Source organism: Mya arenaria, chromosome 14, assembly GCF_026914265.1.
Source record: "Mya arenaria isolate MELC-2E11 chromosome 14, ASM2691426v1".
NCBI classification, from domain to species: domain Eukaryota; kingdom Metazoa; phylum Mollusca; class Bivalvia; order Myida; family Myidae; genus Mya; species Mya arenaria.
In genome coordinates, this window is record NC_069135.1 from 19,144,910 (window position 1) to 19,216,998 (window position 72,089).

Below are 72,089 nucleotides of genomic sequence, written 5' to 3' on the forward strand. Positions count from 1 at the left end.
TATTGCTGATGCTCGTCGATAATGATTCAGCTCTCCGAAAATATAAAGGGGAGGGGGAGCTTATTTACCCTCGCCATCGGCTATACCCCTTCGGCGAGCACGCTACGTTTTACAGTAATTCTACAGTTTAAAAAAAAAAAATCTGCCTCACGTGAAATTCAACGCCATCAGTAAAAATCTACGGTTAACAATTCAATATTAAAATAATATCTTAAGATTATATCACATACATTTCAAAATCGTACACCTCAAATACATAAATATAAATTCTACTAGAAAGTATTTTAGGCCCAGCCTACATTTATATAAATTATAATATAATCTATGAGAATAAATGTTTCATATATATTTTTAGAATAGAACGTGTCCTTGGCATTATATTAACTAGCTAGTTTGATTTTTTTAAAATGACGGATTTCTTACCAGCTGGTTTCCTAAACCTCCCCTATCAATGATATGTGCGGTTTGCACTGAGGATTATGCCTCAGTGCGTTTGCCTGGATTTTATTATTATATTTTTGATTAATTATTATTATTTTTTTTTTTTTACAGCGACATTCAAAAGACAAAATAAAAGAATGTTATTAATTTAATTAATTAATTTTTATTGACAATAAAGTTAGTGTCGCTGTGTAACCAGGCAAACCAGAATGGAAAGTGTAACAGTCCCAGCAAAAGACTCCATCCTATGTTGTTACAATATGAGTTGGGATTGCCAAGGATTTTCTTAACAAAATAAAATAAAATAGAAATTGTTTGTTCCCCCAGGGTGAATTTAAAATATACACTGAAACCGTTTCCGGTTGGTAATTAAATGTTGGCATAAACAAAGACTATACGAATTACTAAATAGAAAACGATCCTTATCAGGGCCACTATTTAAATTTTAAATAGTGTTTTAAAATGATATATACAATATTTACATAAAAAATAGAAACTCACCCGGGAGGAACGATAAATAGATAATATGCAACGGCTGGTGAATTATTAAAACAACATAGAAACAAACTCCCCGAAGCCCTTCTCCCCATAAATGTGTGAATGCTTGTGCCTTTTTACAGGGATGGCTCCGTTCAGTATTATTAATTTTTCCCTCACTCCGGGATAGAGAGAAGAACGAGTTCGCAAGTTGCCATTGGTTGTGTTACTTTAACACTCTCCCCTAATGGAGGTTATCTTGTGGAGAAAGTGTCACGTGACAAATTCAGTCAATGGAATAGGGACAAACAGACAAACTATCGAAAGGTAAGTTTGCTGTTCAATTCACTTTGATTGTTCAATGAAACACGCACCAATAGTAGTATTATTAAGAAGCGAAATGTGCACAATTAGAGAGTATGATATATACTACTGACCGATAGGTATTTCTCACGAACGAGAGTACACACACACTTGGTCAATGGAAGTCACGTGAGCGTTGGACTGTTTCCCACGTTCCTCGTGATAGTTCTGCGGGATCTGATAACTCTCCCCCAACTCTGACCATAATCTTTCTGCCCTCTAGAAAAGCTCTGAGATAGTGAAAACACTTACCAGTTATGCCATATCTCCGCAGCTTTTGGATTACTCCAAAATGCCACGTTAAATAACCGCAGCCTGTAAATCCAAAAAAATAGCTACGACATAGCGACTTCTATTTTTGGCATATATGACATCGTGTTGAAGACGACCAAGCTGATCCAATGTGCTCCGTCCTTTCCGAAACCCGGATTGGAAGAAAATATGAATATGTTTGGACACCCTTATGGACTATTTTAAGAACAAACCTTGACACACCTCCACTGATTTGCTACTGTATTCAGATCAAGGCTTTTTGGTGTGGATTTCGAAATTTACAAAATAAATAGTAATTAATAAAATACATTTTGCAAAGCACAATGAGCTTGTTTATTTCTTCATGTAACTGCTCATCTTGTTAAAAGTAACGAAGTTATCGTTTAATCACATAATATAACTGTGTGTGTGAATGAGGTTACTTGGTACACTTTAGGTTACTTGATTCACATGATGTAACTGTGTGTGTAAATGAGGTAACTTGGTGTACATGAGGTTTATTGGTACACTTGAGGTTACTGAGTGTGTCTATCAGGTTAATTGGTACACATGAGGTAACCTGGTACACATGTGGTAACTTGGTGCACATAAGGTCACTTGGTGTTAAAGAAGTTACATTGTGTACATGAGGTAAGTTTGTACACATGAGGTTACTTGACTTGTATGAGGTTAATTGGTACACATAAGGCTACTTGGTGCACATGAAGTTACTTAGCGTACATGAGATTACTTTGTACACATGAGGTTACTTGGTACACATGAGGTTACTTGGTACACATGAGGTTACTTGATGAACATGATGTTACCTGGTGTACATGATGATAATTGGTGTACGTAAGGTAACTTGGTTTACATGAGGTTAATTGGTAAACGTGAGGCCACTTGGTGTAAATGATGTTACGTTAAGGTTACTGTGTGATTGAATAAGATTTATTGTACACATGAGGTAACTTGGTACACACGAGGTAATTTGTTGTACATGAGGTTATTTGGTACACATGAGGTTACTTGGTGTGCATAATGTTACTTGATGAACATGAGGTAACTTGGTGCACATGAGGGTTCTTTGTACACTTGAGGTTACTGTGTGTGTGAAATAGGTTACTTGGTACACATGGGGTAACTCGGTGTACATGAGGTTAATTGGTACACATGCGGTTACTTGATGTAAATGATGATACTTGGTAAACTTGAGGTAACTTCGTGTTCATGAGGTAACTTGGTACACATGAGGTAAGTGGTACACATTGGGTAACTTGACTTACATGAAGTTACTTGGTTCAAATAAGCTTATTTGGTGAAAGTGTGGTACACATGAGATAACTTGGTGTTCATAAGGTTACTTGGTAAAATGGCATTTTGATATGCATGTGGTTACTTGGTACATATGAGGTTACATTAGTGTGCATGAGGTTTCTTGGTACACATGAAGTTACTTGGTACAGATAAGGTTACTTGGTGAACGTGAGGTTACTTGGTGTACAAGGGGTAACTTATTGTACATGATGTTACTTGGTGAACTCGAGGTAACTTGGTGTTCATGAGGTAACTTGGTACACGCGAGGTTACTTGGTATACATGTGATTACTTGATACACATGAGGTTACGTATTATACTGTGGTTACCTGTGTACATGAGGTTACTTGAATCACATGAGGTTACTTGGTACACATGAGGTTACTTAGTACCCTGAGGTTCCTTGGTTTACATGAGGTTACTTAGTGAACATGAGATTACTTGGTACACTTGGGGTTATTGGATACACTGAGGTTACTTGATGTACATGATGCTACTTGATGTGAATGAGGTAACTTGGTGCACTAATGTTGTTAATGATTATTACACAAGTGGAACTTTTTTCGAAATCTAGTTGGAGAACAAAATTGACCACCCCACTTTTCTGCTTGATCGAGTAAGGACCGTCATATGTCTTCTCAAGTTTCCTTGCTTCCGCTAGAAACCACATCATGTCACCGACCTTGTAGTGGCCAATTGCAACCTTAGTATCGTACAACTCTTTGTTTCTGAGTGCTGCTACATGCAGATACTTTCGTGTTATTAGATGTGCTTTCTGCATCTTTTGTTTCTGGGGCACCACAAAGTAAGCGTACGTGGTCACCTCGATTCCATTCATAATTGTTGGACTACCAAATACCAATCTGAGGGTAGACGTTGTTCTCGTCCCATGGTCACCAAGCTTGGTGTTAATCAGTACTTTCATTTGGTGTTGATCTATAAGCTCCAGCTTAGCAACCAAGATGTTCATCCAAATCTGCTTGCTCTCCACACAGAAACGCCTTGTCCCTACTGGCTAGAGTTCGGTTGAATCGCTCAACTTTTGTTGCATCTAGTATCCTTGGCATTATTCTTAGTTAACGAACGTCAAGTAAACTGCACAGTTCTCTGAAAACTTTGCGTTCGTAGTTCCTTCCTTGGTCACTTAGGATGGAGGACAACCCTAACGAGATATGAATTCATTAAGGTTTTTTGTTGCACATGTTTCAACTGTTTGATCAGGAACAGGGATTACTTCAACATACTTGCTGAAACAGTCAGTAAATACCAGTATATACCCGTTTTCTTGACGACTACGGGGTAGTGGTCCCAAGTAATCTGTTGACACTAATCTAATGGTGCATCTGTTTTATATTAACCATTGGAGCTCTAGGCGTCCGTGTGGGAGGCTCACTGTTGCGCACACATCACCGTTTTCCAAATGCAGGTACAAATCTCCTTTCAGCTTGTACCAGTAGTATAGCTGACTTATCTTCAATTGTTTTCTTGAGACCAAAATCACCAGATTGTATGGAATCATGACACTCATACAAATCTGATGTATTCAGACTCTGAGGATTTAAACTGAACATGTTTCTCGAGACCATTCTTTCATTCAAAGCACTTGAATAAGAGACCATCTTGTATGGTATGTGCATCCCAGTGTATGCAATAGTGTTTTGCAGCTGGACTGCAGGTCTGCATATTAATAGCATCAGGCTTTCTATTCGACTGCTTTGCCTGTACGCATGGGATTATATCTGGATCTTTCTCCTGTAGTCCCTTGAGCTATTTTGGCATCTAGTGAAAAACTTCAACGACTGCTTAGATGCCATTTGATCTTCTTGTGGAGTTGAAGGTCCAGCTTCAGGCTGATAATTATTAACAGTCCGTACGATATTTGCGACCCAGCTATAGGGTTGTATCGATTGTATCTGGGTATAAGGAAATTGAACTTGGTCATATGCTCTCTGTCAGGTCATATTTTCGGCTCTTTTCAGGCACTTTTTGCAAGGCCTGCATTTGATTACTCTTCAGTGATTACACTTGGGCAGTCACGTTCCTTTGGGTTTTCACGTCTCGACAATGCGTCACAGTGACCATGCTTTGCCCCTGGCTTTTAATCGACAGAAAAATCATATAGAGAAAGAAAGTTCTATCGACCGGGCGATTTTACCCCTAGGTTTTTTTTTCAGGCGAAACAGCCAAACTAGCGTTTGATGATCAGTGCGCACTAAACTGCCGACCTTTAACAAACAGTCAATATTTCAGCGACATAACTCCCAAATATCGTGGACGATATTGTATACCCGCGCAATCGAGTGAAGTCCATTCGGCGTGCACGGTTCAATTTACATGTGCAATCTTTTATTTGTATCTAAAATATCTGCATATCGCGGTAAGCCGCATCGCCGCGATATGCGGCTTGCATGTTTTCGGATGTCGTACGCGGTAGCAGCAGATGAACGCGGTGATGAAACGCACCACCGCGTTGACAATCGCAGAGTATATCGCTGCGATTTTCCGCGATAGCGTAGTCTCGCCCGTGCCCATTGTTGGTAGTGTTTTTAAATATGTAAAACACTTATAATTATGTAATTGTCAAGCAATAGTAGGTTTATAATAAGTATATACTGTTGATATGAATGTCTTTCTTCCGTGATATCTGTATACATGTATGGGGTTCATAATTGAGTGAATATTGTTTTTTATTCGATATACATGTATGTGAAAACGAGAAACCCCGAATGTGCTCACAATGAAACTCAAAGTGCATGATATCAAATTAGTCCAATATAAAAAGGTACTCGTCAAGTTGGAAATAAATGCACCAATGCATTTCTTTAAGGAGGTTTATGTACATTAGCATATAAATTGTTTCTGTCGTCTTAAATACACACACACACACAGGGATCGCTTTTTCCGACGATGTCCTTGTCATCGTCTTGAAACTTTGCGTTTCCAAATAAAACGTGTTCTCAAAGTCCTCAAAAAAATTCTACTCATATCCTCTTTTACATTAAAGTTTGTATATAATCTCTAGTTTAATTATACCGACAGGCGAAGTATTCAATGTTTGATCAAGTTTTGCATATACTGTTTCTATACAGACAAAGATGACTGTTTTATCACCAAAACAAAAACATGAATTGGTTTGTCTTTTGCCCACACCGGATTCAGTGCCTTTCTACACCATTTCATAAATATTCACCTCCGAGTATTCTGTGTCGTCTTGTGAGTAGGCTGGCCCTAGTTGCTGGTGTAGGACGGCGTAATCTTGGTTGTTCGCGTTAGCCACAGATCTTTGTGGTTTATAAAGCGCTGTATATTCCCTCAGTTCGCATTCAGGATGGCTTTGTAACGAATGTGCCGAGTCAATGGCTCGAAGTTTGGTTGTTGTGTTTGAATAATTTTGTTCGTCAACCTTTCCTTTGTCTTTCTTCTGTGTACTTTTTTGCCTAGAAGAAAAAAGTACAACTACGAGTAATATTATATTCTCAAAACAACTATCACTCCAGATAGTTTATCAACAAAATGTTCATCTATTTGTTCAACTAGAATTATACATTTTATATATATATTTAATGTTCAATAAGACCAGCCACTTTACCTTATGCATATCGCTACGAAGATGGCGACGGCAACAATAACACACACAGTAACAGTGACCGGGACATACAAAGCAATCTTGTTTTCATCTGAAAAGAGGCCGATTCCTTCGAATTAGATCAGAAAACAGAAGTAAATATGTTGTTTCAGTATCATGTATACCAGGACTTAAGACAAGATTATTTTCCGTAGCAAATGAATTAGATACTACATTTAATTCAATGAATGATGTGAATAAATTAGTGTTTATATTCTCCAACAAGGGTATAGTAAAATTGACTGCCAAAACCTGTTTTAATATATTAAGGTATTAGCCGCGTAATACACACTTTTTTAAAAGCTTTAACCGACAACATAGTTATAATCACGGTACACTATGGGACTTTTATCCAAATTTTGAAGATTTTTTTACCGTGAATTAAAAAAGTTATTTATGTTTCATTATGTTTCACCCACCCCCAAACTCCAAGGGCTACAAAGAGCGACAAGTAAATATTTTGTCTATATTTGATTTTTTTTCGCATTATCAGAGATTATGAAATAAACACAACAGTTTCTGGTAAAATAAACTTCAGTTAACAGAAAACTAAAGTTCAAACGAACACATTATTGATAAACATGGAAAAAAATCATTTTGATTGATCTTATGATTCTTCGGAAAAGAGCAGTTTTTCGATGTTTGAAAATAAATAGCAGTTTTATAGAATTCATAAAAAATAGTTAACTATAAGGCAAGCTGCTGAAATCATTTTAGATATTATCTATGATGTCTATTGAACAATTTAAAAGACAATTTATGATAGTTTACCGTCCAGTTTTGAAGAAAATATACATAATGTCATGTTACCATACATTTTTATAGCTTATAAAATGCTTAAAAATCATCCTTTTTCTTGTAAAAATTTATAAAGCTTAATTGGACTTATTCATAAAATGTACTCTTTCAAATAAATGAATTTTACTTATGATACTAACTCAGAATAAAGAGTTTAAAACAAATGAGTGTACTTTTAAACTAAAATATGTGAAGAAACAAGAAAAATATCAGAGTGAATGTTCTCAACTAATGTTTTTTTTTTAATATTATAACATGTAAACAATCTCTGTGGGTAATTTGATGTATATCTGTTTTATTTTGTCATTGGTATTCTAACAATTAGTTTTTTCACAATAATTCTTCACTCTTCAACATTTGAAGTTTGGTCTGTTCCCATGCTTTGTACTTGTAGCGTGTGCACAGATGATAACTACTCAATGCTGAGTCAATGCTGATTTGGTTTGCATGCACCTTCAGGTACTTTACCCATCAAGAATGTTTAGTGCTGTAAAGGAAAAAGTTGTACTTTAAAGCCTTTCTAACTAATTAGTATAGATAATTATACTGCCATACATATACAAAATAAAATATAAACAGTTTAATATTTCTCGACATTATTTTGAAAAAAACAACAACAAGCTGATACATACATGTATATATATATATAAGACAATTATTAAATTTATCAATAAAATTCATCATCATCATCATCATCATCATCATCATCATCATCATCATCATCATCATCACCACCACCACCACCACCACCACCACCGCCACCACCACCAACACTTGACCACCATCATCACCACCACCACCACCACCACTTGATTATTGAATACAGTAGGTTTATAAAAACAAAAACCAAGTCAAATATGTTTTATATGAAATACTCACATCATCTCGATCAGATGCGACTGCCTTGTGGATGGACATGGCTGTCAAATCCGCTCTCAAGGATCCGACATAGTATTTAATGCAGGCTGGAATTCTTCATAACCCAGTGTTGTTGACTAAGTAATATTCAGTCATTTTCCTGCCTGGAAGAAATTAGACTTCTGATTATCAACCAGCAGAAACTACAACCGTAAAACACAAATGCACAAGTATTATACATTCTGCACTAATATCTGTTTTAGCCAAGAGTAAGGATTGGTAGGCACAAATGTGTAGTTGTTGTGCATATGGTTGATAATGATTCACAACAGTATGGGGTTTTAACGAGACCTACACCAAGCCAATGAATGTTAATAGTGTCCTAGCAGATGCGGCTTCAAGCCCCTAACCACATACAACTTTTTTTCACAGGTTAATTTTGAAAATATGCATTTTGTAAACAAATAACGGGTATGTACATGTATTGTGGTATGTTAGAAATAGGTCACGTACCAAAACACATCATTTTTAAACAAAATTTTATGTCTGATATTTTTCTAAGATAAAACAATCAATTTAAAGATTACATACTCATATCATATCTTATACATAAGTTATGTACATAAGTACATATAAAAATATGTAACATGTACATAAGTACATGTAAAATATGAATATGCTGTCTAAACATTTAGCTAATAAAAATGATTTAAGAATTCCAAAGATAAATTAAAAAACAAACGTTTTTGAACACATCAACGTACAAAACTGCTCAAGGATACTTACATTCAGAGCCCTTTGATACGAATATCCCAGTTCCAAGCCGATTGTTGACAGTTTGTTTTTTCGAGAGAAAATCTTCTCTTACGCGTATATTTCACTTATAATCCATGTTTTACTGTAATGACTCAAATTGTTAGATGTATCGTAATCAACTGTCAGCATGTACTTTTAGTGTTTATTTATTTTAAACGTATATTCATGAGAAAAACATCTCAATGTTTCCAAATTCTACGATGTAGAAATTCCATTATTGACCTATGAATAGCCGGGAAATACCTTCTGTTTCTAAAAATAGCAACATCCGGTACAGGCCGAATACGCCCGATGTTCGTCGCGATCTGTTACGGCGAGTGGCGATATATGTCGATGTTTCCCGAGTTGTATTACATGGCTAATACCTTAAGTCTTAGATCTTATAACTTAGATGGTACATTGTATATACTACATAAAATATTTTAATTAAATTCCGCATAAATGATAATTAGATTCTGCATAAATGATAATAGTCTCTTATAACTCCCTAACGTTGAGTTTATGGAACTCGAATTATTGATTATGTTTTCCTATGCATTGTGTATACCCGTGAATAACACATTTTTATTTTTTGCCAACAACTGCAAGATTAGTATTCTATACAAACTAAGTGTACAAGTAACTAGTGGTTATCGCACTGTCGCTTGTTGTATTTGTCTCCCATCGGACGTTCACTGTGGTTGACCGTTTGCTATCTGTCGTTAAGTTGATGAAGACTGGACCCAGTCCGGAGAATCGGATATTTCCAGTCTTACATAACGTCTGTCTTGAATCAGCGATCGAAGCGTTTGGAGTAAAGATCTTGAATGTAAATAAGGGTGAAATGCCGGATAAAAAATCAAGATATCAAACAAGTTAACATCCAGAACATGATGCTTTTCGTGAGAAAAAATAATTACAAAAGAACGATAACCACAGCGCTCGATTTCTTATGCAACAGAGAATATGTATTCTAGTAAACGTAGCAGTATTCCAATCGTTGACGGCTGCTCGATTGTTGTTTGTAAGTATTACATACTTAAGATATAGAAACATATAGGCTAAAACTACTTACACTCAGTTTGTTTAACAAGCAGCTTTCGAGAAAATTGCCCATGTCAGCATCCACGTTCACAGACACGTGAGACCCAACACTGATGATCCAGTTACATTCATTCTTACCTGGCTTTGTAAAACTAAAGGAACCATAGTAGTCTACAAACGTTTTTCCACATAGTTCTGAAACGAAATAATGTACCACAGGATAAATAATATATTTGGTTGTTTAAGAGTCAAATGGTAGCTTACATCCTATACGGATGTTATCTAATTTACTTGACAATGTTTCAACGTTAAATTCACGTTATCAAACCAAACCAACACCTTTTTGACCAATGTATTTTCGATGGCTACATCGGCGACTATTTTCATAAACAGACGAGCCTACATGCATAAAGCTTTTGATCACACTGGTTCCATAGCCATCAAAACATCTTAAAATACAGAAAAATATCAAACATACAGAAATACAACGGTAAATTGATCTTACCATTTGCTTCCGAACACAGAACGCATATTATCATGCAACATGTGAAAGTTGCTGAAAACGTCATATCGCTTAGCCAACTCGTATATCTATAAATATGTCTTTTCAAATCAACACCAAACGTGTGGTACAGAAGAAAGCAACATCCTTCTTTTCTCAAGTGCATGTTGCATCTCGGATATAATGCAGCACATGTGTCCTTATTGATAATAATTATACTGTGTTGTTTAATTCTTGTTTTATTTTCAAAGAATAAAATGTTTTAAATCATTCAACGAGCGTCATACTGGAAGATTGTGTGTCTCAAGGGGCGTACCAGTAGGCAAACTCTAGTATGGCCGGGCCAACATTTCAATATTGGCTCCCCCAAAATGGTGATACAACGCCAATTATTTACAAATGATGTACTTGTATCATTTTTATCACTGAATTTTATTTTATTAGAATACATATATCATTTGTAATATTTAAATGTTTATTGCCTATTAATTTTACAATGTTATTTTGTTCGTAACATATCTATCACGCTACAAGTACATGCTTACGATATCTATCTTTAATGCTTATCGCTCTAAGCGACTTTTGTTGTCAAAACGTGCGCGTCTTTTTTATAAATGCGGAGGTCCAGCATGGATATATGTTATGTAATATTAACTAATTTATAGCCTTATGACAGTCACATGGTAGATACTGACCAAAATATATTGATAAAACATTCTGGTTTTGACAAGCGTCGAGGATACACCTCTGTTAGGATTTCCTATCAAAATAACAAAGATATATTAACATTTTAAACTTGAGAATAACTTGTTAACACTGTTATTTATTATTACAATCAAATAAAACACTTAACACTTGTATGCTGTTTAACTTGGAGCATTGAACAATTTATAGATAACAATATTGCGTCATTGTCGACTAATACAGTGAGCGACACCGTGTATTCCGGACATTACTTTTTAAACCCGTAACACATAGTTTTTTTATCGGGTCATCAGTGACAAGTACTTAAATCTCCAAATCAGCAATATATTGAAGGTTAAAGGGACTGTACACCAGATTGCCACCAAAAAAGTTTTTTTGTAACGAATCTCAGGACAATTATTTAATAGAATGTGTTAATCTTTGATATCATAATTGTAAAAAAGTACCAAAATGTAAAAAAAATGTGTGGGAGACCGGGTTCGAACCCGTGTCGCCAAAATTGCAGTTCAGCATCGTATCCACTGAGCTACGACGGCTTTGTATAATTGGGTGACACAACTTAGCTATACACCTAACTCGGTAATATTACGTGATAACACCGACTAGCCAATCACGCATAAGGAATGAATTCTACTAGGTGGACATACCCAGTTATCTTTTTTAATGGAAAAATACGAAATAACTGCTATACTTAAATAAATTGTAAACTATGTAGTACTTCAGTTAGAAAGTTGCAATGCACTGTACACATTAATACCAAGCTTATGACAGTTTTCGACAATTTTTTTTTTTTGCAAATTGATCACCTGCTGCACAGTTGCTTTAAGAGGTAGATTATACATGTATCGTTTTACTATCTAAAGCTTGTCGAAATTTCACTCAATGCTTCGTTCAGAGAGCATTCAAATGGTTCTTTCATATAACTGTATTCGTTCGAAAATGACACCCACTTTCACCACACAAAACATTTTATCCAACCCAATCGACTCCTCGCTAAAGAGTACGGGCGTATAATTCAAGGTAATTCAATTCAATTCGGGTACGCTCCTGTTACTCCGGTGGATTTCTGAAGAATACACAATCCAAATACAGTACAGTAATACTCCTGTTATTATATACCTTATTGGTTATAATCATTTAGAAGTCACGTTAAAACATATCATATTTCATTAAAATAACGCGCAACGTAATTTCAACATCGCGCTACCATACGTGTATAGCGTTACCGTCAGCAGAGTGGAATAAAGGTGCATGGGATACGTAAAATACGCCGAAAAACATAGTTTTGTCGATATTTATTATGGGTGTAAAATAAAACTTGATATTACTTGGAAAGCGAAGAAGTTGTTTTCTGAGCACGTTGTAGCACAGGTTTGCATCGTCTTCACAGTGATGCCGTTGTTACTTGTGAAGAAAGTGTAATTGACCTGTACGCACCCTGAAAAAGTAAAACAATAGAGGAAATGATCAACGAATGCCGCTTATAAATCCCATGAACCAATGCTTGCAACTATGCATTCATTCATAAGGTAATGAAATACTAGAAAAAGTGAACTATGTTCTGCTAGTATAAAGCTTGTATAAATTGATTGTGACCGTAATATATTGCCATACAGAGTTGAAACAAGTGAAAATCATTTCAAAGTCTTTGGCGCTTGTGATGCATTTGAAACAAATGGGGGGGGGGGGTATACTGAATGAAGCTTTGTAACGCATATTACTCAAGGTAAGCGATATGCGAGACACTAAGTGCATTTTAATGGTTTCGATACGATTTTGATACAGCAAGAGTTTATCATTTACAAAATCTTCTTAAATTTTAACAAGGCCATTAGTTTTTTCTGATACTGCAATGGACTCGTGGATAGTGTACGCGTATGCGAGCGTTTGCGCGTACGTGAAACTTAACTGTTATATAAAAATGAAAGTATGACTTACTCTTACCAGTTAAAAACCAAACAGATAAAAATAATATGAAATATATGCCTTTTAAAATGCGTTTTTTTTTAATTAAAACCTACGTGGCCACTAAAATTCCTCAGGTATTAAGGTACCAACATTTTGATAATATTTTGTTGCCAGTACACAAATCATTTACGTTTTTTTCTTTATGCCATTTAAGTAAAATTACTCAAAATAATGGTGCATTTTTTGCATTGACCTATATTGTGCGTCTTTAAAATATTTTTGATTGATAAAGGTGAAATTACACATTATTTCATAATTATTTTGGAATAATGATTGATATTCTATTGTACTTCTTCATTTGTTGTGACTTCTATCAATTGTCACAGAAATAATTACAGAAAGTATTGAATAAACTTGAAAGTTGTGTAATGTTGAAAAGACTACGGCCCGGTTGTTCAAAACTCTCGTTAAATTACTTACGCTTACGCTAACGTGTTAGCGTTAAATCATCAATGTCAACGTTAACTAACGACATTAGTGTTATCCTGTTGTTCAAATCCCTCCTGATGTAAGCGTTAGCTAACGTTGATGTAACGCTTATGTGTTAGCGTTAGCATCAGCGTTAAGCTTACTTCCTGTTTGTTTTCCCATAATCCTTAACAATTTCCTGTCGTCTGCTTTAATCCAAGATGGAGGCTGTACAATCTGTCAATTCAGTTCCTGAAGTAAACAAAAGAAAAAGGAATGAAAACTTCAGTATTGGAGAGTTAGAAATGCTGACGCAAAGCTACAGAAAAAGAGAACTTAAGTATTTGAAAAGTAGCAATGTTGATAAGAAAAACATATGGGAGATGATTGCTGAGGATGTTTCAAGTGTTGGGATTTCATTAAGAACTGGAAAAGAGTGTAAAAATAAGTGGGCAAATGGTAGCAAAGCAAGAGCATGTTAGCTACAAGAAACACCAGAAGGGCACAGGAGGTGGGTCTCCATCAAGGAGCCCATCAATTATTTCCAAGATGGTTGTCGAAAGTGCCACGGTAAATTCGACGAAATATGCCGGAATTGTTGGGGGAGTAGCAACAAAACTTGGTAAGTGTCAGACTGTATATATTTATAGCCAATTAGCACTTAAACAAGGCAATATAGATGACAAAAACATAGTTATATCTTTAGAAAAATGTAAATGCTCGTCTGTCATGTAAGAAAAGCCCTCTTTCTAAATATATACTTTTAAGATCTAAAAATAGATGTTCGGGAGTCTCCAAATTTTGAAGACGAACTAATAAGAACTGGCATTTATTAAGAATAAACGTCATATTAAGAGCAAAGAATATCTAACACAAAACGGAAATATGAAAAGTTACATTACCTTTGGTTGACACATTCCTGAAAGTAACTTATTGTTTGTATTAGAAAACTTTGTCCTCCACGCGATGATGATTTCGCTGAAACTTCCTGTCTTCTATTTCCCGTTCGGTTTCGTACACCTCTGGTCCCGTTAACCGTTTCGTTTCCGTACATTTACAATTCTTGATTTTGATCGATAACGGATTAGTACTCTGCAAACACAATACTAATGTCTTATGACCTTACATAGTTAAAAGGCTTACATGAAAAAAAATCTGAAAATTTACTTTAACTTACTTATTTTAACATGTGTGCACTTTTCTAGACTCACTGCTTGAGGAGACCACTGTTGGCGATACTACAGTAATTCATCCTCCCAACGTACTTGTTGAAGTTACAAAACAAGATGTGAGTGTTTTATAGATAATTCAATCAGTTGTATAACGTTCATACATTTATAAGCAATATATATAATTTGAACATCACATGTTAATAAGAATAAATGCTAGATACTTATATGTACCAAGTAAACTTGGGAGGAAAAGTGTGCCCGGTGACGGGACAATAACAAGGGGCTCTAACCAACTGAGCTAGCCGGTAGGCTACCCACACACACTACAGTACATAGGGGCTTTAAAAATAATTAATGCAATAGGATGAAATGAAAGCCAGGTGAAGAGACCATTGTTCGTATATGTTGAAATTGTTGGGTATGCCTTTTAAACAAATGCCTGTGTAGAATAACCCCAACAAATGCCTTTTTATATTAATTTGTTTGCATCTTCAGAATGCAGGTACGACATACGAATGTGGTAATCAAGGCCCCTCCGTGAAGAAGTCGTGAGTTCCAATACCTATATGATACAATAATGTTTATTACTCATATTTGAATAACATAGATAATAACATTAAATGGCATTATAACAAAAATCATTAACAAAATTTAAGAAATGTATGAACAGAATAAGTGTAATTTAAAGTGCATAATGATTCATGTAAAATAAATTCGTGATTGCACAAGGTTAATATAGGACTGTGAACAGTCATATAATTTATTATCACAGATATTTAGCCTTTTTTACATAAACATTTGAAAACTAGCTTTTACTAAGACATGTATATAAAATATATATAATTTGCATATATATATATATTATACTTAATCATAGGGAAGTTGTATAACATATTTCCAGTAAGGTCTTGTTAATGTGTTCTGTTATAGCTGATATAAATTCAACATGTTTCTTCTCATGTTAAGCCATCTCATTGCGGGAAATGATAAATTTGCAGACGCAGTGTCAGTTACATAGCTGAAGAGGAACGGATGAGTTTCGTAAGAAGCATTAGTTTAAAAATTATAAATGTTTTTCTTATCAGGTATGTCCCTTTAGTTCTCAGTGCATTTTTGAAAAAATAATATTAAATTATTAATGTTACAGATAAACAACCTTGTCAGTGGAAGTGGACAAGAAAATGTCAGCATACCTGGTGGACATAAAAGGTAACAAATTTGATAAGGTTTCAAGAGGATGTGGTGAATTCAACAATGTGTAGTAGTTGATTATGTTACAATTTTAACTTGACACAATAGTTAAGCATTGCTATGAAGTGATATGAAATTGCCTGACATACTACAAATTGGGAAATTCAACCATGTTTATGGTCCAATGGTTTTTTCTAGCCAGTCATATAATATAGATTAACATTCTGGCCAAAAGATAACATTTGGACAACTTATCCAGTTCAATATTTAAATACATTTCCCTTTTAAGAAAATCTTACGAAACTGCTAAGGAAACAACAAAGGTGACAACAGAAGACATCAACAAGATGCAGTACATCTTTTTCCAAAAACAGGTAATGAGCTAGTCTTTGTACATATAAATATATATTCATATTTATCAGTAAATGTTGCCAAAGATTTGGGTAGGGGTTGCAAGATTTAATGGTGTTAATAAAATTGTTAAATTGAAAGACATTCTTCTTTTTCTTTAAATTACTGCAGTTTGTTGCATCATAGAGAATTCTCTTAGAAGCCATCCAAATATTGCAATTTTTACTTTGACAGAAAATGCCTAAAATTAGATTTCCATATTCACTGCAATATTGCAATTTAATACAGAATGAGCTGGCCGATGTCCAAATCCGAAGCTTCGCAGCAATGGAGACATTCTTCAAGTGTGCCACTGAAAAAATGCAAGAGAAGGAACAATCCTTCAGCCAAACACTAGCGGGATTCATGGGTAAGCCTAGATATTTGATCAAGAGAATAAGTGTGACTTGTTATATTGTGTTATCCATATTTCACTAATGGCAATGCATATAATAAACACGAAAAACACTTTTTATTATATGCCTTCATGTGGTTAATAAAGATTTATCAGTGAAATAAAAAGCTTATTTCACTGTTTCAATTGCTGTTTCTCAAATGTTTTAGTTTTAGCATGCTCTCAATTACAAATCAAATTTCAGCGCATTTCAGAAATGATGTTACATTTGCATGAAAATTGGCACGCTTTTCTGAAAAACAACAATTTATCAGTGGTCGAAATCTACACAAGCCTGCAAGCCCTGCACTGGTAAAATGTGTTTCGGGCTTGCTCAAATTCTGAATTTTATATACTAGGGCTTGTTAAAAAAATTTGGGCTTGTTCATCCAAAAGTCTAATTTTGATGACTGATTTATTGTCATTTTAAGGCATATAATAAAACACGAAAAATGTTTCAGTGTAATTAAAATATATTTCACCTCGTGAACACCAAAAGTAAATACTTAACTCATAGCCACTTGTGAAATTTATCTTTTGATGCTAACTTGTTGAAATAGATCTTACATTGAAAAAAAACAATTATCCTATATTAATTGAAGTATGCTCTAGCAATATGATCTCTTATGGCCTGCCCCTGCTCCTGTCCTCTGTAATCTTCGCCTGGCTGTGGCGCAACAGGAACAACGTCATCCACATCAGGCTCCTTCAGGTCGATGGCAAGGTTGTGGAGCACAGCACAGGCTACAGTGACCTTAGATGCTTTAGCTGGCTTCAGACGTAGCTAGATGGGAAATACACCTAAGATTTATTAATTGAACAATTACGGAATTTTGTACAAAGTAAACATCTGATTTAAAAACTCCCCAACCGGTAATCAAACCAAGGACCTTTTTGTTTATGTATCGAAAAACAATTAAACTTACCATCCACTGGAAGGCTAAATCCACTTATACTGTTTAACTTTCATAAGACATAGTAACTAATGGTGGTATTTCATTATTCATTTCATCATTTTGCTAAAGATTAAATGAATAATGACATAACAAGGATGTGTTTTTTTGTAAACAAACCGTAATGTAAGGTATATTGCAGGATGTTTAAGTTAGTTCAACACATTTCCCTACATATATATATCAAAATTCTTTCAACTTATATTCCATTTTGTTGTTTCGTTTTCCGTGAATGTCAAGGCCATGTTTTACCACAAAGAAAATGTAGAAGGAAGGAAATAGAAAATGATTCGAGGTTACATAACACTATGATATTCATGTTAATTGAATTACTAGCCCTTTGCTTAAGACGTTTTAAAAAGCACAACTATCAGTTGATATTGTTTTGAACACCGTAATATTATTTAAAAAAAAACAACTTTTATTAATAATATAGTTTACTAATCTAATCTGCTTTATTCGTATTTTATATTTACCTCTCCATGTAGAATTCCGAATCGTCGCTTCCAGCGACCAAAAGCCATTTCCACAGCAACCCTTGTCCTTGAGTGTGCCCGGTTGAAATTAATTTTCTGCTGAGTATCGGCCACTCTGTATGGTGTCATCATGACACGAGAACAGGCATACCTAAATATACAATTTTAAATCTTTTCTTTTCAGACCAGTGATATAATACGTCTCAAGTTCCCCTTGCCACCTCAACCCCTGATTTCAAGAATTTGGTGAAACACTTTCATCCCCACGGCTACTTTATTTTTTTTAATATTATGATATAATATGCAGACTATTTAAAGTTGTTATTATAGTTTTGTTATGTTTGGTGATTATTTTAAAAAAAGTTGGTAAACGTGTATGTTTTTTTTTAAATGTATGCATATTTAAGTACATGTGAATACAATATATGTTTGTGTTGAATGTTATTATTACTTACCCACTGTCAGCAATTAAAATGCCATCAGTCCAACTTCTGTTCATTGCGTCCATGTGGTCCGCAAGATCACTTGCACGATAAATAAAACTGTCGTGCGATGAGCCTGGCCATCTGGCGTCAAGGAATGTAAACCTTCCTGGAAAACAACGAAAACGATAGCCTGCTTAGACATGTTAGATTGTGTTATATATATTGAGATAATGGCAATCTACACCACACAGTGATTTATTACGATTCAATTATACATCGAAATTACAATTCAGAGTTATATAATCAAAATTACAATTCAGACTTATATAATAATTTATCTTCGTAAAAAACATACTTTCAAAATCAAAAATACAACTTTCAAGACACATTTTTATTGGTACTTTTCTGTACCAGGTACTGTACAACCTGTAAGTGAACATCATTCATTTTTGTGTTAGTACGTGACCGTCTCCGTGGCCTAGTGGTTAGGCGTCCGCCTACGTAGCGGGAGGTCGTGGGTTCGATCCCTGGCCGCATCATACCGAAAGACGTTAAAAGTTGGTACAAGTAGCTTCCTTGCATGACGCTCGGCATTTAAAGGGTAGTGCTTGGAAAAGTGGTGTACTCAGTACTGGTTTAACCCAGGAAAGTTGTACCCCGTGTGCCGGTGCTTTACACCGAGCACGTAAAAGAACCAAGGGGTCTCTTCGAAAAAGAGCTAGGCCATCGCACCCGGACTTCCTTGTATCCCACCACTGTCTCTAGGAGCGTCCTGTCTCTTCAGCAAAAAACAAAGGACCCCGTTGGAAATAAGTGCTTGCACTTTCAAGGGTATAAAACGCTAAAAGGGTAAATGCTATAAAACTGTTACATACAACTATACGAACAATTTTCCAGTAGGTCGGGCATAAATGAACGAGTAAAATATACAGTACACTGCAATGACACCTGCCCATGCTTAAACCATCGCTTGTCTGGTTCCCTGTGCACAACAGGATAAATGAAATGGTAAGGGCACGTAACCCAGTCTAAACCCATCGCATCAGAGTAAACTTCCCGTTTTACAGTATGCCGTTTTATCTAAATGTTTATTGACCTTCAACTTCAAACAAAAAATGTTTTGTACCTTTGCTGTCACATACGTTGATCGACGCGAAATTCTTTCTATTAATGAAGTCGTGGCCATCTTTCGGCATAATGATACGTATGTGTGAGCCATCAACAGCTCCTATGACGTTGGGAAATCCAGCAGATGTGAAGAACTCCCGCATGATTTCCTGCTGTTGAACACGATTTGGCCAGGTGATGAATTGATGAGATATGTCCACCATACTGTCCGTGACATTTGATATTATCCTTGATACTGTTGACTTGTCGCGGCCAGTAGAATCACAAACAACCTTTAAACAATTCATTCAAGTAAGCCAAAAATAGTTTAGATAACATATTAATATTTTGTTCACTACTTATTTTTGTTTAGTACAAGTTTTAAGTCATTGTTAACAGGCTTGGAAATAAATATGGTTACCAAATAATTTCAGAATATTAACCTGCATAAATGAACCGGAGGCGTAAAATCTTAGAGCCAAACACACTTGCTCCCGGACTGACACCGCTTCCGACCTTTTAGTCTTCCGTTGAAGGTCTCGGGCAAGCAGCTGTACAATTATTTCAATCCCATTGTTATCAAAACGGTAGCGACGTCTCATCTCTGTGTTATCACAGTTCATGTTAATGGAAAAATGTCTATAAATCCTCTCTTTTCTTCTGTTGTTGAGAAAAGCACCAACTATGGCGGCCATTTTTAACATCAACTGACTATTTAACGTCGACTCTAACGTTGGTCCAGACCAACGTTAGAAAAGTCGTTAAGTTAACGCTTACCTTATCGCCGTCAGTGTAAGTGTTAAGTTTGAACAACTCATTTTTTCAACGTTAAAGTTAAAGTTAATTTTAACGTTGACAGCGTAATATTTAACGATGATAGTTAACGTTAAACCCTTAACGAGAGTTTTGAACAACCGGGCCTACAAGTTATTGTGTTCGGTATACAAAACAGATCAATATTGCGTGTCTACCAGTGTGACAGTACATATTGTTTACATTCGGGTAAATACTGTTACATTAAAGACTACAAGGTATTGTGTTCGGTATACAAAACAGATCAATATTGCGTGTCTACCAGTGTGACAGTACATATTGTTTACATTCGGGTAAATACTATTACATTAAAGACTACAAGGTATTGTGTTCGGTATACAAAACAGATCAATATTAAGTGTCTACCAGTGTGACAGTACATATTGTTTACATTCGGGTAAATACTGTTACATTAAAGACTACAAGGTATTGTGTTCGGTATACAAAACAGATCAACATAGCGTGTCAACCAGTGTGACAGTACATATTGTCAACATTCGGGTGAATACTGTTACATTAAAGACTACAAGGTATTGTGTTCGGTATACAAAACAAATACATACTGCGTGTCTACCAGCGTGACAGTACATATTGTCAACATTCGGGTAAATACTGTTACATTAAAGACTACAAGGTATTGTGTTCGGTATACAAAACAGATCAATATTGCGTGTCTACCAGTGTGACAGTACATATTGTTTACATTCGGGTAAATACTGTTACATTAAAGACTACAAGGTATTGTGTTCGGTATACAAAACAGATCAATATTGCGTGTCTACCAGTGTGACAGTACATATTGTTTACATTCGGGTGAATACTGTTACATTAAAGACTACAAGGTATTGTGTTCGGTATACAAAACAAATACATACTGCGTGTCTACCAGCGTGACAGTACATATTGTTTACATTCGGGTAAATACTGTTACATTAAAGACTACAAGGTATTGTGTTCGGTATACAAAACAGATCAATATTGCGTGTCTACCAGCGTGACACGTCCACATGTGGAGAAGTTGCCGGATCTTGTGTAAGGGTAAGTTAGTACTGGTAAGAATGCATTCCAGGAAAACTAGTTAGCTGAACCGGCCGCCGTTTACAACTGAAATATCGTTGAGAAACGGCGTTAAACCCGATGAAACAAACAAACGCGGTGATTTTGACTAAGATTATACTCAAGGTGAATTTCAAAAATAACAGCTTCATACGTCTTTTGTTTTCCAAAAACGGCCGTAATAAGTTCACCCTCATAGTATTCAAGTTGTGCCTTCACTGGATGGGTTATTTGTTTCGGTTCAATCACTGATAGATATCGATCCCCATGAATTAGAAAATACATCGCGTCGTCTGCCATCTTTCCTTTTCCCGCTTTCTGTCGCCGCTTACATCACCTAGTTAAGGTTAGACCCCACTAAAATAAATTGTGATGGCGCAGTTACTTTCCTTTGCAGTACAGCCACAAAAATCACGCGACGTCATTAAAATGTTAAAAACAAACAAACAAATAATTTCAAACACATTTTGCAATTTTGAATATAATTTATGGAGTTCCCCTACAATGACATATTTAATAGGTCATGATAATCATACCCTTAAATGATGAACCGTTCAGGTGGCATTTTATTTTTTTTCTATAACAAATAAGCTGACTTCATATTGATTTTCCCGTTGGATATCCAAGTTTAACTTAAGCTCTTAATATAAATTAAAATCCTCACGAATTACAATCATTAAATCGCGGATTTTAATAACGTGGACTTGCGATGCCTGTCAACTGCCGAATGGATTAACGATTATCATTGCCGTGCTTCGACACACCTAAGAAATATAAGGTATGCCTGTGTTACTTCTGAGACTGATGAAATAAAGATACTTGCTAAACATATTTTGTTTTGATATAAAGTTAACATTTGTGTAACAAGTACGTGTATCCAGATTGCCCGATCTCGTAAATGAAAAATTAGTTGTGCGAGACCCGTAAGAAACATTGATGTAAGCGACACGAAGGACACGAAGTTTTAAAGCGGGAATGCTGAAAAAGAACAAAGAAAATAGATTAAGTCCTGCTACTTCTAGCGCTTTTTTTTGGTATTGAAACGAATGATTTCATTGTGATAATAACTTCTGAAATAAATTAATATGTGTCTGTACAACGAATAACCTGCGACATACTCAAAGCAGAACCCAAATAATAAATGTACCATATTCGGATATTTTGTATTTCGGATACATAATGATTACACATTCCTAAATCTACTTGTGCCTGGTTTGTTTATTTGCTACCTATTTCATTTAATAAGCCCTCCGAAGACTAGCTGTATTATGTAAAAAAATGTTGAAGTCTTCATACAATTTCAGAAAATTATTTTAAAGCACTTGAAATAAATGGCATAAGGTTAACATATGTTGGTGTTCATTTTGGATAATGAAATGTTGCTAAGCATTATAAAATCAATCTACATACTGCCAAGTCTGAGGGCCTACAATTACAAAAAAAAATCCCACCTCACTTTCTGTTAAAAACTTAGTCTAAACTAGCAAAACATTATTGTTATTTGTACATAATGAGTATAGTAGTAACGAGAATTGCTAATCAAAATCCATGGTATCATTGTAGTGTTGTGCATATGTCATACGGCTGTTAGATATACTGTTAAGTTATAACTCATAACCGATAAAGACAATTATATTAAATTATATGAATATAGTTGTTAAATCTGTGAATATATAAATCAATCTGTTCCGCCATACATGTATATATAAGTCATTGTATTACATTGATTTGATCACAGGTCATGTTGGCCTATTTCAAATATGTATTGTGTGATATATTTCTTTGAATAAACTTTCTTCTTTCTAGCCTATGTTTTGGGGTTTAATTAAATGTAAAACTGTATATTTTTTATTTTGGCCTTATGATCTGTTTCTTACTTGCAGGTAATGCAAGCCATGTCAACTAGCAAAGAGAACAGCTTCATAGAAAAGCACATTTGTGGTTAGCGCAGATTTGAATGTCTGGTATGCCGTCGAATATTGACAACCAAATTTTCTGTCCAGAAGCATTTTAATACACGGCATGGTTTCTTATGTGAACTATTAAATTTGTCATTTTAGTGTTCCCCGAAGTGGACGAAAATACTAAGTCACTGCATTGTAAGTCCTGCATTCTTGTCCAGAGTATTTTTCAGCAACCACATGCTGGAATGAAAGGACGCTTCACTATCAAGAGCAGATGTGCAGTGCATATTCAGCAATTTTTCCCCCTATATAAGTGGTACAGAATAACGGACCCATTCCCAATTTATATGTACGGCTCTTCATTATTTTCTGACAGGGTCCATTGGACCCTTTCACAATCTGACAGATCTGCCCACAATCCTGGCCATGTAACATATTTTTATCTTTTTAGCTAGATATTTTCCCAATTCAGTATAAATTCACAATCAATCGCCGTCGTCTACACTAAACGTTAAATGATCGAGTGTTTTTGGTGCATACAGTGTCTTGTAATTTCAACTTTCGTATGCAACATTAAATTAACTTGTTATAATGCTTTTAAACACTAACACAGTGATATACTAACCAGAATATCTCTCAAAAGTAAAAGCTATTTCCTAAATTGACTACTCTTTTTTCAGCTCCTGTTCAGCCTAAAAAGAAATTGTATGACTATGACAACAGCATCCCGATTTACAGATGGAAAGCATCCAAAAACAGAAGATGCTTGTCTTAAAATGATTACGAAAGTGGAGGTAAATGTCTAAATAGTGGCACTCCTTCCTTTCTTGTTCTAAACTGCAAGAAGGATATTTCTTGAAATAATAAACATGGCATCCCGAGGCTTTTGAATTAAAATCTTTCTCATTTTCAAACATTTTCAGAATCCCCCCCCCCCCATTAAGTTTGGCTTAAAAAAAGCAGCTAAATTGTGGTCACCATTTTATTTTCAACTTCTCCAATTCTTATTCATTTACTCTTATAATATGGGGGGAGACATATTGTTTTTGGTTGAGTTGTCCGTCCGTCTGTCTGTCGGTCACAAATCGTGTCTGCTCCATTGCTCTTGAACCAATTGAATGATTTTAGAATAAATCGCCACACATGTTCACCATATTGAGATGATGTGCAGAGCGCATGTAACAACCTCCTTGGTTCAAGGTCACCGTTACTAAAATTAGAAAAATGGTTTCCGCTCAATAACTTAGGAGTGACCTTAATTGCAATGAAATTTGGTGTGTAGGCAGCTTGCATAAAGGAAGCTTGGGATTACATTGTGTGTCACTAGTTTCGACACTTACTAAAATAGATTTAACATTTCAAGGTCAGTTTTGTTGATGTTTTTGTTTGTTATATTTTAATCTTCTGTTTCAGTATAACAATCATTGACAAAATGCCATAGGGGACACATGTTTTTTGTGACAAAAACAACCATCTAGTATTATTTTTTTTGGAAGCCAATGCTTAGTGTGTTTTTTTCTCTAAATGTGTACATGTAATTACTGCATTCATCTATGTCTTATTTACTTAAGTTATGTCGCTTTAATGTTTTGAAAGTGATTTAAGTTGTTTTAACTTCAAAATGTTTCAGAATGTTCATCGAGTTCTCAAGACCAACTTCCTATGCTTGACTGTTTAGATACAGATGTCAGCTCTTCACAAGCGGATATTCTTGTCTCTGAGAGTTCTTCTGATTCTGAAACTGTTTCATCTGATGATAGTGATACAGACAGCCTACCTTCAAATTATTCTGAAAGTACAGTGTCTTCTGAAAATGAGACTGTAGATTATGAATCCTCACAAAGTGATGCAAAGACAGATTCATTGTTGTTATTATCATGTTTTAAGAAGCACAATATAACATCTAGTGCTTGCAAGGATATACTGAGAACAATAAGACACATACTGCCAGAACATGAAAATAAGTTGTTTTTCAATTATGGACAACTACTTTCTCACATACCTGACTCTATAAGGAGATTTGTTACTGCAATACATGTGAAAAAATATTTCCTGAAATAGGGCTTCATTGTGTATCTGAAAACTGTGCTGGAGTAGGGAAATCATTTATGATTGCAAATGTTAAGGAACTGTTCAGTAATCTTCTCAAAGCCCCAGGTAAGTTTCCAGAAATACACCTGTAGTAACATTTCCTTTAAACCAGGTTTCATCATTAATGGCCCAGTGGTAAGACCACTATTGCTTTGTAAGGGGAAAATCCCTGGTCTGAGCACTGTCTGAATGCCATTGTTTCACCCAATGTCTGATGTACAAAAATGATTCAATGTTATACAAGCAATTGAGGCTCAATTCAAGTTTGCAAGTTGTCATTTAATTACTTCATTAGGTGTGCATGGAATTAGGTTGGTAAATAGGGGCTGCTCACTGGCCATTTTTTTGGGCGAAAGTGAGGAAGTTATTTGTTTGACCTCCTTTAAATGACTGGGAAAGTTATTGAAAAATAGCATAATAGTTTACCATATTCAATTATGACTGTTTCATAAGCATTTAAATGTTTCTTTTTATTTTAGGCATTGTAGAAGACATCAAGTCAAAGCAAACTGAGGAAGGGAATGTTGATTCCAATATATTAACTGACATTCATGATGGTGACGTGTACAAAGAAAGATTAAATCATAGAAACCCTTCTTCTGCTGCTATACATCTAACTGCCATTTTTAACACGGATGGTGTGAACTTGTATTCTTCTTCTAGGGTGGAATTATGGCCAGTATTTCTTGCAATTAATGAACTATGACCTACTTTGAGATTTTCAAGAGAAAATATACTTCTTATTGGCTTATGGCAAGGCAGAGGCAAACCCCCATTCAACATATTCATTAAATACATCAGTGAAGAAATAAATTTATTGCCACAGAGCGGTTTTGACATTGAAATTGAGGAGGAAATGTAAAGGTTTATTTGATAGTATTGTGCATCACCTTGGACCTACCGGCAAAGACAGGAGTACTTAACATGACATTATTTAATGGGGCGCATGCTTGTGTCACCTGTGAGGAACCAGGAATTGTTGTGGAACAAGGTGCTGGACATGCCCAAAGCTACCCATACAGGTCTTCAGATTCTCGCTTTCATACTCGTTCAAATGAAAATGTATTACAGTTAATAAATGCTGCCTCTGACAAAAATAGACAGAAGGGCTTTAAAGGGTTACCAGACCTTACATATCTACACGAATTTGATATTGTGAATGGCAGTGTTCCAGACTACATGCATTGCATTTTGCTAGGAATTGTTAAAAGTATTATGACTAAATGGTTTTCACCTACACGAAGTGGAAAATACTTCTTTATAGGAAAGTACTTGAAACAAATATCTGAGCGACTGGTGAAGATAAAACCGCCATATTATATTGAACGTTTGCCTCGAGACCTAGAAAAACACTACTCACATTTCAAGGCGACAGAACTTTAATCGTTTTTGTTATACTATGCCTTACCATGTCTTCATGGTATTCTAGACGAAAAATACCTTCAACATTTTGCGTTATTATCAGAAGCAATTTTATATTGCTCGGAGATAGAATAACTGAGATGAGTCTACACAGAGCTGAACAGTTGCTGGAGAAGTTTTACCAATTTTCTAAACTGTATGGGTCAGGATCATGTGGCTTAAATGTCCATAATGCTTGTTCTCACCTGCCATATTATGTTAAGAAACTTGGTCCGATATGGTGCTGGAGCTGTTTTGCATTCGAAGATGCAAACTCTACAATCTTAAAATTTGTTCATGGAACTGGTGATGTAACAAAGCAAGCATTGAGAAATCAAGAAATCTCGATTTATATTCGATCATTGAAAGATGTAAGAGCAGATAATTCTAGCATGTTGAAAGTGACACATGTAGCACAAAATTGTGATGTGTTTGGCTCACTGAAGGTCTTAAGGAATGAAATACCTGTTAATCTAATACAAGCTCTTGGTGCTTCAAGTAATGGGAGTCTGAGGAAGGCGCTTAGAATTTGTGTTAATGGGTATAGATTTTACAGTGAAGAATGTTCCAGAATGAAAAGAAGAAACTATCATACTGTGGTTTATTCTGAAGATCAATTCGGCCTGATACAGTGTTTTCTTTTGGTTCTCAAAACCAATTTGGTACATGCTTAAGAAATTGAATGTTGTTCATGATTCATGGTTGTGCACTTATGAATCAGGAAAACAGTTGAAAGTAGTTGAAGTAACTAATATTGTGGATGTTGTGTCTGTAGAAAATTTAAAAACTACTTTGCTGTTTATTGAAGTGGATAATGCAGGCCAAGCAATTGTTGTTAACACACCAAATAGGCATGGACATTTCATATCAAAGTGATTAACTGCTCTCATGCAGACATATGTATAAGAAAACAATGAAGTTTATGAAATTTGCCAACAAACCTGTTGTAAGTCTTAGTGTAGTTGATTTTTTTGTGCTAAACAAATGTTACATTATATTTGTTAAAGGTATACTATGCTCAATTTTTTGTTCATTTTTTTTATTAACCAAACATGAAAATATATTTCCTGTGGTTGAAACACCACTAATCAGGCATTTATAAAGAATGAACTCATAGTGTATTAATCCATATTTGTTCAAGAAAGATGTTTGTGCATAATTAAACAAACAGGCTATTTTACCCGTTTTGATCATGATTAATTTGACAAAAAAAAGATTGTTTCAACTGGTTTTACATTGGAATGGCTCTTATTCGAGATGTTTTAGCCAATGTATCAGCAAAACTGAATAAAGCCAATTCAAAAAAATATGTTCAGATGAGCCAGATACATCTTTAAGCTTTCTTGTTGACAATGCTAAACTGCCAAATACCAGCTTGATTTTTCCATCTTGAAATAATATACATTATTTCTGAATATACATTATTTCTGAATAAGAGATCAGTTAATCATATACCTTACAGATTCTGATGTAATTGGAATTTACTGTTTTTCCTGAAAGAGACACGCCATATATTGGGTGTCGAATAAAATAACTTCAAAATTATAAATAATACAATATTAACAAGTATTATTATGTAACCTAACAGTTGAAGCTATATATTCCTGTCATTATCGGTAAAATCAGTTTTAAAATATATTGCAGTACCGTAAACCATTCAATACTGTATGTAAAGTTGTTGTACAAATAATGGGTTGATAGTGATTTTTAAAGGCCTCTGTGTTGATTATGTGTGCTAAAATAAAGAATTTTTAACCAGGTTTTTGAAAAAAACCCAGGTTATTAGAATAGCGTTCGTCGTTGGGCGGGCGGTCGGGCGGGCGGGCGTCAAACTGGATGGTTTCCGGCGAATAACTTGAGTTCTGTTAATCCTATTGACATGAAACTTGGTGTATAGTTAGAACATGTGGAGAGCTCGCTTGGGATTGCTTTTGGGGTCGGTCTGTCAAAGGTCAAGGTCAGCGTTACTAAAAATAGAATTTTGGTTTCCGGCAATTAACTTGAGTTCGGTTCATCGTATTGACATGAAACTTGGTGTATAGTAAGAACAGTTGGAGAGCTCACTTGGGATTGCTTTTGGGGTCGGTCCGTCAAAGGTCAAGGTCGCCATAACTAAAAATAGAAATTTGGTTTCTGCTGATTTACTTGAGTTCAGTTTATCTTATGGACATAAAACTTGGTGTATAGTAAGAACATGTGGAGAGCTCGCTTGGGATTGCTTTTGGGGTCGGTCCGTCAAAGGTCAAGGTAACCTTTATTAAAAATAGACCTTTTGTCTTTGGCGAATAACTTGAGTTCGGTTCATTGTATTGACATGAAACTTGGTGTATAGTAAGAACAAATAGAAAGCTCGCTTGGGATTGCTTTTTGGGTCGGTCCGTCAAAGTTCAAGGTCACCGTTACTAAAAATAGACATTTTGTCTTTGTTGAATAACTTGAGTTCGGTTCATCGTATTGACATGAAACTTGCTGTATAGTAAGAACAGTTAGAGAGCTCGCTTGGGATTGCTTTTGGGGTCTGTTCGTCAAAGGTCAAGGTCACCTTTACTAAAATAGAAAATTGGTTTCCGGAGAATAAATTGAGTTCGGTTCATCGTATTGACATGAAACTTGTTGTATAGTAAGAACATGTGGAGAGCACGCTTAGGATTGCTTTTGGGGTCGGTCCGTCAAAGGTCAAGGTCACCATTACTTAAAATTAGAAATTTGATTTACGGTGAATATCTTGAGTTCGGTTCGGTATTGACATGAAACTTGGCGTGTAGTTGTCGCATATAATGTATCTACATAGTTGTTGCATATAATGTATCTACATGTGAGTGTTTGTATGCATGTATCACCTATGGCACCTTTGCATCATTGATTATCATCATGTATTCATTATACAAATAGAGCCTTGGTTACTAATAAGTTTAAAACCTGGTTTGTTGGCATTGCCCATTTCTTGTTTTTTTATGTGATTATGTTGTTCTTCGAAATTGTATTTATTTATCATGTTACATTCACTGAACACATTATTTATTGATAATATAATCTGCTAGATGTAGGGAGTGCCCCTTTGTAAACTTATGTCAAATGAAATGAAATAATTATGTTTTAAGTCAAATAGAATATGTTTCCTGATTATAAATTCTCTTGTTCAAGCAGAAAAGTCATAATTTTTATTTATTTGTTCATAAATTGTTCATGGCTCATGAAATATCCTTGTTTAACACCTTAACTCAACAATATGGACAATTCAAGAATTTGACAGATTCTTTATTAGTTCATGATCAGTCAATGATTGACAGCATAGACATTTCAAGAACTCAGATGGGTTCTTTATCAGTTCAAGAACAGTTCATGAACAACCTCACAAGGACAGTTCATGTCCAAAAGTTCATGAACTTCAATCAAGAACTGTTTAAGCCCAGTTTATGAACAATTCATGAATGGCTTGAAATGTGCATGATTTCATAAACTGCATTTCGCCGGGGATACTATCAAATGACAATAATGAAGTAAAATTGTTACAAGTTACATAACACTGTCACGTATTTTGACTGAACTATTGCCCCTTGTTTACTTAGAAAGTTTATGCACAACACATTTTTGTTACAATAAACATAATACAACCAAAAATACTATATAGAAATATTGATGAATATCTTTATTAAGATCTCATATAGCTGTCCTGGACAAAACTCAGCTTTGTATGAAGACAGCCATCGGTCCGAATGGAGGATAAAATTGAAAATAAATAATCGTTAAAACGCGATTTTTAGAGGAACTATTTGACGTCAATAGTGATTTAAAATTACTGCGCTTTATGAAGTCAGTAAACAACGTCGCACCGACCCTCGACAAGCCTCGTTACCGGCCTACGCGCGTGCTCTCGGGTCGGATTATTCTATCCGTAACGGAAACACATGGTAAATACTTATAGTCTGTACATTGTTGTTTTAAATAAAACTTACATCTGCACTCCTTATATTGGTTCACGTAGATGGTTTTGAGCAATGAATGCTACTCTACTAACGGTTTACCTATGTACTAAAGATGACGATGAAACATTTAGTTGTGACATTGTTCCGCTGGCTACTTCTTCTGGAATATATACTGTAAAAAAGTCACTATATTTTTGGAATGGTGAATTTAGTCGTCATATTAAGGTTAGTGTACATGTATTGCAGCATCTTGTTGACAAATTATCGGAAAATCTGATAAAAGAATTTCATGGGTGTTATCGCCCTGTTTCTGGTGATATTCAGGTTTTAGTATATTTATGGTATGTTTCAACTAAAAACAACCAAAGAGAAATAACTTTTCTATTTGGATTGAGCGAATGATGTGTCAATACAATATTTTCCATGGAGTAGCATAAAGCATTTGTGGTATTTGATAGTTAAATAAATATGGGTAATGCTAAAAGAGAAGTAGAAGTTTCAAACTCATTTTACAATTCCTGTACATCTCGTAACATAGTGGGTGTAATAGATGGCACTCATATACCTATTGTGAATTGTCCTGGTTATCAAAATGACTATTGTCCTGGTGGTCAAAATGACTATATAAACAGATAAAAGGGTTTCTATCCGCACAGTTGGAGTTGGTTGTTGACGCCAATTTAATGATAATGGATGCTTATGTTGGATGGCCAGGAAGCACACACGATTCTAGAGTTCTGAGAAACTTCACATTCTTGAACAATGCAGAAAATGGACGGGTAATATCTCCAAGAATATTCATTATTGGAGATGGAGCATATCCAATCAAAAACTGGCTAATTACCCCATATCGTGACAATGGCCACCTTGGAGTTAATCAGAGAAGATTTAATCATCCTTTATCTTCTTCCAGGCAGAGTGTTGAGAGGGCTAATGATATTTTGAAAGGAAGATTTAGACGTTTGCAGAAATTGTATTGTCATAGCGTTTGGCAGTTTGGTTGTTACACAATTTATATTATATGTGACGATGACATTGAACGATTCATTGACACGAACCAAGCTCAGGACATCTACAATTAATAAACATATTTGCAATCAACGCAAATGGTATACAGCTACGTGATGCAACAGCACTTTGTAAGATTTGTCGATGTAACATCTAGAGTTTTGTTTTAGAAATGAATTACTTTGAAGCGACTGAACTCCAGATTTAGAAAGATTTTTCCCCCAAAACTTCCAATAGTCATGAAACAATTCATAAAATAGTATGACTGGCATGTTCAAACATTTGAAGAACTTAACAGAGTTAAAGTTTATTTTTGAAAGTTGAAAGTCTAAAGTTCAGCTGCTTTAAACTAAGATTTGCTGCAGACGCACTCATGAATTTGTTTTCTTTTATTGTGTATTATGTGACTAGCGGAATTACTGTTATATTTTTAGATTTTAAAGTAAAAGCTTTCATGCTAAGCATATATGAAACCATTCAGGCACATGGTCTTTTATTTACCAATTTCAATGAATGATCATTTTTAATAAAGTAAAATTTGAAAAAAAATCAATATAATTTGATTTTCTATTGGTATTAACCCGTTGTCATTAGTACTAAAGGTTGCCAGTTCATGTCTGGCTCAAATTCTACATGTCTCTGAGCATGATTGGTGGTCAACAGATGGATTCTGACTGAAAGATTGTTGAAAGCGGCTTAAACCCATTCAATCAACCAACCAACCTAGAACACGACATAGGTCACAGTTTATTAGACCTTCATGAAACTTGGCAGTGGTAGTCTGTGAGTTTTATCAATATAGCTTAAACTGTTTCAGTTTTGTTGTTAAGTGTCTTTATATTATGGATGCCAAACATCATTTTATTTGCATGAATTAATTGGATTCCAAATTGGGACTTAAGACCTAAACAAGATGCATTCGCGCAACGTATCGAGCCCATTATTTGTCAAAGAATTTATACAGTCATTTGAGCTCTAAGTCATAGGCTTTAAATGTGTCACACCTTACCATCAGAGTGATCATTTCTATCAGTTGTATGAAAATACGACAACAAATTGTGAAGCTACTGCCAAATTTTGACCTTTCACCTCTATGTATGACGTTGACCTTTAACATAGAGTCATGGCCATTTTACCAAGAAATATTAAGGTATAAACAATGACTTGTGAAACTATGGCTTGAACAATGTATGAAATATCAATTTGTGACCTTCGCATTTCACATAGAGTCATGGGTCTTGAATGTGTCAGGTTCATGTTCACTTATCGGAGTAAATATTTCTATCAAGTCCATATAATATGAAAAAACAACAACAATAACTTGCTATGGCTTACCCAAGATTTAAAATACAAATATTTGACCTCTAAGTGTGACCATGACCTTTCACATGAGTCTTGTACATGACCAGCTGCTCACCAAGGTGAACATTTCTACAAAGTTATATGAAAATATGACAGTAACTGAATTAACAAGCAAGACAAGTTTTGATGGATGGGCGGGCGCACATATGCATGGATTCACATACACTCAACTGAAGTTGCGAACTGTGACTGTGTCAAGCTCACCGCAAGCGGGCTCGACAAAAATTAGGCAGGTTAAAACTAGCTTGTGAACATAATGGTAAAAAATGAAACAATCCAATTTAAAACTTTGAATTTAACTTTAGTTCACTGCTTGTAAAGACAAACAACATCGGATCAAAACAAGAACAACTTTCAAAATAAAACAAAAGTTCTGATTTAATAATTAGGTCATTAACATAATTGTACGGAAAAACACAGGAAAATATGTCCATGGAAAATAGATGCCCCGGTCGGCAGAAAGATGGACGGACAGACCGATGGACCAATAGAAGGTCATAACCTAAATGAGACATGTTTTCTTTATAGTATATATTCATGGTCATCTATGTTTCATAATAATAGAACACCAACTTAACTTTACACTTGCTTGACTAAAAACATTAACCTGAGCAGAATTATGGAATAAATGGATGAACAGACAGATGGACAAATAAACTGTAAGAACCCCCATGTAACATACATTTTGAAACATTCATGTGTTGGTGATAGGATCATAGCTCTGTAATCTGTCAGCTGATTACCTCTCAATTTGTATAAAAGGAAATTCTAAAGCATAGAATATTGAAATAAAGTGAATACTATACAGTCGAACCGCTTTGGCTCGAGCTCGCTTGGCTCGAATTTCCCGTTGGCTGAAACTAAATGTAAAGGACCGATTTCCTTATACCCTGGGAGTTCGAGCCGACGGGGTTCCACTGTATATAGATGAAATGTTGTAATGAAACTCTACGTAGTCATATAAATGATAAGAAAAATGGAGCAGCTTTATAATAAGCTTTGTGAACATGAACATAATGAAAGAAACTTATTTATTGCAAACATTCATATACACATCTTACATAGTTTGGACATTTATGATTTTTACATGCCCTTTAACCACTCCCTCAGTCGAAAATGATATCATTCGGGGCCCCTTTCTCATTATATGGTAGCTGTATTTAAACCTCAAAGCAGTAGCTATTATATAGTTTTTTTTCCAGGTCCATTTCTCATTTGTTGAAACACCAATGTTCCAGAAAACCATGTACACAAAGAATGGCTATTCCAATGCGTAATAATTCATCCAAGATTCTATCATGAGGGGTCCACTGTTTCTGACGGTGATTTTGATTAATATACAGTCAGTTTCCAATAAGAAGGGTTAAGAAAATCCATTTTTAAGTATCAGGTTCGGCTCAATGTCTGGAACCACCCGACAACTATGAACATTGTATTTACTGTGAGAAATTGACTCAACCACTTGCAAGACATATTAAACTTCACCACTCGTCTGAACAAGAAGTAGCAAAAGTTTTAAGCTATCCAATCAAATCTAAACACAGAAAGGCAGTATGGCTCAGTCTTGGAGCTAAGGGCAACTTTACGCACAATAGAAGTCTTAAAAACAGGCACAGGAACTATCATTCCTAAATATCGTCAGAGTTGTCACGAAGAAAGTAAGGAATATCTTCCATGTGAGTTTTACTTTGCACATTTGGTCTAGTCTGACTCACGGAAGCATAAAAAACCTGTCCTGGTGGTTGATAAATTTGTCAAGTACGATCGGGGGGGGGGGGGGGGGATGGGGGGGGGGGGGCAAAGGCGTTTTGAGAAAATTGGTAAACAAAAGCACTGTCACCAGTATATTTCACAGAAACAGAGGGAACTGGCAGGTGGGGTTTTTGCTTTAAAGAAACTTGACAAATCTTTTAATAGTCTGTCAGATTGTTTAAATGCAACAAAGTGGAACTATTTACTTGGAAGTGTTACGTCTGTAATTCAGTTTGATGAAACGAGTAAAACTTATGCCAACTCAAGTAAAGCACAGACACTTTGGCATAGTTTAAGAAGGTGTGAGGGAACAATGAAAACAAATGCAGTGAACATGGAGGATTGTGAGAAGAAAGATCAAGTTCCTGCATTTTTGGCTCTATTTAAGGATGAGTGGATTAGAAGCCAAGCTCTTGAATCACTGTCGGAGCTCAAATATAACAAAGCACATTACTTGCCCATGGTTGAAGATGTGGAAATATTGACAGATTATATTAACGACCAGAAAGCAAGAAATGAGGATTCATATTAAAATCTTACAGAACCCATTCTTGCTAAAATAATATTGTTTAATAGAAACGGGTTGGAGAGGCATTAAGAATTACTAAAGAAAGATATTAAGAAGCCGTACAGCAGCAATCACCTGTTGATAGTGACAATAAAAACAGCCTAATTAAATTTGAACAGTTATTGTGTGACAATAACTTCAGGATTGAAACAATGGGAAAGAAAGGCATAAGAGTTGCGATTTTGTTAACACCAGAGATTTAAAGAAAACATAGATCATATTCTTACTTAAAGTGACAAAAGGACATTGTGTATCTTTTGAAAACCAAATTCATGCTTACCTCTGAGAGGAACTGACGCATAAAAAAGTTTTGTGCTGCAGGGATTCAAAATCCAAGGAGTATTACACATTCTTCTCTGAGAAAACAGTTTGCAACTATGTCCAAACTGATGAATTTGAAGAACAACGATCAGGACATACTGGCAAGATATGGGGCATTATCTCGCGGTTCATCGTGATATCTATCGCCTCCCTTATATAGGCTTATAATAAATCAGAAATTGACTGGTAAATGCACATTGCATGCAAATGACTGATGTGCTGAACCATGAATACTGTACTGTGGAGTAAATGCAATGCAGTCCTTGTTTGAGGACTTGTTTACAATATACAAGTACTTATGACTAGCAGAACTTGTTGCATGTCCACCTGAAACTACATAGTGTTTGTGATTTAGGTGAAGATTTTGGCTGAACTTTACCTTGGATGATTATGTGTTGTAGTGTCGACATCAGGGGGATCAGCAACTGACGCAGTTGAGACAGGTAAGGTGCCATCTGGTTCATGGACCAAGCTGGGGCATGAAGTGTCTCCATCAGCTGTCTATTACGGTAAAGGTAAGGCACCATCTGGCTCTTGGACCAAGCTGGGGCATGAAGTGTCTCCATCAGCTGTCTTTTACGGTAAAGGTAAGGAACCATCTGGCTCATGGACCAGGCTGGGACACGAAGTAGTCTCTATCAGTTGTCTCTAATGGTAAAGGTAAGGCACCATCTGGCGCATGGACCAAGCTGGGACACGAAGTAGTCTCTATCAGTTGTCTCTAATGGTAAAGGTAAGGCACCATCTGGCGCATGGACCAAGCTGGGGCATGAAATGTCTCCATCAGCTGTCTCTAACGGTAAAGGTAAGGCACCATCTGGCTCATCGACTAAGCTGGAGCATGAAGTGTCTCCATTAGCTGTCTCTAACGGTGAATGTAAGTCACTAACTGGCCCATGGACCAAGCTGGGGCATGAATTGTCACCATCAGCTGTCTATAACGGTAAAGGTAAGGCACAATCTGGCTCATAGACCAAGCTGTAATGAACAAATAAATAAACCATTTCAATCCTAATCCATACCTTGAATATACTTTACAGCATGCCCGGACGAATCTATTGGACTAAAGAGAAATTTATGTTGGAGAATGGCATTTACCTGGGATCTTCGTGTGTCGTTATTTCCATATCTTTGGGTGCAGCAACCAGCTCATTTGAAACAAGTGAGGTGATATCTTGCACACTGACCAATCTGGGCGTTGTAGTGTCAACATCAGGGGGTCCAGTAACATGCTCAAACCTGATTAGTATAGTGACACTCCTGACCTGATCAGAACTTAAGATCTTTGTGTGTTTTTATTCATACTTATTGGATGTTCATACATTTCAATAAATTGTATGAATTAACAAAGAAAACTGGTTGGTTTGTTTTGGGTTTTCTCAACAGTATAAATATTTGTATAGCCGAAGTCCACAAGATCTCCGACTCCGCATGCAAAGATGGACAACTGGGTAGAACTTTCAACCTACCGCAAGCACGCCATAAGGTTTTCTCACATGAAAGTCCTCTCCTTTGCAGAGAATCGAACACATGAGGTGAAATGCAAAAACAAACTAGAACCCCAGCTAACAAATTACTTACGCATCCATCAGGCTTGTATCCAGGTCCGAGAATTGAACATCCATTGAATATCGAGACTGTTAAACCTTGAAATATATAGATATATATTTACTTTCTATTCAAAATTTTCTACCTGCAATTGTAATTCAAGACAAAAAAGTATAATTGATATTCTAAAATTGAACTGTAAAAATGTCATCTCTTAAAATAAAAACTTGATTATTGTTGATTGATTATTCTAAAAACACTTGTTGCATTTAGAAACAGTTTAAAATCTAGTACTATCTGTATAATCTATGTGAACTGTTCCAAATCTCTTTGCAGTATGGCTTCATTTGAATATACCTTTAACTTTCACACTGCTTCATGTCTATTCATACATATGTATGTATCAAACATTACTTAAAGGTATCATGAATATTTTTCATAATTTGATTTCAAAATGATTTTATAATTTTTTTTTCCAAAATATAGTAGTGAACCATTTTCAATATCATTTATAAGCGTAAAAGGCTTTTATAGATCTGTAAAGTTTTTGTTTGAAATTTATTCTATTGTCAAAACTAATTAATTAATTAGTTTGAACAATGAAATTGGACAAAAATGTTATTTTTGCACTTACACCATGGTCTGGTCTTCATTGATGTTTAGATCCTCAGGTTCTTCACTTTCGTCATTTTCCGATCCATTAGACAGCCTACCTGTCATCCCTGTTTTATGTTGACTTGGACTTTGTAATTCATTTTCTGAAGAACTTCGATAATGAATGTCAGAGTCTTCATATTCTGACAAGAGTAACATTTGTTCACTTTCACACTCTGATGAATCAGTAGATAATAGCCTTCTCCTTCCCCTCTGCCCACATCTAGAACTACACCTCGAAAGTTACCGCCTCTTCTTCGAACTCTTCCTCTACCACGTGTCTGAAGACCTCGGCCACATGCTCCTTGTCCTATATCTCTCTATATACGCGTACCTGCTCCCCTCTGGCCACCCTACCTGTTGTCCTCTACCACGTATCTGTTGTCCCCTATATCTAACACGTCCTCTTCCTCCCCTCTGGACACCTCTGCCATGTGCCTCTGACTTGTCTAACTTGACCTCTTACTAGGCTCTCCTTGTCTGTACAGATGAACTTCTTTCCAATCCTCTACATATTCAGAGTATGGACAATTGCCCAGGCCTGTTTGACAAGCATGACAAAAGCAACTTTGTTGACATGTTCATACTACTACTACTTGTTTTTACACAATGTAATGAACTAGTTCCTTTCACTGTCTTTGCATTTCGATCTGATCGATTACGATTGATGTCTGTCATGGAAACATGAAAAAAATGAGCGTTTAAAGTGCACATTTTCTTGTGAATCTGGATAATCATCTTTCACTAGTTTCTCTGTTGCAAAATTGTAAAGGTCAGTGGAACTATTTATGCCCTTATACAGCTCTTCGAGCAGCACATTTTAGAACAGCACCTGCTCCATCACTGGGACCCTTTTCATGCCGAGATCCATAGAGATGCCTTTCTATTGGAAAACAATAATCCTGAAGTTAATATGAAATGTCACAAAAGGGTGTGAAGGACTTGTATTGGCTCTAGCATCCATCAGAAAACTGAGTTCATGTTCAATATTCAGTCCTCTTCTTTGTTGGAGGTGTTTATTGGCCAATGTAACAAATGAGTGGACGGCATTTGCGTCATGAGTCATGTCATTGCTAATGAACATGAGGTCTTCTTGGACAGTCTCCTTGGACAGTCTCCTTGGTACATTTTGTGCATTTATAATATGCCACTATAGGATTAACTGTAACCTTTTCGTGATACCAGTGTGCTGTTTGGATTTCATGTTGACTCACACAGGAATAATTCTCAGCAAAGTCAAGCGTTAAGCACAAACAAGTCTTTGGGGATGTCCTCGATTAGGGCACTGAATTGATTCTGTTGCCATGTTGCATTGAATAAGTGTTTGGCTAGGCTTGACAATTCACACATGGTTTCAGTTACCATATGATTCAGGCTTTCTCTGTGCTTCACCATCACAACCCCGGATACATTTTGTTTCATGTTTATTTCGGCTTAAGACGTGTTCCCACTTTGCGTACTGATTTTTTTGTCTGGAAGTGTAGTGGACACACTTGGTTGGTTGTAGTGATGATGTACTTTCTTCTTTATATCTTTGCTCAAACTGTCACTTCTCATTTCTCTTTGTGTGTCCACATCTCGTCCTCGGACTATCTCTGATGGCTGCACATCAAAAAGGAATGATGTTGTTCTCAACATATTGTATATTTTCATGATGTTCATTGCATGAGGGTGCTGGACTTTCATAGACTTCATTTCATGACTTTTTTAAAGTGTTTGATAAATTTCTGTCTATATTCATTGTTCTTTTATGTTGCAGGGCTACAAATAATCTCCTTATTACTCAATGCTGCCCTTTTCGGTGGCGTGGCCCATTGCACAATGTAATTGAAGCATTCTCCGAATTTTTTAGGGTGTTTTGGAAGTTTAATCCTTGATGAGGCTTTCTTCAGTGCTGATTTAGACATTGAAGAATGACCGGTGTTTGTACTTCCTGAACTAAGGTTCTTTTTCTTATTTGTTTCTGTCTAATTAACCGCTATTCTGTAATTTCGGTCATGTTCCTTGATTCTCCCTTTCTTCTGTGCAGACTTTCCTGCTCTACATTTAGCCTGTTTCTCTCTCCAGTAGTTCCTCTTCTTTCCACGTTCACTTCTCGTCAGTACAGTTTTAACATTGTTCTTTACTTGTGTTCCTTTTTCTTTGAGCCTCATCTTATACCGTCTCTGACTCTCTTTGCCTTTTCTATGTCTTTCTGCATTTGCTCTATTACGTCTTTCTATCCCCTTCCTCTTTTTCTCCAATTTCTTGTACTTATCCCATAGTTCGGGGTTTTCCTTAAGGTTGTTTCGAAACCTGAATGAAACGATAATTGGGAAACTTACAAGCCTTTGCAAACAGTTGGGATAAAAAATGTATGAGACCGAAAATCCCATTTAATATATTATATATATCAGCAGCTTTCCACTACCAACATAAAGATCATACCAAGATCATACCGGTGTATTAACTTCTAGACATTGCCAAAATTAACCAGCCTCATTCAATTGTGAGACAATGTGATCAGGATTGGATCTATTTGTTCATGGTAAAAGGACTAAATTAAACTGAATTATAATAAGAAAATAAGGTTGGTGATACCTTTCTGATCTCACAGCTGAGGTGAGACTTGTTAAAATTCCTTGTTTTTGTTTTGACTTTTTTGCCGAATGGCCACTCTAATTGGAAATGGCTGTGGAAATGAAAAGAATAAATTAATTCAAAACATGATTTGGAATTAGCTGACGCTTTACACATTCAAATATATGGGCAATTAATACAGTAGTTCGCCACAGTTTTAGTAACATCCGACCAGGTTCAATTATGTCAAGAATAACGTACACACCTTTCTTTACAAGAAATATTACAATATAGCTCAAATCTTAAAACACAGATACACAAGAGATTAAAGTTTTCACAACATTAAATGGATCAAATATAACGCCGAAACATTGAAAAATAGTTTAATACTTTTTAACGTTCGGAGGTAACAAACCAACTCTTGTTCAGTCATAAGTAACGTCCATATTTTTTGTAAGGTTGTCAAAATAACGTACATATTTGAAATATCTAACAAACTTTAAATGATTCAGTTTAAAACTACTTGAAAATGTCATAGTCTGTTAATAAAATATTTATTTTTAAATGCAAAATCAAAAATACAGTAGTATACATCAACAAATGAATGAATATCTCATTCAAGAAACGGACGTAAGCTAACCTCATTTTTAATTAGTCAAAAATAACATCCGAACAATTTCGGTGATGTCAAGCATAACGTACAATTGCTTAAACGGCTAATTGCTAATTAACTTGGTAATTGCTGTCATTCAATACAAAATGATATTTGTTTACTTAGATTTTAACGAGATGGGAATAAATAGAACTATTCACTTCAAGAGGAACGTAAACACACGACTTTGAATAGCATGTGCTGCAGCCACAATTTGACACAGCTTATCTCTATTTTCCATGTCAAAGTTGACGTATATGTTACAACGGAGTGCCAAATGTTTACATCCGAATATATGTGTATCCATTTCTATGTACAAGTTGACAATATTGGAGTAATTGTGCATTGTTTTAACTAAATAATCCAAGAAAATAAACACGGACCGTGCTTATAATATACATTGCATCGAAAGAGCTTAATATCGGAACTTCATAATATAGTTGCGGACGTGTATTTGCAATGTTTGACCGATTAAAAACTCACCTCCATATTTGCCGCTGCGACATCACCTACACAAAGAACGATGACGTAGTACAAGTGTTAAACATTCGGAGATCATGTGTTGCATCGCGGATCTAGATTGACTCGGTATCAGGTCGAATAATGCCATTTGTTGCGGACGTCAGTTTTTGACCGAATATTTTTCGCATAAAACTAATATTTTTCTTCTTCCTGGTACAACTGTTTCAATTAGTGTATGCTTCTCACGTTGTACACGGTTTGACAATGTGCTACTGTTAATTGCTGCCGCACAAATCACTCACAATTATTTAGTTGTAAGTGACTTTACACTGTCAACGAGGCTCCAGTGCGTTACTCAGTTGCCATAGTCAATGCAATACACATTTTGGTTAAGTGACTTTTCAGTGCTTTAATGCGCAATCCAGTTGTCATGGTCAATGAAATACACAATGCTGTTTAGTTACTTTTAACAGTGACTCCAGTTCAGTGGTTCAGGGAGCAACTTAGTTGTCCTGATCAATAAAATACACAGTCTGTTCAGGTGATTATCTGCAGTGCTTCAGGGCGCAACTCAGTTGAATTGGTTAATGTAATACACACCCTGGTCAGGTGAATATATGCTGTGCATCAGGGCGCAACTGAGTGGTCGCGGTCAAAATACACAATCTAAAATCAAATACGCGTAGTTTGATGACGAGTGCAATTCACAAGCCGGATGGTCCAGAATCCGCACTGTAGTTATCGACCGCCCCGGAACTACACGTGATGTCAAAAAATATTCCAATGCATATAGGATCATTATACTGGTAATGCAGGTTTGCTGCATTGTGCCAAAGATAAATTTAAGAAACTTTGATATGAATACATTTTATAATATAATAAGATACATTATTTGTGAAATGTTATGGTATTTGTGCAAACTGTATTGATTCTACATATATTGAACAGTATTACATATCGTAATGGAACAAGTGTTTATCTTCATCAGCCTTAATACTGTAGCAAGGATATGGGCAATTCATCCCTCTTCTAATGTTGATGATAATCGACGAGTGACAGTCTTTGAATCTGAATTGTGATTCCACATTCCTTAGTTAGTGATACGATGTCACTAAATTGTCAAAACTATTAAACTGAAAAAGCGTGAACAATACACACGTTCTGCCAAAGAAAATAAAAGGTTAAGACTGTGTGATAAGGCCACTCCTTTTTTATTTTTTGGTTTACAAGAAATTTTGGAAATGTCCACTGGGTGGTTGAAACAAAAAAGAGAGGATAAAAGTCATAAAACATACTCTTAAAGGGTGAAAATCATAGAAAAATAAATAGCAACATTGAAAATTTATATCATGTACTTGACATTTTAAATTCTTATACTGCTATTTTTGCATGTGTTAATACACTCGTTTTAAAGTTCTAATTTAACACAAAGTTTAAATCATACATACTGTGCATATAAAACAACAATGAACTTGACTATAAAACATTTATACATGTATAAACTACACTTTTATTAAAGATACATTGAATTTCACTCAGCAAGACATTTGTTTAGCTTTAAAAGGACTGTACACCAGATTGGCACCAAAAAAGTTTTTTCTGTAACGAATCTCAGGACAATTATTCAATAGAATGTGTTACGCTTTGATTTCATAACTGTAAAATAAGTACTAAAATGTATAAACAAAATAGTGTCGGAAACCGAGTTTGAATCAGTGTCGCCAAAATTGAAATCAAGTGTTGTATTCACTGTGCTATGAAGTCTTACTCCAAATAAGTGGTATATTTAAGCTATATACCTAACTTGGTTATATCAGTGTTAACATCGACTAGCTAATCACGCATAAGGTATGAAGTCTTCTAGGTAATCTTTACTGCTATTAAAACTTAAATAAATTTTGTAAACTATGTGGTACTTCAGTTAGTAAGTTTCAATTCATAGTACACATTAATACCAAGTTTATGTCAGTTTTCGACAATTTTCTATTTTTCTTGCAAATTGATAATCTGGTGCACAGTTGCTTTAAAGCTATGCTAAAGCAAAAGTGAATGCAGAACACTTAAAAACTGACCAATATTAAAGTAAAAAAAAAACTAATGTGCATTTTACGCATTAAAATACACAAAAATTGCACTGTATTAAAACGATACATCAACATACATGTAAATATTGTGCCCTTAGACAATTGAGACTCTAAAAACATTTTGTACTTAATATCTTAATGTTTATTTCCTTTCTTTCATTTTAAGTGCATTTCTAACTGCAGTTAAGTAACTTTGCCAGAATCAAAACATCCCCTGTAGATAGGTCGAACAATGTTGTAGGTGGTCCGTAGAATAGCCAAAGGCTCCTACTCATTACCAATAATGTCTGCATCACCACAGAAGAAACATATTGGAGGTAGCTTCTGTGTTACAGCTGTAAAACATATCATGTTGGATATTAAACTACCAACAGTGTTAACATGTCATTAAGTAGAGTATGCAATTAGAACTATCTGAAATACAAATTATAAACAAAGTGTTGCATTCTTAAACAGCCATTGCCTGAGATTACAGAATTACATGAATCTGGTCAATAAACCCAGATCAGAACTTTTAAAACTGTTCATGTTTTGTTACGCATGTATCTGTTTAAAATTTATAATAAAGATGTTTGATGAAAAAGTTACCAGAGTAGTATGTTGTCTCTATTTCTGTGTGACAGTTCAGACCCTCTCTGACGAAGATCTCTTCAAACAATACATGACCCTCTGGAAACAAAGACGATCCACACGTGTATGATACTGTTCTGCAGTCAGACGGTGTCTGCAGTAAACAACCCGTCTCTTGTGGCATTCATCACAGGAAACTTACTGTCGAACTTGAGCTGAAATTAAACATTTTTTTTTTTACTTTCTATATATTTAAAGAGTTGTTTTTACCATAATTTAATAATTACAGAAACATATTAGTTGTTCTTCAGTTCAAATAAGCATTTCTAAAGGCAACTTGTAGCTATGTTATATGTGTGATTTGACAGTGCACCTTGCTGAATTAAAAAACAACAACCATGTACAAGTATTTGAATATTGCTTTCTTGGACAAGGAATCAAAAATTGACAACATACCTGCATTCATGTGGGACTGTTTTTTGTCTGCCTCGGTAGGTAGGGATTTACCGTCCATCAAAGGTCTTTTGACATCTGATGTGTCATTCCCGTAACACTCAGACAGGGACAAGTACTCGTCATCAGGTCCTTTGGTAGGATCAGGGAGCCATATAAACTCAGAGGTGTCTGCTTTCTTTTGAAACAGGGTACAACACCAGCAGTCATCACATTTTCGGATCTAAAAGAAACAACAGACATTTTATTAATGGCCTAAATGATTAATTCTCTAGAAATCTCTGTTTAAAATAAGACACATACACATACATACCATCAAACCCTGTATGGGTCAAATACCGGTGTTGTAAAATAATCACTACATCATAAGACTGACATAACATTTCGATATTTTATAAAATATATTTTTATATCCATAGCGTTTTGAAAGGATAATAAATACTGAATAGTCTGACATAGTAAAAAGTTCCATATTAAAGCCTGTAAACTAGTCAAAAATTCCATAAAGCTATGTAGTATTGCATTGGTATAAATACTTAAACACGATGAACATATACATAAATATTTCAGATTTAATTTGACCAGAACTTGGTATTATTAACTTTATTTTGTATTAGTACCTGGTATGTTTATGTCCGTTTTCTGGTGTGGGTGTCAATGAACAGCTTTAGGCCATGGGGCCTGTTGAAAATCTTGCAAAATGTCACAGATGTGGTGGTTCCATCATTGTCACTGTTGAACATCTCTAGACAATCTGTTATCTGTTTAATATCTTCTTCGGCTGCTGCATAATGGACTTTCACGTGTTCCTTATAAAAACTTTAGCTTGGAAAATCTCTGTTTCATCACAGCCAGCACAGGTTCCAGAGAATCAACTAGAGCAGTTTTCAAGTTACTATCTCTTTCGGACGCATCTCTGATCTTCTTTAGACCTGTAAGGCTTCTTATCCTGTAGTCTTGCATCACAGTCATTGGTGCTCGTTCCAGAGCAGTGTTTTGGAGTGCGATATTGAGAAGACTCATACACCTTTCAACAGGGTTGTTATATGATTGTGCAGGCGCTGTCCGTGCCTATACTAACATGTCCAAATCAAGACTACAAATCGGATTTAAGGCCGTGCCGATCGTTTCACCCACGTCAGCCCGCAGAACTACTTTACTGGGGCCAACCAGCGACACGAACCCCCAAAACGATACTTCAAAATAGGAGTATTCTGCTATGACCAAAGGGCGCAGCCACTGGCCCATACGCTATCATTATATAGTGGCGAATACGGCTACGGAACAACAAACCAGTCGAGATCTACTGCATTCGTACTCTTCACCAGAAATTGGCAAATACGGCTACGGAACAACAAATCAGTCGAGATCAAACTGCATTCGTACTCATATCTGGTGTTTCGTTTCGCACCAAAATCAATACGGTCGGGAAAATAATTTTGAAAAAAAAATGTAAAATTCATTTTCTTTTGTACTTTTCTGAAAATTAGACCCCCCGGTTTTGTAAACCAATTTATATTAAAGTAGTGGCCTAATAGAGTTTAATAATAAAAAACATCATTGTACTAAAACAGTGGAAATAAATAAATAAAACATTAAAAAATAAATAAAACATTAAAAATAAAAACGACATTCTTCAATTTTCCTCCTATGTGAAATATTTGAGTCACATGCCGGAACATTCCTAGCCAGCCATAAAAGGTTTTAAAGATGACTTGACTCTGTAAAATTTTCGTAAAAAGCAAAGGACAGAAAGTAATGTAAGGAGGCTATATTCAACCTTATATTATGAGAAATTCATCTTCAAAAACTCGGAGGCAAGTACCCTTCAAAGAATTGCCGTTATAACCACGGTTTAAAAAAATCCAAGCAATTCATTAGGTCTATCTGCTCAACTACATGCTGGAAACATTCATGCTGGAAACATATTAAGTTCACGAATGTTCTTTAAAACATCACCATAAAAATCGAGATGAGCAATACTAATATCAATCAGCGATTATAGACTACTATTGTACTTTGATAAAATGATCATTAACAAATTTTGAGAAAGCTTTCCTTAATGATATCTGAAACCCTGTTTTTAGAAGAACTATTAACTTAGCCCAGTTATTGTCCGAGGTAACCTGAAATTCTGACAAAGCCATGATACGTATTAGCTGAGAAAAGTACGTTGCAAATATAAAATCACCAAATTATGTATTATACGAATTCTTGGTCACGAAACATCTTTTCTTACCTTATGCTTATTTTACCGAATTTGGTCTTACTTACTTGAACATGACTTAAGATAATTTTGACATGCATTCATTATTTTGATGGACTAATGAATAAAGCCTAATGCATTGTACGATCAAGGAAGAATATCATTTTGTGATGATTTCTTCAATCGATAATCAGCAGTTCAAAATTGTTTTCGCAATTGTTTTTTCTCTCAACTTTATCGTCCATTTCGCCAGTTTCCAAAATAATAATATATATAAAATCTACAAACAGGTTAAATACCATCGTTATTTTAAACCGTACAAAGGGGTTGGAGTACCGGAATTTAATGGGCAAGTAATTCCAAATGTGTAAAACACGGCACATCTCTGATATTGGCCTACTTCCGTCGAATTGGGGCAAGTTGCAATTCCAATATTGTCTAACAGTCAAACAAAGGTACCCCTGTGAAATAACCATGGTTAAAACATGATTGACCATGTTTCATACATGATCAACCATGTTTGAAAAACAGGGTTGACCGTGTGTGGACCATGGATGAACCATGGTCAAACATGATTCATGCCGTGGTATATTGCCGCCTTTCTGGACATGGTCAACCATGAAAAAAGACTGACCATGTTTATCCATGTAGCAAAGTCACCTAATGACCGTGGTCAAACATGTTTTGACCAAGGTTGTGGTATATTGCCGACCCTGAAAACAAGGTCAAACATGTTCGACTTTGTGTTGACCATGGTCAAACATGTGTTGACCATGGTCGAACAAGTTTTGACACATACAGCTGTGGCTGCCATAAAGACCATGTTCAAACATGTTTGTACTGTGGTGTATTCGGGCCTTGACAAGTTAGGAAAGGTGGACAGACATCAAACAATCTCAAAATCTCACAATATGCTCATGAGAAAACAAATGAATGTCACAAAGATATACTCGGGACCACTTCTAACAGAATAAAACAGAACAACAATTTAGCTTTATTACGGTGCCTTTCAGCCGAACAAGAAAACAATTCAAACCCTGGTATACAGGCCTTTCTTGTGAATATTATGATTCACCATGATAAAAGGGACCTTAACCCTTAGACCTCTCAACACAACTATATATACATTACATTTACAAACAGTGTAGACCCAGATCAGATGACTCCTATAAATCAAGGGCAAAATATGCGAAAAAGATTAGAACATTTTAAGAAATGTCCTTGAATGATTCTTGAACAAGAACCGTACTTGAACTACTCTTAAAGTGTGCAGGAACAATTCAAGTACATTTTAAGAAATGTTAAATTGGACAAATTTCAAGAACAGTTAGTTCTTAAAATGTAACAGTTCCATTTCCAGAACCGCATTTTAGGAACAGATCTTGAACAATTGTTCCTACAATATAGTTCTTAAACTGAAACTGTTACATTTCAAGAACTTGAATTGTTCCTGCACACTTAAAGAGTAGTAAAAGTACAGTTCTTGAACAGTTCAAGAACAATTCATGCACATTTCTTAAATAGTAGTAAAAGTACAGTTCTTGAACAGTTCAAGAACAATTCATGCACATTTCTTAAAATGTTCTTATTATTTTCTAGTGGTTCTTGTACACGTTAAGAATAGATCAAGTACCGATCAAGAAATGTTCTTGCATGGATTAAAATCTTGAAATCTACCCAGTACATTCCTGACTAGATGTGATAACAATTGTTAAACGATTACAATTGTTAACAGACGTAATTAAGGACGGACCACGGATCAAATGTTATTTGAAAAGCTGAGCCACAAATTAAGCACATTTCAAGTATATTAGAAGTATATTTGAAGCTCTCTGGTAGAGTATATAAGAAGCACCATCGCAGCCCCTACTTCATACATGCTTCAGAATATTTGAGAAATGCAGATGCTAACACATATCGAAAAGTACCTTTGAAGCACGGTTTGAATTATGCAAATTATGCTTCAAAAGTACTTCTTGAAGGTACCTTTGAAGTACATCTTCAAAGTACATTTGAAGCACACATGAAATGTATTCAGTGTATTAAGTGAAGCACACTTAAATCCCCATAGGAAGCACAGATAAAGTCTCAATGGCAGAAACTATTAATTACTGATAGCAAGAGTGTAGCCGCGTTTTTAATAGCAGAAAGTGCCAAAATATTAAATGATTGGTGAATGTTTAAAGTTTTAATGTGGCCTTATATAGTTTTCGTGTTTTATGCTCATTTCTTTCAAATTAAACTCGGTGTCCTTTATAGGAACCATTGTTTCCGACACTTATTCATCCTTTTTTGAACATTAAAACAATATCATGAATTGTGGTTAATCTTATTTTAGTGTTTGAGTGCATCTTAAACTAAACGGATAAGTGACGGGATTTAAATCCGTTAAAAGATTAAACTCATCAATTTGTTTTAGCATGAATACATTAAACTTTGACTGAACAATGTTGGATCCTTTATTACCCGATGTGGAAAAAGAATGAATGAAAATCCATTTGTTTCTTAATATTTTTTTAAACGAAATGTAAACTACGTCCGAAAACATGCATTCAGTTCCTAACTCCTAAATATTCGTGTTTTTAAAGAACAAACTAAACACCATCAAGTCATTATACAACTATTTAAATATAAGTTAAATGAAAATCATGAAGTATAGGTTTTACCTGTGTATTTAATTTGTTCTTGTCCGAAGTATTTGTATGCCTATTTTCTGCGTATCCGAATCATGCATTTTTCTAACTTGTAACTTGTCTCTTTAAAAAGAAATCCAACGCGATTATTTTGTTGTGAAACACATATAAATGCAATTCTCAATGCATTAATAATGTTTTGAAAGTAGAAACGTTACACTATTTGAGTTTGGTGACAAAAATAAACGCGGAGGCCCTGAAAGAGTTACTTGTATAAGGTTTATCGTATAAGGTTACAAAACACTAATAAATATCTTTAGGCGTAAAATCATTTTTTTTTTCATTTCAAAGGTGTTTTTTCTTCTTTTTCCTTGGAAATGAGAACAAGTATCTGAAATTGAATGCATTTAACACAAATTTATTACATGTATATCAGACTTGTAAATGGTCATGTACATATATATAGGTTGAAATATCCATTTCATCAAAAAATGACAATTTCTTTTAATAATATTACCACATATCAATCGCATCATGCTACACAGTGAATACACATACAAATCATTCCTTAAACATCCATGGCCTAAATTGTTTACAAAACCACCCTGCTCCACACATAACTTATTCATTACACAAAACTCACTCTCACAGTGGTCATATTACCATCTCTCGCATCCATCACACTCAAATCATTCAATCCCATTCTGTACATCACTTACACGCCCACGCTCTCCACAGACATAACAAACAAACGAAGCAGCACGCACTGCTGCCATGATGTTTTTACGATTTCCCGACACCCTTTTCTCCTCGCTTTAACATTTCCTCATGGCCTTCTCATCTGCACGTTTTCTTTTATCATCCCGAGCCACCATTTTAACTTCACGCTGGACTTTCTTCAACTCTGCATCTTTCAGCTTTGCTTCCCTCTTTTTATATGCTTTCTTCTTCCGGCGTGCGACCACAATCTTCTTGTCTTCTTTTTGTTTTTCCCGCTCCTTAAATATAGTTAATACAATTTGTTTTTTACATGTCCTCAATGGATTGTCACTCATACCTTGATATTACATATTGATCTACTTTACTGCCTGGCTCATCGTGATATTAATTTGAAAATGGGTGGGGGTGTATTAAACCAATCAAAATCAAGACAATGAATTACCACAAGCTCATCCAACATTTCTTGCGAATTGCCACCTGTTTTTTGAACGTTTAATTGGCAAATCCCCTAGTGGCTTGACAGGTTGCGGAACAAGGTTCTGCGCTTACGGCTCCGGGATCAGGCCTTTGGCCACCTAAGGATTCGTGGTGTAGTTCCCACATGTCGGGCATGTTTCTCGCTGCCGTGCTAGTTTGTGTTTCTGGAAATGTCATATTTTAACATGCGTTCATCGTATGAAGTTTCCGCTGGCGGCATGGCCTTTCGGCTTCATAAAATTGTTAAGGCCAGCAGGTTATTTATTTAATTATCTATAAAATTAATTGAAATAAATATCTTAATTATAGAAGGTCTGGTTTGGTCAACTAACCACTGGTTTCGCCTGTTGTGGCGAACATTGGTTCAATCAGCTGCGATTTATCTATCGTGTCACGGTTAACAGGACACAGACCAGTTACTTCAAACGCTAGCTGCACCGAAGCTTGTGACGCCTCGTCTATCGCATGCCGTAATACTGCAGGAAACCTTGCCTTCCCCAAGGTAACACCTGAGCAAGAGTACCCAAGATGGCTACAGATAGCAGCAGTTTGCGACTGGCCCAAGTACCAGAAAGCATATGAGTATAAAGGTTTATGTAAAAAATATAAATGTACTATACATAGCTCATGTACACTTGGGTAGTATACAAGGGAAACCAAAACGCCACGCCAAGATGTATGGTTATTATGTCTCATTAGTATAGCTAAGAACTAATGTTATATAAAATATGCAAGATTACACATGCTACGGTATATACTTGAAATATCACCAGCGACGACAGAAAACGACCACTACCACTGACTCAAACGTGTGCGTTTATGTGTCCACTGGGTACTATTTTCTTTTTGAATGCATGTCCGTTCTTGGTCGCAATAACCTTTGATATATATTTTTCTTTCCCCGTCCAACCCGTTTCATCGCAGTTAAAGACCTGTTGAAAAACTCACAAGTTTTGAATTGATAAATTACATAAATTAAACATGCCGATATGCAATATTTGATAATACCTTATAATACACGAAAACAAGCTGTACATATATACATCAGTTACTGTCCGTTTTAAATGTATTTACAACGGTACCTGCTCGGACTTGTTCCTGATGCCATACTTGTCCACCACTGCCTCATAAAAATCAAGAAACTCATCCACGACGGACTCGGTGGACATTGACGCACGGGCGGCGTTAATGTTTTCTGTAGATCTGTTGCTGAGCCCGTGGCGGTTCAAGAAGCTTTCAAACCATTTACTGGTAGGCCCGGTGTTCATGTTCACTCTTTGTGCTTAACCTATAAATGTTTGTCAGGGTATAAAGTTGTTTTTCTTACTTTTAAAGAGCAACCTTTGATATTTGATATGTATATCATCATCGGAAGCAGCCCCAGCAGCAACAAAACAATACGGTGATACTCATATAATCATTAAAGATTGATGCAAAAATGCATCATACTTAATTCACGACTAGTGGAAGACGATTGCTTGATATAGAGATAGCGTACGCAATGGCTTAAAACATAACAAATTTTATGATACCTGCCCCCACCACCATAAAATATTGATTGAGGCTGTCTCGCGTTATCCAACAGCGGTATCAGGGATCGCAGTGGATACACAGTGGTAGCACCACCGATAAAATTGTTGATGATACCTCGAATGATTCTTGAAAAATACAAATACATATACTTTAACAGCATATTATACATATCCAATACTATTATTTGCATAATACAATCATATAATATATTGTATATAATATGTTATACTGTATATGAGCAAGAATTTTCTGTCCAGCATATTTATGTTACATCACCAATGGCTTGGTGTCCAATATTTAAGAGATTTTTAAGATGTCATATTTGCATATTTTATATTCTATTTACGAAATATGGAACATAAGCCCAAAGATAATGAAAGGACAGTATAAAAACACAAACTGTTAAGTCGATACAGCTATTTAAAATTTTCACTTTGTTTGTGATGTAACAAGGACACGATGACAGAAAGATGGTACAATCTGCAATTATGAGTTGATCTCAACTTTTTCTGTATTATCTTAACATTGTTGGCACTTAAACGTTTATACTCAACATCAATATGATTACCATTGACATGAACAAGTGTTCATTTTCTCTATTTCAGTGATGTAACTGGACTCTAAAGTCTACATAAAATACCATGAAATTTGGATACGGAAGTCATGAACATAAAAAAAAACATGCCTGTTTATACCATTTGAATGAAATACTATTTTAAATACTATTTTGAGAGATATAATTACAATTTTTCTCGCATAATTCTTTCAATAAAACACCTTCAAATTCGAAGTGATGTAACACTGGACACCAAACGGTCATACACCATGACACTTGAGAAGGAAAATTACATATTTGTTCACATTTTGTCTGACTCCTATTTACTTTACATACAGGAATGCAGTCGAATTCAGATGAAGGTAAAAACGTTGGCTATTACAAGTTTATTGAATATAAAATTATACAAAACTTGGAATAGCTTAACTGTGAACATAATAGTTAATTCAAGTTTTTGTTTCTTGTTACTCAAACTTGCAGTTAATGAAGTTTTGTTTCTTGCATGTTTACTGTTTTGCATTAAGGAATTAAATACTAAGTTTTAACGTCCATCCATCGGTGTATGAACTACCATTTGGGCTGTTCAAAGTGGGTGGAGTCCGAAGGACTTCACTGGCACTTCGAACTGATCCAATGTAGTTCATACACTGATGGACGTTGAAAATAAGCAGTTAAGTACTTCAATTCACATTTCATTTTTATTTAAATATTCATACATGTAAGCGTAAAAGATTCTTACATGTACCAACGTTTAATTTGTATTTATGTCCGTAAACGCCAATTGAATATAATATTGTCTTGAATTATAAACATTGAATCATATATCCACTAAGTTATTGCATCATAAAGCAGCCGACTATTTACACGATTCTGAACCATGACCTCTGACGTTAAGCGCGTGATAAATACAATGTAGAATATACTATTTATTATTGGTGGTTAAAAATAGCTATGACGTTTCATGGAATTTTCCACAGAAAACGAGGCAAGAAGGCCCATGCGCTGTGACTTTGAACGCGTGTTTGACCTCCTGATTTTCCGAAATTGTGTAACCTAGAATTTCTTGGAAGAAATGTGTTTATCAGTCATTAGCAAAAACACGTTTATAAGATGCATGTGCAACTAGTGAAATACGACTGCATTCTTGTGGTAAGCTAACTTCATGCAAAACGGGCAGAGGAAAAAGAATAATAGCAAATTACTAATGCCGTCGTAATCTGTTAAAAATTTTAATAAAATAAATATAACTTTAGCGTAGATTTTTATCTAGTGTCCGCAGAGTTTCGCGGAGTTAACCCCTCCAAGGAACGCCGAGTTCGTTATTCTTCGGTCGACTTATCACCCTCCGAGGGCCTAAATTCAAACTCCGAGGAACGCGGACAGTCGATAAAATCTTTGTGTTGGCCGCGATAGCAAAAATCCGCGGAGGGAAACGGAAAGTGGGTCTAACTCGTTGAGTGTACTGTAGCTGTTTTTCTAAGTAAAACAATGAAATGCAAAAGCGCATCAATGTCGGAGAGAATATAAAAATCGTAACACTGATGTTGCATGCATGGAAAACTGCGCATGAATAACGTGGCGTCATCATTGGACAAACAAATCAATACAATTACACAATAAGGCAAATTATCATGAATTTCCGAAATTGAATGAATTATAGCTGGTTCTATCTATGGTTTATCGAAGAAAAATGAAATGAAATGTTAATATTGTACAGGTTAAACCACTTGGTTTTGAATGTTCAACTTCTTAAATTAATCATTTATGATGCACTCTTACTACAATGCCAGATTAACTACAATGCCAGATTTACCACAATTAATACAATTGTTTAAATATACTAGAAAGGATGAATAAATGTCAAAAACAATAGTTCTTATGAAGGATACTAAGTTTAATTTTAATGAAATGTGCAGAAAACACAGTATTCTACCTTATGAGATGATAGTAAAACACAGTATATCTTTTAGCATTCACCAATCATTTAATATTTAACGTCTACTTTCTTGTTATGGAATCAGATATATATACACACACATAGTTTCAACAGCCCTGATTTTTGGGCTAGTGATTCAACATGGTTAGACACACAACATTTTCATCAATGCACAGCTGATTCCAATCAATATTCACAATATCATTTTCACAGCATGCCCGTAGTTTACATCATTTTACATATATAAACATGTCTCAATAGTTTTGATAGCATGAACACTGTATTTACCTAGCTGGGGTTACAGTTGAACTAGTAATTTCGCAGGATGTGGACGGTACAGCCTCTTCGTCGTCTTTGGCATCTTGGCTGCTTTTCACAGAGTCTAAAACAAACATATTAGGCATATCAAACTAAAAAACGTGTTAGTGGCACAGACATGAAGAACAAATTCTGCGACGGTTTCAAGTACTTGAACATTTGTATTAGGTAATGTATTGGGCCAATAACTACTCACCATCGTTTGAGGGTCTCTCTAATGCCTTAATGGTTGTATCTTGGTTGTGCTCGCTGGTGTCCATTATCTGTTCACACATATCGGGGATCAGTGCATCGAAGTGGTTGAATGGAAAGTCTCGTGTTGTACACATGTCATCATTCTCGAAAACGTCACTGCCATGAAAATTAACAGCAAATATAAATGTAACAACTGATTTCAATACAATATTCACAAGATCATTTTCACAGCATGCCCGTAACAGTATTTTACATAAAGACATGTATTGCTAGTTTGGATTGCACGAAAACTGTAAAAATAAAAATTAAATGAGGACGTTGTTCAAATCTTTTCCACGCCTCTGGCAGTTTGAACTGTCCCATTCCATAACGGGCTGTGGAACACCAGTTAAGTCCATGATACTTTGTTAGATTATGTCGAATTTGATCAAATAATTATTTAGATATCTTTTTACAATTCCATAAATTCTTTTATATATATATATCTAAAGTAACACTTCTGACACCATGTTTTGGGTTCTTTAATGACGTATAACAACAGAGATGTTTCTGTACTGAGTTTATTATAGCAACTGAATACATATGGCTATGGGTGGAGTATATATCTCTGAGCATGCAGATCATATTACATTTACAGCTTTAGACATATACCAGAACAATTGTAAGGGAAGTTCATCATCGGAAGGATCGTATTTAACAACTTTGCCGATGTACCAGTAATAGTTGTAAATGGCTGCAACTCATTCATTTTCTGTGAATGAAGCCCTTGATTCGACCCTTCTTGCCTGGTCAAAAATGTCATTCTGATTCATTTGAATGTCTGTGCGCATTTCAGTTTCATTGGTTTTGCCACTTTGTTGTACTTTAGTATGCTTGATCCAGCCGTCACAGCTGACCTTGAATTTCCCGCCTGTGAAAAAGCATGACGTATTCTTTCCAAATAGTTCACTGTTCCCCACCGGAAATACACTATGCAATTGTAATGTACCCTTGATTGGTTTAACATTTACTGCCAATAACTCATTGTATGCTTCGTCACATTCCTCCTTGGGCACAAATGAGTACTTTGGCTGACTACTTTCTTAAACGAAATTTCATGTTTGATAGAAGCCTTCTATCTTCTGTGACTAACGTCCTGCTTTCATTCATATAACATGTGGAATCACATGGCACCCGGAGTCAACTCTAGCATGTGATACATCATGTTTGATGTTTTCGTTTTATCCGTTTACTCCATCTGCAACTGGTTGCTGTTTCGATCTTCTCCGATGTTGCTGCATACATTTTCACATCCGTTCCCGTCTAAAACTCAGTTTATGTGGCCCAATCTAGGATTATAAATACCTTTTAACGCGATTTGTCAATTTTTTAGGTAGTCATAAACTTGTATGGCATTCTTTTCTTTCCCTATATGCCTTTTGGATCTCCGCATGTGTTTTCCCACGGGTCTGAAACATTAAATAATGCAGGTGAATTACGTTACTATTTATCTCACAACGAATCAACGCGTACGTACATGCATTTTGTATGAACTTGTTTTTCCGTGATGTAGTTGGTTAAACGCACTTGTTTTGTAAACTGTTACAACCACAAGGCACAACCAATTCTACATCTTTCGATGTAAAGATTGTTTGCGAAAGAAAAAACTGATCATTATTTCAAATAATATAAATATTGCCATATATTTTTTTTAACAATGTCTAATTTAGGTCTTAGAAATAAATGCTGTGTTTGCATAAGTATCTTGAATGATGGATAGGGCATAACACAACTTGTGATTTAAGTATTTGAACACAATAAAAATATGAGGATCTCCAACGTTTAATGTTTCAGTTTTCAACTGATGTATATAATTATGTCATAAGAACTGATATCAGTCCCCTGTACGTTTGCAACACATGAATAGTTTTGTCCTTTTTCCAGTATAGGGAAACTAGATTCACCCTAGAAAACAGGGAATGGACCTGTAAAACTCTCATCAGCCGAAGAGATCTTGGCGGACCATCTAAGAGATGTGAACCCGCGTCAAAAAGACGTTGGGACATATGAAACATATGTTGCATGTATAGAACACCCTTCATTTTGAAAATATTTTGAACAAAACATGTTAAGCTGCAGAACATATCTACAACAATAACTGCAGCGCTTAAACTATTTATATATCTGTTCAGTCACCCTTTTTAGGGTTTAAATGAGAAATACACCCCCCATCTTTTAAAAAATGTATATGCAAGTATTATAAGGTCATGTATCTGTACAACTTTTGATCCTCATGACTTTTTTTTTTCAAAAACTTGTATTTCAAAGTCATCTTTACCAATAGTGAACATTCCTACAGGCCTGACACAAGATGTGCAAATACAATGCATGAAGTTCTTGTCAGACTAGGACAATAGAACTTTCAATATAATTCACATTTCGTTGATTTCGGAGACATGGTCGGGGGAGTTGGGGTGGCTTGAGACTGTAGCAGCCGGCTCATCACGTTCCCTGCCCCGGTAGACTTGACGCTCGTATTGGCTGCTTCGTCGTCCTCCCAATCTTCTACGTAATCTGATTGGTCCCCCGCTCCCGGAAAGAAGTGTCTCTCTATCGTTCCTGGGTCTTCTAAGCTCTGTATAGTCTGCAGCATTTCTTGATTGTTGGTTCCTAGGAGGCGAGGTGGTTGGAGGCAATACCTTATGAGCCCGTTGAAATTCCTGCATCTCTGCGACCGAACGGTCATCCACTCAAGAAGGGCTCGATCTCCTTGAATGTCGCTTTGGCCTTGTTCATGCTGTAGACTCCCGTATGTAATGACGCGCTGAGGGTGTGGACGATGACATGGAGAGGTAGATTTTGGAAAGTGCACGTTTGGTCTAAACGGCCGTCGTGCCAGAAGGCAGCACTGGGCATAGAGTTTAAAATAGTTTTCGTGGCATTGACAGCCTTCTTTTCTATGTCGGTTAGGCTGTCGTATTTGCTGAGTGGGGTGGACCACCGCGACGTCACTATAGAGTGCAGTTGATTTGCATGTATGTTCTCTTCCGTAAAGTACTCCAGGCATGGTTCACCTTTGCCGGTTTTGATTATCTCACCGTTACGAGTAAGTTTTGCTTTCTGAGGGCAGATGAGGTCTACAATACCAGGAATAGCGTCCAACCCTGTGATGACCACGGAGTATAGAGTGCCTGCAGCAGTGACTGAGCAGTCTCTAATGTCCTGGATGGTTTTCTTTGCTTTATATGAATTGGCAGACCTGAAAAAATTAATTGATGGTATTAAACGGCCGCTTCCCACTAGTGTACACCATACGTAATGGGCAGTCACACCCCCTGCCATTACTATTACTTTGACTTGCTATTTCTTTCATGTCTACGTCACGCACGTCTACTTTCTCTTTCAAACTGTCTATGAGGGATTTAAACCCGTCTAACTCGGCCTTTAAGTCTCTCAAATGCTGTATGACCCCATTTAATCTGTCAACAATGTTTGGGGCAACTTGTTGATTGTCTGGTTAACCGTAATTGTCACTATCAGTAAACGGGGGAATCTCTGGGTAGGGCGTGAAAGGTTGCTTAGATATGGTGTTATAACCATAATTTGTCATTTGGTTCAGTATTCTGTCTACTCTATCAGTCAAGATAGTAATGCGTTTGCGACCAATCTTATCGTTCATGTAATCTAAAGGTTCAGGAATGGCCGCAATGTCAGTAATATGTTGTTTTTCTATAGCCCCTAATTGCTGAATTTCGTTGGGAATGAGCGTTTTATCTACCCGTTCTACTTCCGTTTCAAGGCTCGTAATTGCCGTTTGCATTTCTAATTGTTTTTTCTGATGGTCAGCCCAATGGTCATTAATGTCTTTTAAGTTCAATAGTTCGGCGGCAATGGATTTCAATTGGTCACCTACAGTATCTACTTTTGTTTCAACAGCCAAGATTTTTTCTATTTTATCATTGATGCTTTTCATTTCATTGACAGTCAATTTTTGTTCGGTCATGTATACGCACATAGTCATTTGCTGATCTTCTATTTTTCTATCATCAACCCATTGACATATGAGGTTTCCCTGCATATCATAGAAGATATTATCGTGTCCATCAACTACTTTAATTTTTAGTCCTGTTTTATATTCTTTCATCATTACTTGATCTTTGTAATAATTGAATTTTGTCCAATCAATGCCATACCCCCAAACATGTTCCTCAGGAGACATTAACTGACCATTGCCTATTGTTGTATATGGGGCAGCTATTGCGGGCCAACAAACTCTATCATTAGAATTAGGATCTACTACCCCCTTGTTCTGATTGGTCAATTGAAATAGCTACTTTCAATACAACGCCGAAGTCATGAAAATGTTACTACGTAGCCATCTTGTTAGTACAGACCATTGAAATCCTGTTGTTTTATCAAGTGTTTGATACAAAGCTTCTATACCTGCTTGTAATACATTTAAGAAATCATTCATACCTATATATTGATTAGGTACTAATTTTTTAATTAATTGAACTGATCTAGGATACCTTTCTGCCCCTTTCTCGCACGTTTGGCGAGGGGGGGGGGACAGGAAAATGTCTTCTTGTGTGTCTACCAGAGTTCCTAATCCCGATTGGGCTTCTACTGCGTTGAGTTCTGCTGGTGTAGGCTCGAAGATCTGCTCTAGAAAGGTCTCAGCTATGGGAAGCGGCTGTGCGATTATGGTCTGGCCTTGAACCTGCAAAGGAGTGGTAAGCGTACTCTCTTGCAGCTGACTAGCAGGTTTTTCCCAAAGAGGCAATTTCTTTTGACCCCTAGTATCAAAGACTTTATCTGCTACAATGTAAGCTCTATTTACAGTAATCATTTTTTTTAAGTATGCCTGCCTCATTTAATCTACGAACAGCCTGAACATCTTTAATGTCACATAGATTTTTATTAATAGACCCATATTGGTCAAGTCTAGGCCAAGGTACATAGTTATAATTATAGCCGTGTCTCTTACGGCTCCAGACGGGATAGTCTTCTATCCCAATTGCTCTCCATGCTTCTGCCGGTCGTTGGTTTCTAAGGTTCGATACCCGGACGTCTCCGTCTATTTCCGGTACAGCCTGTACCGGAAGTACTGGACCTACCACTACTGGCTCGTCATCTCCATCGTCTTTGTGCGTCTGAGTGAGCATACCTTTTTCTATTTTATAATCAGTTTTCTTACTTTCTGTTTCGTCCTCCAAGTTCAGCACTTCCTCCATGAGTGCCATTTCCGGTTGCGTGAAACCCATACCTTCCATGGCTGACGCATAGAACTCTGGGTGCCTCAACATCTGAGAATCATCGACGTCGGGTATATAGTTGCCGTCCTTGGCCTCTGACTGTACTGTTCTAACTACACTAATATTGTCTATCATTTCATCATCTACATTGAAACCCTTCTTTGTGAGCTCAGACTCGACTACGGCCTGCATGACCTCACCTGGGGTCATAGCAGCTGGCTTGGGGGCTAGTCCGTCATTTCCGGTCTTATGGGCGGTCTCTTCTGCGAGATAGGCAGTGAGGGGCATGACAAAGTTTTCTGCATGGACATGGTGAAATTGGTGTTGCATTTTCACTTTTTTATATATAGTTGTACTCCTATAGGGGGTGGTTTAATAACAAGGGACACATCCACCTGATGGTGGCACGCCGTCCGCCCCTTACACCTGCCAGGTAAGTGTTATTAACTAGGAGTACTGTTGCTAACCTAGGGGAGAGGACACTCTAATTCGGGCCCTAGCCCTATGTCATGGGATCTTAATAAATCGCGAAGCGAACGCTTCGCGAATCCAATGTCATAGGGCTAGGGCCCGAATTAGAACCACATCTGTTATCTACAAACACAATAGATTTTATTCAGCCTTAGTTACAGCGTCAATTGAGTCCTGAAGACGAAAATTGATCAGTTGAGTACGGGGCAAGACGGCATTTTGGCCAGAATTCTGAGTGTGACTGTTTCAGTCCATTCTAGGTGAGTAGTGACTTCTTTAATACCGGTATTTCCGGATTTAGCAGGGTCAAGGAACTTTTCGTCGTTGAAGTGGCATTCTGCTCCGAAAACCAGTCCAGTGACTGTGTAATCTTTCTCTAGTGCACCAGTGTCTGAGCTAATGATCATACATTTAGGATCTTCAATCATCTTACGGATACCTACTTCGAGGTTATTCCCATTAGCCTTTGTGAAGAACTTGATTAAGTCAAACATGTTTTGCTTGTTCCCTGTCCCACTTGTAGCATCTACCCAAGAATAGTGTGGATGTGGTTTAGTTTTGTACTTGTAGTGGAACGATGGAATCATGGATTTGGTAGGAACTGTCTTTTTTTGTACAGTTTGTTCAAATCTCCTGTGGGATAAGTGCTTGCTGCATCACTGAACTGATCATTGGAATCCCAAATGTACTGCATATCGACCAATTCGTAGTTTCTGGTCTCCATGTTGAGGGGAACCAGTTGTCTGTCGTTCTTCCAAGAGTATTCATTGGTGTCTTTCCTGTTGAAATTGTACATTTCACAATTCATGTCAAGCAATTGATAGCGTTCATAGCCATCCAATTCATAAATCAACAGTTGACCAAAGTCAAGCACAGCAAGATCTCGGATCAGAAATGGATGTACAACATAACATTTACTATCGGGAGTTCCCCGAGCAAGAGTCTGATGGTTATAAGCAACCCTGGTAAACTGGACGCTTAGGACTTTGACCGCATCCACGTTGAACCTCTGGTGAGTTGCCACTAGATCAGCTTTCGATAGGGAAGGAGGCGCCTGTCTCCAGCATGGTAATCGAACCGACCGACGGTTGATCTGATGTCTCCGGATCGTCCTGTCCGAAATCATTTTCCCATGTCTCGTCTGGAATTTCGGGCGATGTCTCTCCATTCAGCGAACTCTCATCGGGCCTCTGCCTCTCTCAAGAGGGACCTTGCTGATCGACGCTTGAACACAGGCTCGGTGGAATCCATGCTCCGATCGCCACGCTTCTCTGACATGTTTTATAGTTTGCTGGTAGGAACGAAGTAACTGTTTCAGTTATAATTCGGTTGGTTTTAGGATCAACACGACGTCTAGGAGTCTTCTTAGCAATAGCTCGAGTAGCCTTGTTGATAGTCTTGATACCAACTTGCGCAGCCTTCCGTGTTTCTGACAGCAACTGGCTCTGCTGTTCAAGCTTATTGAGGTTTGCGTCGAGATCGAACGATACTCTTTTGGTTGTTGACTCTTCGGCATCCATTTCGCTAATGACGTAATAAAAAAGCACTGCCCTTATATACTAAAAGGTTACATCACACAAGAAACCTTCCGCCGACAAGAAAATAGTTTGACGGACACTTTTTTATATAAAGTTGTACTCCTATAGGGGGTGGTTTAATAACAAGGGACACATCCACTTGATTAATGATACTCACGATGTTCAAACTGCTGGAAGTCATGCTGGACTTACCAAAGGAGAACACGTCGGAACTCCGGAGAGAGTTACTCCTCCGATTGACCAAGCTAGCGGAAGACTTGCTCTCCAGGCTGCCGACCTACTACCAAGCGAGCCTCAGCCAGCTGTCAGTGAGCCTGTGGGACACGGAACAGTCCCCAAAGTCCATCAGTCCCTGTTGGACAGCTTGGATAGATTGATATGAAGATGAGAAACTCGAACAGAAAGAAAGAGACTTACTCCTCCTGGAACAACAGCTGTGGGGGAGGTCCGCTCTCAAGAGGGAGAGGTCCGCTTCTCCGGAAAAGAGGACTACTTCCAGCTCAGACGAAGATGAACCAGAAGACAAGTTCGCCTATCTGCAGCGCAGCCCTTCGGTACCTGGAATGGTACGGACAAAGTAAACTACAACATTTCAAAGAAGAACAGAGTTCGTGACGCGAAGATGATGAAGGTCCAATCCGTGAGGTTCCACAACGTCACGCAGAAGATAGACCAAGACTGGCTGCAAGCACGTACTTACATGAAGTCTTCTGAAGGAGAATACAAGACCTTCGCCTGCGGAGAGTACATGTCATCTCCCGCCAACCAGCCTTCCTTTGTCGTTCCTCACAAGACTACCGCCATCTTCAGTACTCCGAATGAATACTACGAGAAAATGACGATATTTTGGTATAATTAATGTTTTCCCATATATACAACTATTACCATTGTTGTTATTATTACAATCATTATTATTATTATTTTTATTATTATTACTATCATTATTATTATTATCATTATTATTATTATTATTAATATCAATTATTATTAATACTATCATCATTGGATTCACCTCACTGTCGAAACCCGTTTCATCATCATCTTGAACCCATTCTTCTTCGCATAAAAAAGCCAATTAAAACTGGATATAAATGTTTATTTCAATACATTCAAAACAAAAATACCACAAGAGGTCGAACGGTTTTCATTCTTGCAAACGCTTGCGTTTCTGTAATATATGATCATTCATCAAATACTAAAGCAGACTTTTTTTTTCATTGATTAATCTACAATAATTTGTTACTGTTATACTGATAATACAGTGTTTTTATTTTGCTTCAATACTATCGATATATCCCTTTAATGGGAGCGTGATGATTATTTAGGAACCTGTTGCTATCAAGCCCTCCAACCACACTCGCACCACTCCCGATTACATCGTTGACCTTCTGTGAGTCTAGCTTAAAGAGTTGTGATCCGCAACCTGTAAGCATTTGATATCTATAAACGACAGACGGACATGAAAATAGTTAAAAAGACATCAACTTAAAACTGAAGTTATAAAATATGATCTATAAACATAAGTCGCTGGCTCATAATTTCATACCTGTCATCGCCGGCTTTGCTTGACTCTCATTTAACTTTCGACGATGATGTATGCTGGTGACATTCGACCACTTTTGTATATCTTCTTTTGTTCTTGGGACCCTGGCTGAGGCATTATAAATATCTTTCATCTGCCACCACCTTTCAATTTTCGCCGCAATGGTGACTCCTAGAATTAGCTCAGTAAAATTAAATGTATAGATTTTATGCAACACAGATGAACGTCTATTTGAAACTCTTACTCTCACTACTTTAATGCCACAAAAACGTCATATCGACTACGTGTTTTGGGTACAAAGAACATTATGTTTTTTGAGAACACAAACAAAAATTAGCGGCTCTTTGAATATACCCAAACAAAATTCATTTGTTTTTTTTTGCTATAAAGTGGACCGAAACTGCACATCTGATTTTGTGTTCTTCAATCATGCGAAAAGTTAAGTTCTTAGTAGCAAAAAGTTTAAATATATTCACAATTACAATCTGATTTTTGTTAAATGTCTTCTGCCATTGATTTCTAGAAGAACACGCAAAATTTGGTAATAATAAGTCTGAAAAGGACCGTTTTTGGTGTGTGTGTGTTTCAATACGACTAAATAAATTGTCTTCCCCGCTTTGCAAAATATTGGCGAAGAGCCTCAAGGTTATGATTTATTTCGCTATTGCATCTGTGGCTGTGCTCTGTAAGAAGTTGGATTTCTTTTATTGACCGTTGAATTATATAAATTGGTATTATGCAACCTTTTGACTAGGGATGAGACGATACAGTGAATATCGATACTGTAGCGATATATGCTGTTTCCGATACACAAGCCCGTCGTATCGATACGACTTGGTCGAATTTCCGTGACGAAACTGTTTTATACCGTTCCTTAATCGGTGCAATTTGTATTATTCGGTGTAAATTTATCATTTTGTAATACGCCGTCACATTGATTGATTGGTTAGTAGTAGCCAATAGTATGCGTTGTTAGGGAAGCGCTCGGCATAATCATCAGTATGGCGGACGAAGGAGATTTTGTAGAGTTGAGCATCGAGAAATATCGTTCAAGAAAGGCGGCTCCATTTAATCTGTTCCACAGGTACAGGTCTAGTAGGATTTAAACAATATATTGTTATATGTACCAAAAGGATATTAATTCATTTCAGATGTATGCAGTTACTTAAATTTCAGGGAAATATAATGACTAAATTATTGCACTGTGTTGCTTTGTTAAATAAGTTTGAGTATAATTAATTAGCAAAGGCATTGTAGAGTTTAATCAGTTAACAATGGTTCTTTATGAATTGTTGCCAGGTGTTGCATATGTTTTCTACTTTGCAGGACTGGTGGAGACAACATGAGGAGGAATTTCCTCGTCTGAGTAGGCTAGCTAAAGAAGTTCTGCATATCCCAGCCACATCAGTTCCCAGTGAGAGAGTCTTCAGTGTTGCTGGGGACATAGTTACAGCAACACGAAGCCGCTTAGCACCCGACTTGGTGGACACCCCCATGTTTTTAAAATATAATGTGTGACTCTTTTCATTGGCTCCAGGAAGGATTCATTAAGGAGGAAATAAGTTCAAATAACTTTGTGAATGGCATTCAAATTTCATATTGGCGAGATGAATTATTTTGTTCATAAGTTAAAACAGTTTATATTTTCTAGTCATTGGTGTTCTAGTCACATAGTAGCCCAAAGAATGTATTAGTATGTATCTAATTAGTATGTAATAAGTAAAGTTAGATTATATAAAATAGGAAACATTTAAAAATGATAATGAACACATAACTGTAAAATTTTACTTTTAACATACTAGTCAATATATTTTTTTCTATAAAATCACTACAATAATGTTAGAAAATATTTCTATAGTTATCATTAAAATTAACACATTGGTTGTTACAAATTTATTATATAAAATAATACAATTCTGGTTTCTTTTGTGTGTTTCTGTAATTGTGTTTACGTATCTGTATCGTATCGAAAATATCGTATCGGCATGTAGTTGTATCGATACGTATCGTATCGCCTGATGACCGTATCGTCTCATTCCTACTTTTGACGAAGCCGCTTGTCTCGATTTATTTCATCATGCTGCACATTTATCTGATACTTAATTGAAATCAATAAATAAAATAAATATTCATAGAAGTTTAATGTTCATTTATTTATAAAAGAAAAGCATTTTTCAAACAAGATCCATGTCCTTGTCCAACATATCAACTTTAATCGATTCGGTTTGTCAGGGGAGGATTTGCTGAAGTCTATTATACATTGTTTATTTTCACAGGGCTATCCATCTCACAGTTTCCTCTTCTTTTCTTCCCCGCATTGGAATTTGAATCATTCATGAACATTTGTCATATCAACTCTCATCGGTTCGGTTTGTTGCGTAGATATTGCTGTAGTCCGCTTTCTGTTTTTTCCACATTGCTAGCCATCTCAGTTTTCCTTCATTGGAATTTAAATCGTTTATATCCATCTTCTGTTTATTAAATTTACAATCGTCGCAGCGAAAGTTCTCGGCACGGAAACGCAGCAGTAATCATCGAAAATATCATGTTTTTATGATGATAATTTTTCATACAAAAATATAGTATTATATATGGCGTCATTACATTATTAAACTTTCTGTGCCTTGACTTCATGAAGTGCGCGGATTCGTGTTATCTTTAAAACCATTTTTGGCTGGAGGTCAACTATCTTCAATGCAATTTGCTTATAATAAAACATATTTTATCAATTCCCGATAGTCCCAATACCTGTACAGTTTTGTTATAAATATCTTCATCACAAGTTGACATTCTGTAATTGACTCATAATTTGGACATTGGACATTGGGTCAAAATTTGAAAATCAAAATTGAGGGACTTAGTCTCTTGTATGTAAATGTTACACACCTGTACTTTCAATTAAACATAAAAGAAGATAACTAAACTTGTTATTGCTATTTATTTCATGAGCTAAACACACCTGTCAAAACTCACGTAACAGGACAGACGTCCATCTTTATGGTGAACCAATTAACTACATAAAGTAAAGTATTGTGTAACAATGACTAGAACAATGGTCAATGGCATAATTAATAAGTGTATTGTTCACAAAATTAGGAAAAATACAAGAGAAAACCTGATAAGCAGACATTTCGAAAGCTTGAAACAAAAATATGAAAACAAGAGTTTATAACCTCTGTACACTTGATTTTTTAAAATAATCTTGCATAGCTAAATAGCCATATGTGATTCATTGCAATTCATAGAATTCATAAATTTACATCATGTAACAATAAACATGATGTGTGTTAGACAAGCATAAGCATTGAATTATGTTTCAAAACGGCTTTTAAGTACTTCATTAACTCAAACGACCTAACGTAACAGGACATTTAGTGTAAGCTTATCAGTACATACTTAAAATCACTGACTGATATGTGCCCATTATGAAAATCAATGTAACTTTTTTGACACTCAAAATCAATACATACACATGTATAACAAATATAAATTTTGTGTTATAAACCTTTAATTACTTCCTAAATAATGCATTTATGGAAAACATTAATTACTGATAACAAAATAGTAACCGTGTATTTAATAGCTGAAAACGCAAAAGTATTAAATGATTGGTGAGTGCTAAAATATTTACTGTGATCTAATTTCATGTCATAAGGTAGAAATACCGTGTTTGTTTGCAACTTTCTTTAATTAAACTAGGTATCCTTCATGAGCACAATTGTTTTTGACATGTATTGATCCTTTTTTGTATATTTAAACAATTGTATAAATAGCGTTAAATCTTATATGGGAATAAGAGGGCATCTTTAACTTTTAACTTCATAAATCTGAATTCTTGTTGAACTTCTATCTTCCACCAGCACAGGACTTTGTAACAGCTGGACAATGCTTGAAAAATGTTCTCGAGAGATATCATCCCGAACTGGCCATCAGTAAAATCCCTCACACTCTTCCATGTTCTGAAGGACAACCTCATCATTTGGAAGTAACCTCTTAACCTGCAAAAAGAGCAACAGCAGCTGAAGAACTACTAGTATACTATTTTATGCCAAACATGGAGATAACATTTATCATTCATTCAAAAAGGAATTTACCTTAGCTTAAATTTTACAAACTGCTTTTGGCTGTAGTACTATGGAACTTGTCAATAATTATTTTTAAATAATTGAAATTCAGTATTCTACACAATAGTAAAATTAACATACCAAAAAAATGGGAAACACATTATAACTCAAGATTTCAGCAATAATGAACAAACATGTATCAGAAAATTATTTAAAGAAATAACATGAACTATGTAATTCTAAAAGAAAAAAAGAACACATGAAAATATGTTTGAACTTTAAACTGTGTAAATACCTCTGCGACATACTCAGCAGACCTATTCCCTAATCTAATTTTTACAAGGACAAAATCTCCTTCGTTGTATTTGGGCCTTAAATGTTAAAACAAAATGCATTAACAAACACCATCATTAAAGATTTTTTTTGCAGAGATATGCTTACTTTTACTCTAATGGAGCCCAGTTTGCTCTGTAATCCATTAATTTTTAATGTAGTGGTTATCTCGCTAAGAAGCAGACTGTTATTTTATGAGAATACAAAACCTAATGCAGGTATAATCACTCACTCTGAATCAAAGCTTTCCATCATACTCCTATCTTGTGTGCCAAGATCATCATCAGAGCAATCTTTAGAGAGCTGGGTGCCTTCAGTGGGACCTGGAAGGTGAACTTCAGACTGGATGAGTGCCACAGCAGGTTGCTCTTCATCTGGCTGATCTGCTGGCTGTACATTGGGCACATCGGCGTATTGAACCGCAGGCTGATCAAGTGCAGCAACAAGTAGCTCGTCTGGTTGTACATCAAGTAACAATGCTGTTCAAAGATAAGGAAATTAGTCGAAATAAATGATGGTACTATTATCCTGAAATAGATTATACTGAAAAAAGTTTAACTCCCCAGTGAACATTGTTTCGCAGACCATTCCAAGGTATATGCTGATTTTTGACTACTGGTCTTGCAGTGTTCGAAATTCGCGGTAGCCCGATAGCCCGAGGCTACAGAATTTCAGCAAGGGCTACCGATTTTCCACAGATACTAGTCTGACCGGGCTACCGTTTTTTTTCTGATGTTATTCATAAATTCATCCCAAAAACTGCATAAAACATCGGGTTTTGCATACGATCTCTCATCGATAGACGCTTATTGTTCAAGATTGCATCATGCATGGACGCTTATTAAATTTTGAACGGTGCGTCCATAATTCAATAAGCGTCCAGATTGAGTCTAGATTGAGGAACGCTTATTATATAGTATGAACCTGATCGATTGTGTGGTCAGAGTCGAGGGAGAATCCCATATTTTTTTAAAGTAATAGGTACTTGTCAGGACACACTCGTGTAATAGACGGAAACTTTCATCCATGCATAATTACATGTTGAAGACGATTTAAACTGAAACACTGATTTGAATTGAAAAAAAACCGGGTTTTCCATTAAAGACTTTCAATCGAGCATGCCCAACAACTAACAAACAAACAAACAAACAAAAATGGCGAATTTTTTAAAATATTTTGACGGTGCGAAACCGGGTTCAAAGCGTAAGGTAGACAGCCAAGGATCAAAGCAAGACAGCAAAAAGCTGTATGAGGCAAAGCATGAACGGGAATTTCAGTCTTCGTGGCAGAAAAGTAGGCCATGTATATTTTACCAAAATGGTCTGTAAATGGTGTACAGACATGAATCCCGTCAGTGAATCATCCTTTGTAAAATAGTGTGAACACATAAGACTTGATTCTGTCAAAACTCATGAAAATAGTAAACAGCACATAAGAAGTAGTGACAGACATATTAATCTCAATGAACAGTCGACTTCAAAGGCCTCTACATGTTTGGCAAAACTAAACAAAGCCCAAATTGGTCAGCTGTCAATTAAAATGAGAGCTGCTCATTTTGTTGGCAAACACCACAAATCATTTCTTGATTATAAACATATGTGTGAGCTTGACACAATGAAAGGGTTTATCCATTGGGATTGCAGAGTCGGCTTCATCTAGTGACATACATGGCCACATCTGTGAAACTTTTGTCAAATTTGGCTTAGAAAATGATTTCAAGACCAAGCTTGTAGGGTTCTGTTCCGATGGAGCGTCAAACATGCAGGGTAAATAAACATTTTCACAGTTAAAGGCTTATAGTAACAAACAAAATATTATTGTTATTATGAAATATTAATTTACATGATATTATGTTCCATTTCCCCATTTTTCTTATTCTTAATATAAATTTTCACTTATTTTCAGGTCACAAATCGGGTCTAGTGGCTCTACTTCGAAAAACCCACCCCCACATAGTGACTGTCCACTGTCTGGCTCACAGACTGGAACTTGCCTTTAAGGACACTATCAAGAAAGTACCTCTGTATGAAAAAATGATGACTCTTCTCCTTGGGCTCTACTACTTGTATAGGAAGAGTCCTAAGTTGAAAATGGGTCTTAAGAGATCTTTCGAGGCCCATCAGACAAAAGTGTTGTTGCCAACGCGTGTTGGTGGAACCAGATGGCTACCACACCTTGACTTAGCCATTCGGAACTTCATCCGCGGGTACAAAGCTGTTAGAAGCCACCTTGAGTCTGCATCACACAGCCACCCAAAAGCCGAAGGACTGGCCAAAATCTCTGCAGACTCCAATGTGCTGGGTTTTGTCCTGTCTTTGAAGGTATTTTCATATGTTAACATAATAGTATACCCAGTATTTGATAACGAGTTTAACAGACAATAACAAATGTTTTTGCAAACACTAAGCTCATTTTAAGTTGAAAGTTGTCTTTGCTTAATATCTAAAATCATTGGCACCACATCTATCACTAGCTTGAAAAAACTGGCCAACTGAAATGTCTACAATCCAAGGTTTTAAAACATGTTAATGAGGTTTCATGTTCTGTTCTGTTTTGTTCAGTTTTACCTCAAAGTTCAGTTTTATTTTCAGTTTATTTGCCCAGGATTGTTTTATGTTGAACTTGTGTTACTTCTGTTAATCTTGTTTTGTTCAGTTTTACCTCAAAGTTCAGTTTTATTTTCAGTTTATTATCAAATACTGGGTATACTATTATGTTAACATATGAAAATACCTTCAAAGACAGGACAAAACCCAGCACATTGGAGTCTGCAGAGATTTTATTCAGTTTCCCAGTGAAATGTATCAGGCCACCCGTAACGAGCCCCAACGTGACTTCAGACTTAAGGCATTTGATGTGTACAATGGTCTTTGGTCTATGTTTACTTGGAATACTGGGAATGAGTTACGCTTTAGTGCTGAACTCGACTCAGGCCGCATCCCCGTAGGCTCTTTCGCTGAAATGCACGATCTGCCATGTAATAAGACAACCCTCAATCTAGCCAATAAAATGCTCGACACAGTGTGGGGCATACAGGCTAACATGGCGACCCAACAGAACCGCTCCCCCATCATCCCCCCCATGCCTGTCTTTTTCCGGTTTGCCCCTTTCTATACAGCTAGGGGCCGTGCCCAACGTAGAGCTCAATTTAAATGTACTTACACGTCCACCATTGAGTTCTACTTCTCACCACGTATGGGGGTTGAAATGTTAATGCTAGGTAACCAAGGTAAACGAATGAATGAACGTTACATTGACCCCTGGGACAATGCTGCGGCTGATGTACTACGGTACAATCCTGGTGTCCATGCTGAAAACTTTGTCATGCCCTTAACTGCTTACATTCTCCAAGAAAGCGCCCTTAGAACCGGAAACGACGCTCTGGTCCCCGCCCCTGTTGTCCTTGACGAGGACATCACTATGCAAGCGAACGTTGAAAGTGAATTGACCAACAAAGGTTACGTTTTGACGGACAATGTGATCAATG

At 36.1% G+C, this 72,089-nt stretch overlaps 2 protein-coding genes, 1 long non-coding RNA gene and 1 pseudogene across 3 annotated transcripts; 2 read left to right on the forward strand and 2 right to left on the reverse strand.

Annotated features, from left to right (window-relative positions):
• Nucleotides 1-5,525: 5,525 nt before the first annotated feature.
• On the reverse strand, nt 5,526-10,574 carry LOC128218216 (uncharacterized). Its single transcript, XM_052925824.1, has 5 exons — nt 10,476-10,574; nt 10,002-10,165; nt 9,586-9,748; nt 6,440-6,527; nt 5,526-6,287 (listed from the first exon to the last, which is right to left on the reverse strand). The coding sequence occupies exons 1-5, from the start codon at nt 10,537-10,539 to the stop codon at nt 6,017-6,019; spliced, it is 750 nt and encodes a 249-aa protein (XP_052781784.1). The 5' UTR covers nt 10,540-10,574; the 3' UTR covers nt 5,526-6,016.
• A 5,654-nt stretch (nt 10,575-16,228) lies between these two features.
• Nucleotides 16,229-18,369, forward strand: LOC128218432 (uncharacterized). The gene is made up of 3 exons (XR_008258377.1): nt 16,229-16,290; nt 16,556-16,676; nt 18,314-18,369. It is a non-coding gene; the product is annotated as an uncharacterized LOC128218432 (long non-coding RNA).
• A 563-nt stretch (nt 18,370-18,932) lies between these two features.
• LOC128215894 (putative nuclease HARBI1) lies at nt 18,933-20,356 on the reverse strand. Its single transcript, XM_052922501.1, has 3 exons — nt 20,150-20,356; nt 19,697-19,954; nt 18,933-18,980 (listed from the first exon to the last, which is right to left on the reverse strand). The coding sequence occupies exons 1-3, from the start codon at nt 20,354-20,356 to the stop codon at nt 18,933-18,935; spliced, it is 513 nt and encodes a 170-aa protein (XP_052778461.1).
• Nucleotides 20,357-24,147: 3,791 nt separating this feature from the next.
• On the forward strand, nt 24,148-31,934 carry LOC128215895 (uncharacterized; annotated as a pseudogene).
• Nucleotides 31,935-72,089: the final 40,155 nt, after the last annotated feature.

What these genes read in the sequence shown, in the direction of transcription:
- LOC128218216 (XM_052925824.1), bottom strand. Translation starts at nt 10,539, where the DNA reads ATGACGTTTTCAGCAACTTTCACATGTTGCATGATAATATGCGTTCTG. An exon ending in GCTTGTTAAACAAACTGAGT is followed by an intron (nt 9,749 to 10,001) that starts GTAAGTAGTTTT and finishes TTTACATTCAAG; the next exon opens with ATCTTTACTCCAAACGCTTC. An exon ending in TTCGTAGCGATATGCATAAG is followed by an intron (nt 6,288 to 6,439) that starts GTAAAGTGGCTG and finishes TTTTTCTTCTAG; the next exon opens with GCAAAAAAGTACACAGAAGA.
- LOC128215894 (XM_052922501.1), bottom strand. Translation starts at nt 20,356, where the DNA reads ATGGCCGCCATAGTTGGTGCTTTTCTCAACAACAGAAGAAAAGAGAGG. An exon ending in CGGTGTCAGTCCGGGAGCAA is followed by an intron (nt 19,955 to 20,149) that starts GTGTGTTTGGCT and finishes AATTGTTTAAAG; the next exon opens with GTTGTTTGTGATTCTACTGG. An exon ending in AGAATTTCGCGTCGATCAAC is followed by an intron (nt 18,981 to 19,696) that starts GTATGTGACAGC and finishes GTTCACTTACAG; the next exon opens with GTTGTACAGTACCTGGTACA.